Here is a 72,089-nt window from a genome sequence, read left to right on the forward strand (position 1 = left end):
AAGGTGAACTACCCAAAATCTTCACTAAAGAACCTTTTGGACACAGTGTATAAGACATTAAAGCCTGATGAGAAGAAACTATTGTCAAGATCTATTGTATTCTACAAGGATCCAGCTGATTCAGCATTGAAAATGAGAATTGCCAAGGTTTTTAGAAATGGTAAGGAACTTTTTGTGGTGGCTGGACACCCTCAATTTGTTAAAGCAAAAAGGGAAGAAAAGGCAAGATTAAAGCAAGAAAAGAAGCAAGCTGCTCTAGATGCTAAAAAGCTCAAATAAAAGAAGGAGCAAGCTGCTATCTTGGCCAAGTTACAAGCTGTGAAACCCACACAACAAATTCCTGAACAATCATCTGAAACCACTGGATCTAAGGATCTGAAAAATGCAAGAAGAATCACAGCAGAAAAAAAGGTTTAGATACAAACTTCACTCCAAGAGAAAAGTGAACTTTGATGAAGAAGGATTGGAAGATCAATTTCCCAAAAAGTCTACTTCTACAATAACTCAAACATCCATGCCCTCTGTGGCACATGAAGAATTCAAGATAGATCCATCCAATAATTTCCATGGTGAACATATCATTCCAAAGGATGAGCCAATAGACTGGGATAGTCTACCAATTCCTGAACTCAATCTACCTCATTTCATGAAGCCTAAGAAAATAAAGACCAGAGCAGTCAAGAAAAAGAAGCCCTCAACTCTCAGATCCAAGTCCCTAACCAAAGCTCAAACCAAGGTCAACAAGGGAGATATCATGTACATCTGTGACATCAAGGAATTCTCTGATCTAAACCTCTATCTAGATGAACCGGAAGAAGTTAGAGGGATTGATGCTTACAGGAATCTACCTGAAAGGTTAGTATTCAAGTACAAGGGAGGAAAAGAGATATCATGGCAACTTCACAGGATTCTTAAGGAGAGCCAATCTGTACTAATAAAAGTTTATTCATCCTTCAAAAAGAACTTTGGATTCAATGTGACAGCTAAAAGATTAGTTCTAAAGAAGATTGAAGAACTGAGGAGTATTAGAGCCAAAGATGCACTCCCAAAGACTTTAATTATTCCTTATACAGGGAGTAAAGTGCATCTAAGGCCCTACTGGCTGATGGAATTCATGGATGATAAGGGAGTTAGAAGATTCTTTAGATTAGAAGACCAGTTGAGCATCTCTAGCAATGAAATTCTTCTGGAAATGCAAAGAATGCTAGATCTCTCTAAATCTGATGAACTTGAATTCCACAGACAGCTCCAAAATCAAATAGAAGAAAACAACATGGGGATTGGGAAGAAATCCAGACAATCAAGGAAATAGATCAAATTGCTCAGATTAGAGGAGCACCTTAAAAATGATTCTGAGCAAATCCGTGTACAATTTGTCTTGTTAATTTTTCAGTAAATTATGTAGCACTTTTTAGTTTTATCAACTACCTTTTAAATCTGTATTTTTAGGGTGTTTTGTTATCATCAAGTTTCTCTTAATTTATGGCTACAATTCTAGTAGGCATAAATTGGGGGAGATTGTTGGGAATATGTTGTGAACTTGATGATTACATTAACAAAATACCTTAGTAGATTCAACTTCGTGAAAAATATAGCACTCGACGGATGATCAAATATAGTCTCGACGGATGACTCAATACTTTCCCGACGGATGATGATTTAACAACCATCGAGTGAGTAGCTTATGTAACAATAAGTATTATAACACATTTATGTGAACAACTTTGTATAGATCCTGTAGTAGCATATGAGTCATATTGACTATTATTAGATATGCAGAATAGGCTGATTAATTGTAAATATAAGATGTCTTTTAATTCTGCATAAGTGAAATGAAGTCAAGTGTCAAATAACTACCGGACGGATGATCAACGAAGCTACCCGACGGATGATCAACAAGGCAACCCGACGGATGACAAGCATGTACCCGACGGATGATCAATTCAAACATCTGTTGACAGTGACAAGACAATCACATGCGTTGGGTTTTTACAAAAGGAATGTGGGAGCCTGTTTAACAGGAAATGAAGAACAAAGAAGCATTACCATTTCCATGCAAGCTAAGAAGATTTTCAAAGATGCTGGAATAGAGTAGTGAAGCAGCATGGAGTTTGACTTGATAGTTTTTGTTTTATTATCTTGTCTTATTACCATGTAAACTTGGTGATATATAAACCAAGTGTAGCTAGTGAAAAAATAACTAAGCAAACACTTTTAGAAGAGAAATAAAAAAAGTTGTAACTGTTAAGAATTTCTCTGTAGTTTGTTTGTTCACTTGTAAAGCAGTTGTGAGACAATTCTAAAGGTTTAGAAAAAATGTCTAGTGAAAGTAAAATTGGAATACTTAATTCTTCATCCTAAGGCAAGAACTCAGCTAATATGTTGCAGCAGATTAATTTCTACTAGATCAAAATTAATTTGATTTAATTAGAAATTAACTAAAATATGAATTATAAATATTTCAGAAATCTCTGCATATTTATTTTTCAAAATTCAGCTTGGAATTTTTCAAATTCTAAGTAAACTGTCAGGATGTTAATTTACATTTCCAATATGTAAAATTAACACAAGGCAGAATCAAAGTAATCAAAAGTATATAGAGAACTGAGTTCTCGATAAGTCTGACTAACTTATCGACAAGTCATTTTAAAACTCTCGAGTGAGTTCTCAATAAGTCAATTTACTGACTTCTCGAGTGACTTCTCGATAAGCTATATTATGACTTATCGATAAGTCATTGTAGAGTTCTCTATAAATATTTACTTATAGAGTTCTCTACAAGTATCTTTTTAGACTTATAAATAACTCAGAATTGAAATAATTTAACTCAATAAATTATTTTGATGAAATAATTTTGGCAAAATTATTCTGATTTTATTTTATTTTATTCAAATAAAAATTGGAATCAATTCAGTCTATTTTGGACAAACTGGGTATTTATTTGACATCTCGATAAGTTATTTTTTAGTTCTCTAAACAAGTAAATTAAAATGACTTCTCGATATGTAATTCACCTTCAAAATGACTTCTCGATAAGTATACTCCAAACGTCTACTTTTGACTTCTCGATAAGTCATCTGCTTTTACTATAAATACCCAGACATCTCGATACATATATACTTACGCCTTCGAGAACTCTAAGTGACCTAGCTTTTTCAATCCAAAACCGATTTCTCTCTTTTTTCGAATCCTTTCTCTCTAATTTCTTTTACCCATTAATCTTCACACTCATAACAATGGCAGCAAACAATATTGTACCCTTCATCCCAAAGGAGACCAACTTCCTTGCATTCTTAGATGCAAACCAAGCTCTTGAAACTTTCAAAAGTTTTGTCAAGTTCTTGTCTGAGACCTATTTTGTTGGAGCTCTCACAACTAATCTAGTTCTTTATCTGAATGTTTTGGGTGATTTCTGGAACACAGTTGTAGCTAGGACAGTTGTTCCTGAAGATCAGCCTTCAAGCCTGGTTATTAACAATCAAATCAAAGAACAACAGGTTGAGATAAATGAAGCTGACATGAACTTGGCCTTGAACATTCCAACTGACAAAGTAGTAGGGATCCCAACTCAGGATGAGCTGTATGAATTTCTGGACTTCATCAACTACTCTAAGAAGATTAACTTGGCCAGCTTGAACAAGAAAAATCTGAGAAGGGAGTGGTCTTTTCTGTTTGATTATGTGATAAGAGCTTTCACATACAGGAAATCAGGGTTTGACAATATTTCTAGTGTTGTCCAGAAGTTGGTCTACTCAATGGCTCACAACAAACAGATCAATGTAGGACACTACATTCTGGAGGAACTGAGCACCAGGCTCATCATGCCATTCAATTCAAGAGGTAAAGAAATTTTCCTTCCTAGATTTATTATGTCTGCTTTAAATCATAAAGTGAATGACATACATATGCTTGAAGGTGTAGATAGGTCACTAATAGGCAACTGTAAGCAAGTGTCCAAAATTCTATTTGGATCACTTACTACTAAAAATAAAGTACAGGTGGGTCTTAAGTTAACAACTTTCATGATTGAAAGATTTAAGACATATCCTTACCCTAAGCCTGACATGAGAACCAATGTAAGTCAAGCTAGTGCAACAATGGTTACTGAGCCTCTGGAAGCATAAACACAGGCACACCCACAGGAACCTACCCATGTTGAGCCTACTTCTTCAGAACCATTAGCAGCTAGGAAACCAACCACTTCATCCTCTCAAAAGGGTGAAGTGAGTAAAAAAAAGAGAAATGAGATAACCTTAACTATTATGAATGAGATTAGTGAGGTACAAGTACAACATGAGTCACCTTTGGTCAGAAAAACAAAGAAGGCTAAGAAAACTGAGCTGACCATTCAAGCTACCTCTGTATCCTCCCAAAAGGATGCAGTTGTACAAATGGGGGAAAAACAGATTCTAGAGACATCCTCCCAACAGGATGTTTCTATTGAAAAGAGTATTCTCCCCAATGCACCTTGTCAAGAGTCTGCACAGCCAACACTTGAAGAAATCCAAATGTATGGTAGGAGAAATAAGGATATCACACACAAGGAGAACACTTCCCTTGAAGCTCCCTCATCCATTCGGGGGGAGCTGCCAACACTCAGTCCTAAGCTTCACAGTCTTATATCTAATATTTCTTCTTCCTATACTGAAGCACTTGAATCAAATTCTCAAGTGTTGCCCCAATCAAGTGACTTGGTTCAAGAAACCTTGCTCACCACCCAGAAACCACAATTAGTTGGTGAGAGGCTACATGCTGGGGTAGACCTTGATGATACCAACATAAATATGGGGGATTCATCAGTTTTTACTGAAGACCCCATAGAGATCTCAAATGCACCTTCATGTGCAAATCAGCCCTCATAGGCTATTAGGTTTGAGGGTAGTACTCCTGAGGGGGGCTATCTAAATCCTCTCCAATTCAATTGGAGGTTCCTGTTCCGGGAACAACTCCCTTCAAAACCCTAGCAGAAATTACATTAGCAATAGATGCTAGGAGTACAATTTCCAATGATCCTGTCATAGAGGAGGCAAGTATATCACATTTAAGTGACAGTGTGGTGCAAGACACACAAAGGTTTGAGACTGGTGCACATGACAGTAACCCGGTCAAATCCCCTCCAATTCAATTGGAGGTTCCCACCACAAGTGGAGAACAATAACTTGTCATAAATACAGTGAAATCTGTGAGTCAAACTGTGACTTCTATCAAAGGTGGTTCTGATTCTTCACACCAACCATCAACCTCACAACCTCGACAACAACACCTCCTCTCTCAATAGCTGCAAACATCTGACTCTCAACCTACCTCTATGGATGATCTTCTTGTTGAGAAGAATTATGGATTAGAAAACATCTCACAACATCTACTTACTTCAGATATGAGCAATCAGGACTATCAAGCCATTATGCTAACATACAATGAAGAAGTTGAAAAATATAAGTAGAAAATTGTAAATGATGCAGAACAAGATGGGAATGTAGATGTATGGCTATCCAAGGATTTTGTCTTGGAGATGGATCAAGTTTTGTCTAGGTTTAGGGATGAATATGTCACTATTCTTGGAAGCAATGCCAAGGCCTTGACTCCACAGGATGTTTATGATGCAGTCACAGAAGTTTACAAAGCTCAGCTCAAGGCTTTTCACCTCTTTGGTAAAGCTCTAGAAGTAAAGATGACTGGTCATGAAGAAAAGATAAGGAATCCGGTAAAATGGATGAGATCATACCATCTCAAGTCAAGATCACCTCCAAATTTAAACATTTTGTTGATCAAATGGCAAGGCTTGATCTGATTTCTGTAGAAAAAGATATCAAAAATCTAAGACAATCCTTCATTGCTCTTCATGAAGTGGTCCAACAACACATCACCAACTCAAATGACACAAAGATCAAGTTGGAACGGCTTCACTAAACCAGATATGAGCCCTCTGCACTACTCATGGAGGGTATCAAACAGGTTGTGACAGACATCTTTGGACCTTCTATTCCATCAAGCTCTCATCCACATACCTTTACATCCACCAATCTTCAAATCCAAGCACTTCAAGGTCAAGTCTCCACTCTGCAAACCTCAAATGACCAGCTCACAGATCAAGTGCATGCTCTCACTACACTGGTGCAGAGTCAACAGGCTGATATCCAAGCATTGGTGGACTCCCACAAGCATTTATAAATGCAAAATTCTATTGCTTTGGGAGCCATCATGGGTAAACTAAATATACCATTGCTAGCACTCCCTAAAGCTGTGACGCCTGAAATTCCTACTCCTCTTATCATGCCTGCCAACAAGACTAAGGGGGAGATAGAGGCTAGGCTAAGATCATCTACTCCTGTCCAAGCTGCTGACAAGAGCAAATCTCAAGAAGTTGATATTGGAATGGAGAGGCTTATCAGAGCAGCTGAGGGACCTAGTCTGAGTAAGGAATTTGATGAATTGCTTAAGGCTCTCAGGGCTTCTCTAAATAACAATTTCTTCACTTACAAGAAGGCCTTGGACAGGACAATAAATTCTAAAAGGGTGATCTTGGTGACAAGGATAACTTTCAGGAGAGAAGGATTGTGGTCAGCATAAATGACTCAGGGGTAGACAGGTGTATGCAGGTGTCCCTTAACTATCTTATCTCTAGAAGCGCATCTGAATTGGACATTTTGATAAGCAAAGTTCAAAGAGTGATTCATGAAGACACTCTCTTGCTAAATGAATTGAAGAATATTTACAGCCAAGCAAGGGAGTGACATACATCTGTCCTACCACCAAATACTTCCAGATTCCTAAACAAGGTGTCATGGCCAATAAAAAGCTTATCATGATTTTGGAGTCTGATTTGAATGTCAAGCCAAACAAGACTGTTGAAGATAAAGAAATGATTAAGCTATTGGGGAGATATCTGAGGAATCCTGAAGCCAATTTGCCTAAAACTCAAATCAATAAGAATAATTTGGATGATGATGAGCAGAAGAAAGATGATCAAAAACCTTCTGGCTCAAATTCAAGTCAACACTCTAAGGCAACTGGAAGCAAGGATGAAAAGAAGAAGGATGATGAGAAGTAGAAAGGGGATGAGAGAAGAAGGAAGAAAAAGCAAGATGGCACAGGACCACACCAACAAACCCTAAAAATCCAAACAAATCAAGCTCAACCTTTAAAGCCAACAAACTCATACACTGAATTACTTCCAACCTCTAAGCCTAAATTCCTTTACAAATAGACTGCCAACACCTTTCTAAAATTATTAATCATCTCAAACCAAACATTTCTCAAGAAAATCACAAACCTACCTTCTGTCAAGCCATCACTCAAAACTCACTACAAGTCTGTTGGGAGGAAACCTAAGAAAGCCAAGCATACTGAAAAAGTACAAGTTACTGAGAGGGCCATCTAGAATTATTTCAAACAAAATGATTTTTTACCTCTAAACTGGTGCAGCTGAGATGAAGACTACTTTCAACAACTAGCTGAGGAGATAGTCAGAGTTTGGGTTGTAATACTAAGGGAAGTAAGAATCTACTATGAAGATGGCTCTTTCATATTTCTTGGCTTCAGTTTAATGGACTCTCTCTCTCCCACAGAAATCAAGAGAGTGATAAGTTTACTGAATGATAAGGATACTGCTACAACAGCATGGAGATCTGTTTTGGATGAATGGTTGATTGTAAGGGAGGAAAGAAGAGTAAGGAATGTGGTTGAATATGAGGAGAGAAAAAGGATGTATGATGAGGAGATTGAAATGTACATCAAAAGATTAGAATAACTCAAGGCAAAAGGAATGAGCAGAATTTCCAAGGATGGAAAATTTCTAAATGTATAAGCTGGCAAATTCATAAAATTTAGGACTGATTTGCTAGATGGTTATCCAAAGCCAGACAGACTCTAACTTGTGGAAGCTCTAGAAGGGATACCAATAATAGAAGAACTTGAAATTCTTGTTTACCTAAAGGACCTCATTACAGAAGAAACAGAAGCAAAAACAGTCTTTACCTAATGTATAAATGTTGTAATTGTGTCAATTTTTATGTATTAGTCTTATTTTCCATTGTAGCTTGGGGTTAGTCTTGTTAACAAGCATGAATTTGTGATAAGCAATCTTCTCACAAATTGGGGGAGATTGTTGTGCAAGACATGCCTGCACTATAACAAGACTAAGTCAAATTGACAACCCTAAGTAAGTTGTATTGTAATCTAAGTTTGCATTTTGTATTATATCACTTAAGTCTGTAAAAATGTTTAAGGGCAGACTGGACTCTTTTTCTATAAATAGTATCAAGCCTAAGAATTCTATCTAGAAGAATATCAAGAAGATCATGCCTCAGAAAAATTAAGAAGAAGCTTGCAGTTGAATAAATCTGTTTTGGGAAAAATATTCTAAGTCAAGATCTCTACAAGTCACAGATTAAGTTTTATAGAGAAGTCATTCGAGAACTCCAGAATGACTTATCGAGAAGTCTGAAAAACTACTAAAGAACTCAGAGATATCGACAAGCCAAATTAAAGACATGAAGATTGGAGATATCAACAAGTCATTTCTTCATTTGAGAACTCTAAAGATATCGATAAGTCAAAATATCACTAGAGATCTCTGAGATATGGATAAGTCAAAATATCACTAGAGATCTCTGAGATATCGATAAGTTAAAATATCACTAGAGATCTCTGAGATATAGATAAGTCTATTTGCCACTAGAGATCTCTGAGATATCGATAAGTCTATTTTCCACTAGAGAACTCAGAGTTATCGATAAGTCAAAGTGAAGACATGAAAATAAGAGATCTCGACAAGCCAAATCCTCTTATAAAGAACTCAGAGACTTCGATAAGTCAAAACAACTATAGATTGATTAGAGATCTCGATAAGCCAATATACGTATCGAGATGTCAAGTTCTCTATATACCAAACTGGAGATCTCGAGGTAAATTCAAAGTACATAATGCAGATCAGTTCAATATCCAAGATTAACAATCAACAAACAATCCAATCAGTTGGATTGATAAGTCTACAGAAAGTAGCTTGAAGAGTACAAGATCAAAGGCCAAGATTAAATGACAGAGTAAAGTCACATGCGTGCAAGATTAGCAAAGATGCACTAAGCCAGAAATTGAGAGATTTGATTATCTAAAATAGGGTTTAGTACATGCTAATGCATGCTGTGTAATAACCAGTGTTTACTGTTCCATAAAGTAAACACTGGATGCTTTGTTAGCTGTAACAATTGAGATTAGAAAAATCTTGTATTCTCTCAAGGAAGAAGCTAAGCTCTTTATCAACAAAGAGCCTAGAAATTTTGTAGCAAAATATTCTTAATTTTAATATAAAATTAAGTGAGTTTTGAAAGATTTGTGTTCTAGTTTTATTTGTCTAAATTCAACACTAACACATTTAACTACAAGATTTTAATTTATTTTGTTCATCACCATAAACACTTCAATAAAAGCAGAAAAACACAAAAACACATTCACCCCCCCCCTCTGCGTGTGATTCATTATCTAACAGTTACAAAGATGAAAAATATTACATTAGATTAGAAATTTTTGTTCTATTAAAATGACGGGCCTCACAATTACATGTTAACATTGCGACATCAGTGATGAGCCCCACATAAATAGGTCTCACCTAGTGGGACTTAACTGTATGGGTCTGACTTTTATTTCATTAGATTGACGGGCCTCAGAATGACATATCAGCATTTCGACGTCAGCGATGAACCCCACATAAATAGGTCTCACCTGTATGTAGAGCAGGCCACTTGTGCGGTCGTGCGGTTCGGTCCGGATCGATCACGGGTTGAACACTAGAAACATGAACATTAAACTGGTACGGAGGAGTAATGAGCCGGGCTCGGGCCGAATTTGAACCGGGAGATGGTGCTTGTAACCGACAGTGAAACTTGTGAATCAATGAGCTCGTGTGAGCCGTGCGGGCTTAACCAAGCGGGCTTACAGGCTTGCATTAAATTTTTTAATGAAAATAATTGGTAAAAATGACACTTAACTTACGTGTCTTGTATGTGCACCTTAAGGTGGGTTTTTAAATAATTATATAATTACTTTTCTATTTATGTAACAGTAGCATATTTAATAATAAAAATAACAAATAACTAAAAAATGCATATATAATATATGCAATAAAATAATATCAATAAAATACTATTGATAATAGAAATAGAGAGAGTAATAAGAATAATAAGAATTACAGAAGAATATATACATATTTAATATGTGTGAGAGAAATGTTATTAATAAAATAATAATAACAAAAATAAAAGTATAGTAATAATATTATAAGTACAATAATAGTAATTACTAAAGAATGTACAATGTAATACAGGTGATATGGTTGTTAGTTTGAGCGGGTTGACAAGGGTGTGCGGTTTGAGCCGGCATGTGCGGGCTGTGCGGCGTGTGCAGCTCATGCGGTTCCGATTTTCTAAAATAAAATTTGTAATCGGTTCGTATATTTCAGCGAATTATGCGGGTTTGAACTAGCCCGATTCGATTCAGGTTAAATAAATTTGGGTTTCCGTACGAATCGATTCCGAGCGGGTAATTCAAACCCACACAAGTGGCCGGCTGTATGGGTCTCACTGCAGACCTTTGCTCACGTATTACCGTTGATATGGCAATTATGGGCCCCATATTTTTACCCATTTAAATTTGGTTATCAGGAAGCTAAAGCCCAATCATTTTTTAACAATTTTCTTTTTGGAATGTCCATTCAAATTTTTTACACTTTAAAACTTTCTGAAAATAGTAAATTTTTTATAATATAAAAGCAAACTCATTCACTACTTACTTCCACTATATCCACTTTATATACAAAATATTAATCGGTTTCACCCATTTACTCATTTTTTAACTTTTCTCTACTATTTTATCATTTTTCTTAATTTCCGTCATCAACCCAAATGTAATTAAATGGCAGAGACGGAGGTAGTATCAATTTAGCGTTATTTTAGGGCTTTGATTTAATACTTCATCTAGTGTTATATTTGAAAATAAAAGCGTTACATTAGTTAGCAAATGCAGCGCTTATAGGCGTAATGGTCAAAAGTTAGGCCTAATACAACGTTCTTAGGACCTAATTTAAAAATAGGAGAGCATTGCATCTGAATGTTATCAACATCTATTCGTCTCTAATTCTTCACATTTTCATAAACACCATTTATCAACTTATAAAAACCAAATTTAGTTATAACATGAAAACGTAATAAAATTTCAAAATCTACAATTAAAAAAATAATGTACCATTTCTGATATTATGAATGTCTGGATAATTTAAAATAAAATTGGATATATTCTAACAAATCGATTTTAAAAATAAAATGATATATAAGAAATAAGTGTATAGTATGATTGTATACATCATTATAAGATTTGATTTTGATGTAACTTGTAAAATTATAAATTATATTTTAAGATTGATTGAGTGAAAAATATGCGAACTATTAGTGGAAAATTCGACTACGTTCGAAATCGGTTCGAGTCAGCTCGATTATTTGTGAGCAAACTCGTGTAAGGTTCGACTTATTTATATCGAGCCGAACTTGAACATCACTTTATATTCGAATATTAAATTCGGCTTAAATCAATTCATTTTTAAAAAAATAAGCTTAACTTAATTATTATAGAATTTTGTTTGATTTTGTTCATTTACGATCTACATGGAACAGTCTCATTGACGATAGAGTTTTGTACAATGTAATTTATATAACTAAGAGTATCTTCAATGGGTATGCCCCTTAAGCTAAATGTAAAATATAACATAAATAAATATTGTGGAGATTGTATAAAAATTGATCCACTCCAATGATGCATTTCTGTTAGCTAAAATTTTAGCCAACCTCCCTATATTTGTCGAACATAATTACACATCATCTACTTAACATATTGAAACAATACATTCTATTTATAATAATTTGATCGGTATAGACAATTCGCCCACGTAAACTGATAATGAGATACACTCTAGTAGATCTCATTCTTGAGATAGCTAGGCTAGGCTAGGCTGGTTGGGAAGAAAATATTGAAATATGGCTAGTTTGTGCAAAGTATACTTTATTACCCTGTTTTGTTGGTTGACGAGTTGCTTTCACAGCCTCCATATTACTTAATAAAAAAGTTGACATGAAACACTTTAACTCAATGCATGCATGACTCGTTACATCCTTTTGATTTAAACAATTGAAATCGCTAATTATTTTGGTTATGTTGGTTGCCTATATAAGTCCATTCGTCTTGTTCATTATTCCATCTACCTCAACTCCTGAATCATTATAGAATATACTAATCTGCCTCAAAGTAATCGATTTGTTAGCCTGATTGGATTGCATTATTCTTTGAGGTTAAGTACTACATCCAACTTCAGGAATCTCTCTGATTATATTAGTTTAACTTAATTAACAGGGGTCTTACTCTGCCTGTAATGTACACTTAAATCATAACCACAAATTTATGATGTTTTTATATATATGCAGATACAAGTACCTTCCAAAAGTATTGATTTAGAGATGGGATTGCCACAACATTCAGTACTGACTGAGAATGGAAATGCTGTTCTGCCTAAATATAACTCATGGCAGGTAAAGTCTCTAATTCTTCATACACTATTATCTCGGACTTATAAAATTGTTACCATATTAATCTGTCGTATGTTACTCAGGTGAAGCACCCTTCTGCATTGGATAAATTTGAACATATGATGAGCATGGCCAAAGGGCGGAATATTGTAGTCCTTTTGGATTATGATGGAACCCTTTCGGACATTGTACCAAATCCTGAAGAAGCTTATATGACAAACAAGGTACGAGCTAGTCGTTTTCAGCAGAAAAACATTATCAGTTATTTGGATTTCCTCTAATAAATTTGACATTATTTCAGATGAGAGTGGCAGTCCGCCAAGTAGCTGCTTGTTTTCCTACTGCAATCATTAGTGGAAGGTCTCGACATAAGGTACCCACATTTTAGTTTTATATGCCAACCATAGTACTCTTGCTGTAAAGTAAATTAGATTTCCTTCAGGTATATGACTTTGTAAGATTAGACAATCTGTATTATGCTGGGAGTCATGGACTGGATATAGCTGCTCCATTACAGTGTTTAAAATATGGAGTCCCCAAGCATCAAAGTAAAGTTCTTGACATTAAGGTAGGATGGTTTCATTTACTGATTCATAGCTCACTATCTGGCTTTTCTTGTTTTATTATTTCTGCTGTTTACCATATTATCTCTTTCTAGTTTTATTTTCGAAAAACATGAAGTTAACAATATTGTTGAATGTAATATTCTTTCGCAATATGCACAACTGAGAATTTTCTATAATGACTTGAGTTTGTTACTCCAATTTGACAGGGAAAAGAAGTTGTTCTCTTCCAACCAGCAGAAAGTTACATTCCTGAAATTCAAAAGGTACACTGAAATGTTATGAATCTATCAATAATAGTAAAACTAATGAACGACTGAATTATAATTCCTCTCTCTAAATTTCCGACGCTTCTCTTTAGTTGGCGATCTATTTACTCATTAAATTTTGCAGATACATACTGCGTTGGATGAGAAAACGAAGAATATTAATGGTGCGTTGATTGAAGATAACAAATTCTGCATTTCTGTACACTTTAGACACGTAAAAGATGAGGTAAAAAATTATGATGGTTATATTTAATCTTTTGCAACAGGGAGGGGTATCTTGTGGAGTAATGCTATGGATGCATCTAATAATTCGATAGCTGATGATGTTAAAATGCAGGATTTTATGATGCTTGAAGAGCAAGTGATGTCTGTAGTACATGATAATCGAGATTTTCGCCTATCCATGGGCAAAATGGTATAGTAGTTTCATGTTTTTAGCTGTAAATGCATTATATAATTTATGAAGTGGGGATTTTTGGGGTAAAAGTTATTCAAGTTGGGGATTTGTTTGTAGGTGTTTGAGATACGCCCTGACATAGAATGGGACAAAGGTCATGCTGTGGAGTATTTGCTCAAAACTATTGGAGGCAACACAAGTACTGATGTGCTGCCTATATATATTGGAGATGACAGAACAGATGAAGATGCCTTCAAGGTAAACTAATGTAATTAACTTAATACATATACCTTCTTGAACATTTTGCATTTTAAAATGACTCGACAATGCCTTAATTAAACTCGAAGTAATTACTGTAATTAAGTATTGTTTGTTTTTTTTTTTTGAACTTTTGAAGGCCATAAGTAGCAGGGAACAAGGTTATTCTATAGTTGTTTCATCAACGCCTAAAGAAACCATGGCTTCGTACTCTCTTCGGGATCCAAGAGAAGTTAATAAGTTCCTCCAGCGGCTCGTGGGCTGGAAGAGAGTGGCTTGATCCCAGCTTCTTGGTTGTTAGCTTGATCTAACTTTGGGTGACAGTAGGATATGTCTGCTTCAACTGCTACTAAGCACCACCTGCCATAACAGAATGCTAGAGCAAGCTTCCATATTTAAGTAAAGCTTTGGCTCTAAATAAACTGATGCAATAGCCTCAGTTTTGATCTATTTTGCTAGTGTCCTTTACAAGAAGCAGTGTAACATTATTAGATATTAGATATTAATGCTGATCTTAATGCTTTTGTTTTTTTTTGAAAGAATGCTGATCTTAATGCTAATCTTGTTTTTCTGGGTCCATTATTAAGGGCTTTTTACCTGATACTGGTCGTGTTGTAACCTTGAAAAGTAAACAAACGTTTAAAAATTGTATGCACCATCAAACTTACATTTTGTTTGTAACAGGAAGATCCTGTAATATAAAAAGCGCCAATTTGCAATATTTTAAAAATCATGTAAAAAAAATAATATTCAAATTTAAACAAGTACTCAACTGATAAAAATAAATATTTGAAAAAACGATCAATTAACAGTGAGGTAAAACCGATTTTGGACTTTTACCAATCGCATCCAACCGCTCAACCGCTCGCAATGAAAATATAAAAACAATTCCAAGTTAATATAAAAACAATGAATAAGGGCAGTTGTTTGCTGGGGCAAGTGTAGTATAAATTCCAAGTTATAAACCCCTTTCCAGCAAAACAAAGAAATAGAGAGAGGGGGGCTTAAACCCTATCCATTCCCTCTACCTCACAAACCAACCCCAACAATTTCAAGGTTTTTCTTTCTTAATCTCTCTTCCATTTCCATCTAAATTAAACAAGTGTTCTACTTAACAATATATGCATCATACACTTCTATAGCATGTCTGTAAAGCTTATCCATAACACTCCTTTCTTCAACTCTTCACTTCCCATGAAGCCTTGTTCTACTCTTAAGCTCACTCGCCTCATACCCATTTCTCCCCGGATCTTTACCCGTAAGCTCAATAACCAATTTTTGCTAAACAATAATATAGCTTTCTTGAATTTTACTAGTCAAGTAGAGCCTGGTGTTCTTGAATATTCGAGTCGTGGGACGGCTTTAAAGATGAGGGCTTTCAAGAATTTGATTGAGGATGAGCCTTTTTTGGATTGGGATATGAGGTCTGACACCTCCTTTCATGGTGGTAGGACTAATGGGAATTCGAGTAGAGGTAGGAATGGTGATTCTATGGGTAAGAGGAGAGACGGTGATTCGGATTATAATGGCAGTTCCACACGTGGTAGAGGGGGGTATTCGAGTAGGGGGAGGGAGAATAGGGGATCATTTGATTCGTATGCTGGTAGTTCGGGTGGAAGAGGGCGGTATGGTGGTGAATTTGATAGGAGAAGAGATGATGATTCGAGAGGTTATGGGAGAGAGAGTAATTCGAGTGAGTATGAAATGTCGGGTAGAGGAAGAGGGGGTTATTCGAGTAGAGGAAGGGGAGGAATGCCGAGCAGGGGAAGAGGAGGTTTAATGAGCAGGGGGAGGGGGAACCGGGCTTCCGATGATTCTGGAAGAGGAGGATATTCTAGTAGAGGAAGGGGACGTGGAGGTCGGGACTCGTTTGAATCGAGAGGAAGAGGACGGTTTGGAAGTGAAATGGAGGGGAGAAATGAAGGGTATATGAGAAAAGAGAATAGTTCACGAGGTGGGAGAAATTCAGTGGTGGGGAGGAGTAGAGATGATAGAGGTTCGGTTTCAGGATCTAGGCGGGACCAAGGGGGTGCCCGTGATAGAGGGATGAAGACTGCTAGTATTGGTTACGAGAGAGCAGGTTTGATGTTGTCAGATACTGACAATATTTACGAAGATGAAGATGAGGAAGTGGCAAAATTAAGAGACAGTATCCAAGAATTGATTAGTGGAAAAGATAGTGACGGAACTGAAGATTTGGATGATGATGATGACTCGTTGTTCGTAACTGCAAGTACTTTTTCAAGATTGGGAATTCAAGCTAATCCAGCAAAGTCACCTATACATTCGGATGAAGGAACTGATTCTTATCTGAGTGAAACAAGGTAATCTATAAGCTTTAATTGCTTTCGTTGTGTGTTTTATATTTTAAAATAATATGTTACAAGCTTGGATATTTTTAAGAAAATTATAGTAATCAATCATTGTTGTAGTTTCAGCTGTTAAATTCAAGATATATAATCAAAAAAAAGTTGTGTTGCTATCTTAATTCAATTTTAGTTGTTATCAATGGTTCACAAAATTATAAAGGGTGAGGAGTTTAAGGTTAACCTTACACCTATTAATAATTTCTTTAGATGTCCACCTCTAAATTTCACAATTAGAAGGTGACTACTGACTAATATATAAGATAACTCAAAACTTATACCCAACAAAAAGGAAAGGAGAAGGTAATGTGGTTACTGGTACTTTTCGTAAAGATGATTTTGCTAAACCGAACTGTGATAGTTTAAAAACACCTTGTTTCTCATGTTACCCTTAGATTATAAAACATATGAAATATTGGATTCATAATCTGTCCAATTTTGGATTTTTTTTACTACAATTATATTGTAGGGCTGTATAAAACTGTAAATGATGTTTAATTATAATATTTTACTTTTTGTTTCTTGCAATTAATATTTTAGTAAACCCTCAGGTTTGACCAATGTTCGATCTCTTCCTCTTCGCTAAGAGCAACTAAAGATGCTGGGTATGACAAGATGACGATTGTGCAGGAGGCAACACTACCTCTTATTCTGAAAGGTCTTTTTCTTACAAGTGCAGACTTTAGTTCATTATCTATGGACAGTGATCAGAAGCTACATTCATTGTCATATCCCCCCACCCCACCCCCCTCAAATATCAATCTTGTATAGTTTGAAATATTGCTAATAGGATCTATTGTTTACTGATGTAAAATCATATTATTAATAAACAAATGAAGCGAGTGCACCCACATAACCTTTAAAGGAAACAAGAACATAGAAATCATTTGGAAGTTTGCATATAAAGAGAGTTTACTGACTGTAATTTTCAAAGACAATTATGTGGGGCTACCTACCAGTGTGCAGGCACATGATTTACCAGCTGTTGATCTAGTAAGATAATCAACACCCGAGGTCTGCAGGTGTGGTCCTTTATATCTCTAGTTTTCCCCCTAAAATAATCAGAATCAATGGATTTGAAAGTTAACCTTGTGCTTTTGTGCATCCTTTGTGATTGCACAATACTTAAAATTGGAAAATTTAGCTGGGTATTGTGGAGTCAAGTAGTAACACTATGCCGTTATCTACGCTGATTATAAGATGCAGTTCTAAACTGTGATGGAATTATATAATAGTTACAACATGCAGTTCTAAACTGTGATGGAACTCTATGGTGTATCCAACAGTCGGTTACTTTGTGCCAAAGTTTGAATTAGTTTTGATTACTGTGACACGTGTTCTGTTATATGTCCTGTTTCATACCGTTGCCAGTAAGAGACCTTTTCCTACCTGTGTCAATGAGTTTAATGGTGCTCAGTTGTATTAATAATAAACTAAAAACTTTTACGTTTCAGAAATTATTATTTTTTGCATGTTTCCACAGTTCACACAATTATTTTTTTCCTATATGTGGAAGCAATGACCGTTAAGTTCCTAGTTGAAATGTGATAATAAAGCTAATCGTGTTCATATCTATTTGTAGGAAAGGATGTGCTTGCTAAAGCAAGAACTGGCACCGGAAAAACCGTTGCATTTTTGGTAAGTACCTTGGTCTAAAGTTCATTGACAAGTAATTTTTTTGTATATCGATCTTTTTTGGCCTATCTGCGAGAGTTGAATTTCTTAGACATGGGATGCTCCTTTTTTTGCACTTTTAACCAAACTGGATGGTAGATGTCTGTCCTCATTCTTAGGATACTGATATTACAGTGAATCAATAAGGCAATAATGAGAATTTTAAAACCTTGTAGGTCATTATTTAGAGATTTCGATGCCTAATATCTGAATTAGCAAATCTTCCTAACCAATTATTTATTGAAAAAATATGTTTCAGCTTCCATCTATCGAAATGATTTCAAAAACACCTACTGATCGCAATCAAAAGCGGCCTCCAATTCTGGTACTAGTGATTTGCCCTACTAGAGAGCTCGCAAATCAAGCAGCTGCTGAGGCGAACAAACTTGTAAAGTATCATTCTTCTATCGGTGTTCAAGTTGTTATAGGAGGTACAAGACTTGCTACAGAACAGAAGCTGATGCAGGCAAACCCATGCCAGGTGAGGTTATTGCAATGCTTTCTCATAAATTAGTTTATCATCATATCCGGTCGTACAAGGTTAAGGTAGTGGCAAACTTTAACTGTATTTATTATAATCATAGATTAAGAGAATAAGCAATCCAGCAGCATTTCTGCCATAAATTTGATATTTGAAATTAGTATATATGTTATCTTTCAAGAACTTGTGTTGGAAAGTCCCTTAGTTTTCGCATTTGGATCACAGATTCTTGTGGCTACACCTGGAAGGCTGAAAGATCATATTGAGAACACCACGGGGTTTGCGACTCGGCTGATGGGTGTCAAGGTCCTGGTTCTAGATGAAGCTGATCATCTGTTAGACATGGGATTCCGAAGGGACATTGAGAGGATTATAGCTGCTGTGCCAAAACAGAGACAAACGCTTTTGTTCTCCGCAACAGTCCCTCAAGAGGTTTCTTTCTTATTATAGGGAGTGGTAATGTCTAATTTTGGTACATGGTAGCATGTTTTTTAAACTTGAATTGCTATCTAAAAATACATTCTGTTATGAAGGTCCTTCAAATCTGCCACATTGCTTTAAAGAGAGATCATGAATATGTTAATACTGTTGAGGAGGGTAGTGAAGAGACACACGCAAAGGTAGAGCAAGCAGTTACCTAGTTATATGATTTTTATTCACGGGTTTAATAGTTGACATACTATGTCTCTTATAATCTGTATATGCTTCAGGTCAAGCAAACTCATCTTGTTGCTCCTTTGGAAAAGCACTTTCCGCTTCTGTATGCTTTATTGAAAGAGCACATTGCAGATGATGCTGACTATAAGGTAAAATCTATATTGTAAACTAATGCTTGGGTACTGTTAACTGCTGAACTTAAATGTAAAAGATTGCATAAAGAGTAATAAATATTAGGTGCAGGTGTAGCTCTGCATATTTGACATTTTAAGTACCTCAATTGCAGTGAATGTCAAAAAAGTTGTTGCACTAGCATCTTTTTTTTTCTAATCCAAATTGAGGTCAACTTGCATTTGTCTAAGCCAAATTTATCAAGGCAAGAAGTGAGAAGAGGCGACAAGGGGTGTCTATTGATTCTCCGGGATCATAGGTATTTATGTGACTTGGGGTGGTTGAGTGTGGTCCACGGCTAGTTCTATGTTATTTTGAGGGTGAGAGGGGCTAAAAATAGGGCATGTTGTAGTGGTGAAAATTTCCAGTAGTTTTGTTTTTTATCCTTCATTTATACACCCGTTTTTCATTTGTTTATGTAGGCTGTAAAGAAAAATTAAAAGCGTGAGTCGTTGGTTTTCTCTTAAAGGTGAAAAGACTTCATTTATTACCAAAACATTCATTAGCATATTACTCAAGAACACATGTAGCAATATTTTAACCACAGTTAACATTATCATGGAAACTTTATGGTAGTAATAATTGATGAGAAATTGTGAGTACGTTTATAATGTAGTTGAAGATAAGTGCGATAAATCGACTCTTATCAGTAATAATTAAATCGATAAATTATGAGTATTATGCTGCAGCAGCCATCAAACATAAGCATAAACATAAACATGTAATATTAGCAGATTAACACCATATACATGTACAAAATAAAAGAGATTGTTAATCATTTAGAATTACAAGGAAAACACATTAAGAACTAGTGAAGACAATTAAGATTCGAATAAGTAAATTTAGAACACATAAAAGGGTAAACCTTTAGATGTTAAATGTAATCTTCATGAAACTCTTAATGAGTAATTAGTAAACAAAAGTAGTAGACAATTGTCTAGATTTTTATTTATTTTTAAGATAAGTGCGATAAATCGACTCTTATCGTGTAAGTAAGGTGATGCGACCAAAGTGACCGCTCCTAATTAAAATTTCCTCGTTGTTTGAAGCTATATTGCCTTATATTGCAATGCTTCTTGATTAATCATCATTATTTCCCTCTCTTGGTAACACTGGTCTAAACATTGCAATCTAATCTGATGCTTAATTTTCCAATGAAGGTGCTGGTATTCTGCACAACGGCGATGGTCACCAAGCTTGTTGCTAATTTTCTTGGCATTCTTAACCTGAATGTGCGAGAGATTCATTCCAGAAAGCAACAAAGTTACAGAACCAGAGTCTCTGATGAGTTTCGAAGGTCAAAAGGTCTTATTCTGGTAACATCTGATGTTTCAGCACGTGGAGTAGATTATCCAGATGTTTCTCTGGTTATACAGGTAGGGCTGTCAATTGATGCTAAAATACATATAACAAAGTAGCATCTCCACTACAAAAGGCATCCTCTCAGGGGTTGCCACAATACTGTATCCTCTCTCTTCAGTATGCTAATTTACAGTCTGGTGAGGGATTCATCTCTCTTCACTATGAAGAACTTGATGCAGTTTTACGTTTTTTCTTATTGTTTATATAATTAGTTCTCATAGTGAGGTGGGCACTAACTAATAAGGATTTGCATGTGCCCTTTTTTGACAATACCATTGCATATTAATTTTAGGTGGGATTACCTGCTGATAAAGAGCAGTACATTCATAGACTTGGTAGAACAGGACGTAAAGGTAAGGAAGGCTTAGGTGTACTGTTGTTGGCTCCATGGGAAAAGTTCTTTCTATCAACCCTCAGCGACCTGCCACTGTCCGAGGCTTCACCGCCTTCAGTTGATCCAGAAACGGTGAAAAAGGTAGTATTAGGACTTCATTACTATATGTTTCTTCTCTTAACTTATGTGTATAATCGTAACAAATTGAGGAACTTGCTAACTTCGAACTTACCAGGTGGAGAAAGCATTATCCCTTGTAGAGATGAAAAACAAAGAGGCAGCATATCAGGCATGGCTTGGTTATTACAACTCCAACAAGACTGTTGGAAAAGATAAACAGAGACTTGTTGAGCTTGCTAACAATTTCAGCAGATGCTTGGGACTTGACATTCCACCCGCAATCTCGAAACAAGTTCTTGGCAAAATGGGCCTGAGAAGTGTCCCTGGCTTGCGTTCTAAATAGGTTTGTAGTTGAAACTATTAACTTATTTATTATTAATCAGAGGTCTAGAATTATATTCTTTTGGGTGTTCCAATATTTTCTTGTCCTGTTATTAGGTCTCCAGGTTTCTTGTCTTGTATAACAATGTAGCCTACGTCTCACATAAATGAAATGAGGATTAACGCATATATATTGTGTTAGTAATTTCTTTTATTTCTTTGGAAAAAAAATCTGATATGTATAATTTCCGAGTTACTTTTATAAATGCGTAATGTGCAGATGTGCAAATTGAAAACATTCTTTTAAAAGAAAAAGGCAGAACACTATTTAAAAAATGGGTGAAAGATAAATTTAGCCTATTTTTACATAAAATTAATAAAAATGACCAATTTTGTGAAAAATCGATCAACTTTAGCCAATGAATACCCAACTGTATATTCACTATATGACATGAAGTATTTAATCGGCTAAAATTGACCACTTTTTTCAGAATAACTATTTTAATTAAAAAATTTCAAAAATTAGCTATTTTATTATTTTATCTTAAAAAAATTAGGCTTGAACTCAAGCTCTATTAAAAGTTCTGCAAGTGCGAAGCTCGATTTATCAATACTAGCATAAATCCCGTGCGATGCACGGTTCCCATTAATATTTTAAATTTTATTTATCCAGTTATATTATATTTTTAAAATATTTATATAAATATATAATGATTATAAATTTATAATAAAAATAATAGAATAACATGTGGTCGTAATTTAGTAGAATAAATAGACTAGAAATTCTAGTAGTTTAACAATTTAGTAGTTTAACAGATATATAACACTATTATTTATATATTTTAATAATATGATAATTTGTATTCGTAGTTTAGTAGGATAAGTATACTATATTTAGTATTAGTTTAATAATTTAGTAGTTTGTTAGATATATAATATTATTTATCTATTTTTGTAATAATCAAAATTAGGGAATTATTGTTGAACCAAATTATCTCTATTCCGGCTATTATAGTATATAAGTATAGATCATATATTGACAAAAGACAGAGTCCTATGAGTTAAATTCGAACTTGAACTGGTTACATTGATAAACATATTAATTCTGATTATTTATATAATAATTATTTATAATAAATAAATAAAAATAATTAAATAGAAGTTTGTTGATGCTTCCAGGCTCACTGGCTCACAGCATGAACTAACACCTAGCTCAATATGGTCAGTTCCACGTATGTTCTACTTCTGAATTCTGATAGACTACTCTCCTGGAATATATCCAGTTAGTATTACTTTTAGCCAATGTTATAGAAATCCGTATAGATATATAAATCAAATAATGGAAAAAAATTGTAGAAAACTTGGATGTATTTTAATATTTCAATAATATTCAGTGAAAAATCCTTATTTTATTAGTAATTTATAAATTAATATATGTTAATTATACGATCCAATTGATAGTTTTTTAAATTTAAGAGAATAAAGTTCGGTTACATGAGGGGGTTTTTTTGAGAAAATACATAAATATCCTATAAAAATCAGGGTTGTAAAAAGCGCAAATCGGACATAAGCGGTGATGTCACATTCTAACGCTTAAGCGCTAAAGCGGACGCTTAAGCGGTTTTAAAAGCGGACGCTTAATCGGATTATAAATAAATAAATAAATATGTATATATTAAAAGTATTGAATATTTTTTTAAATAAAGAGAAAACATTCACGTATTATAATAAATCAATAAAATAATCATTCACAAAGTCATAATCAACTTAAAAAATACAAGTAACATTTAAAAATATCAAATTATACCCTTTTTAAAAATAAGATTTATTTTTTTCTAATTATTTTTAATTCCCCTTTTAATTGGTCAAAAACCGCTTAATCGGTCAAAATCCGCTTAGTTCCGCTTAGAGCCGCTTAAACCCGCTTAAATTTTATTAAACGCTTAAATATCCGATTTTGCACTAATTGAAGCGTTTTGACCTCCGATTCCGCTTAAGCCCCCACTTAAGTTTCCGTTTAATGCGCTTTTTACAATACTGATCAAAATATGACATGTTTCATATGTAAGGTCTAATATATATATTTGTTATGAAAATAGAATAAGTAGAAATTGTTTATGTGATTGTAGTTGCATACATAATTGTCTTAAATAAGGAGGTGATTTTGTTATGTATAAATTTGGTGAGCCAGGAACATCATTCTCTAGAATTAATAGAAATATTTATGTGGAATAATTAATTAGTAATTTTAAAAATGCTAATGAAGAAGAAATATATAGGGATAATGGGAATTTAGAAAATGAGATGAGTAATGTACTAGGATTTAATGGGGAATTAATCTTCATAACCATGTTTTTAGGCTGCGAAATGGCATTACTTCATTTTCAAATTAAAGATCCGTTCACCATGAACAGATCATTGATAGGCATTCTTAATTCATCGATATATTTTGTCCTCGTCGACCAATTTTAGCCCATCTGTTCTTAAGCATTTTACTTTCATACAAATTTAAATTTTAAAACTAGCTATGCAAATAGGATACGAGGTTCCTGGCATATTTTCCTTCAAGCACTGACCATTGTTTTTATGTTATTTATTATTATGAGGCCTGTACGTTTTTCACTATATGGAGATGGTACAAGAACATACAAGTAGTAGAATTTCATCAACTCCAATTACACTTATTACTGATGCTACAGACCTTTCATTATTTACAATCAAGAAGCTGCAGCAAACTTAAAGAACCAATCTAAAAGAAATCAAAGAAAAAACCTATATGCAAGAAGCTCACAAGGACATGTACATCCCTCCTCACAGAGCTGTCTTTATGAAACCTACCTATATGCAACAAGCTTTCATCATCATCATGTACATCACACCCACCGCTGCCTTCTGCTCAAAACCTACACGCCAGCTGTCGCAACTTCCTCCTTGGACAGTAGTATTCTGTCATTTGTTGTACTCCGAAAATGGCCCCATGCATGCGGAGATTGAGAAGTCAATATTGGCCACAAGATGTTCCCCTGTCTTGTATTTGTTCGGTGGACTGCTGTATGTTTCCGTATAACCCCATTCACTGCCTTTAGATAATTGCTGGAGTCATGGTCTCTGAGAATTGTTCCATCTGATCCGTATGCAGTAGGATTTCTTAGCATTTCCAACGGATGAGGTGAGTTGAGAAAGGTCATCAGGCCATTCTTGCTTGAACCACTCTGTGGATCCTCCAAGGCATGGAGCGCAATCCCAGGAGGAAGCAATGGATGAGGAGGAGATGATGTTTCATCAGGCTGGAGGATAAATACTTTACCCATTGGGGTGTACAGTAATTTCTGCACAAATATATTTATTAAGCTACAGGATTAGTAAGACTTTTACTAATTGAATCAATTCAGCATACTTTTAAGTGTAAATGAAATGTCATTTTTTATTCATGATACTTGTATGTTGGTAAGTTACTAATTCATAGACTGCAGCAAATGAGAATTCGAGGACATCACTTACGTTTCTATTGAGACAAGGATGGGACCTAAAGGTTCCGTGCAATCGCTTGAGCAGTTGAGCGACATGATCCGGGTAGTTGCATGAGAATGCTCTTGGTACAATATCTCTATGCATGATCACACAATGGATATGATCCTCATCCAACCCCAACTTATCAAGGATCTTTTGTCCACCGCAGAAGACAAATGGAGAACCAAATGTAACAACTGGTCTAAGAGCAGTTGGTTTCACCACTTTCCTAGTTAGTAACATCAAGTTGACTAGCAGCGAGAGACTACCCCCGAGAGAATGACCAGTGAATCGGAACTGCGCTCTTTCGCCGTACTTTTCGAGATGCTCCAGTATAATTGGCTTGAATTGCTCATATATTCCCTTAGCTGCTTCGTAAATCCCTCTATGAACAAGCACATCTGTTCCCTGCAATATGCAGATTATCTTTGTTATTCTAGTGCCTTTAGGTTATATTTTATGATCACTAATTGTACAACTTGTTGGTGATCATTTGTTTCTTACCTCAAATTTGGTTGGTTCAAAGAAGAGATTCGCTTGCCATGATGCTAGTGAATCTGACCCCTGAAATTCAGAGAAAAATAACAAAAATTGATAAAATATTTGATGGAATATGTTTGTTGCAGAAGTTGCAAGTATGTCTTCCTTATTCTTTTTGCTAGATGAACTTTTGGGGAATACTAAATAGTTTGTAATAGTTACCTGAATAACAAAGCAACGAGTATATATGCTTGAATCATCGCAGACAAACCATTCACACGGTGATGACTGGAGTGTTTGAAGAGCTGTTGCTGCTTCCTCCTTTTCTTTATCACCTGCTGCAACCACTGCTGTCATAGTTGATGCTGTAACATAGGCCGCTACTTCCGAACCTGCATCTGACCTGTAGACTCGTGGCGTAGATCTCTCATCTTTATGTAGATACTTTCTTTCATTGCTTTCTAAAGTCATGTCAATGTCCTCCTGTTGTGTCTCCGAGCCGTGAAATAGCAAATCCTTTGCACGGGAATGGACAAAAGAAGCTGCTGAAGCAGCAATCTCGTAAGCAGCAGCTGGACGGTTGTTGAGACGTTTTTTGTTTGAGTTTTCGGATTTCCCTGATTCGGACTCAGTGGTTGATGAACTATCTACAGGACAGGTGGAGTCATCATCGAGTTCGCCTGTGGTGGTGGTAAAAGCAGCAGCTTCTGCCTTTTTCACCAAGGATGATGTTACGAACTCTAAGTCATAATATCTTCTTAAATCCACAGCCTATACGTTATTAGACTTTAGTATGTGAGATAAACATAAACATCAGAGCATATATAATTCTCATTCAGAACTTTAATAAAATGCAGAGTAGTAAGTTGTAAACTATCTTGATGCCTTGAAGATAGTATTGGTGATCTTCAAGTGTGAAATGGCTCCTAGATACGTTATTCTGTGTTTAACTTATGCTGCCATTCACAAACTATATTTGTTCCCGAATTTTTAGGTCTTTTACTCCATTTTTTGGCCTTTCAAACTATTCACAAACTATTTAATATACTCTTATGTATTTTAGGTGTTAGTTTCCTACCAACACCTAGTATTTGTTTTGACATCGTCAATGACAACAATCTTGTAAGTTGCTCTGCAGAAGAAGTAAATGTGTTTTAACTTTGCATGGTAGATCATCAGTCTTGTTATCTTATTGCAGAAACCTAAATATCATGTTAAATGTCTGTAAGTAAATTTGTATAACAGCTAATTCTACGTTCTGAAGTAAAATAACATATGGTAGACAAGCATACCTTCATCTCTGAAATTGCATATGCCATGTTGCACAAGAAAGCTAGCTGAGAGAAAAGTTTTGTATCAGACCAAGACACCTCCTTTAATAACTCTGAGAAAGTCTCGCGATTAATTTCCTTCTTTCCTTCACCTTCATCTTCATCGTAGTCCACTTCACAACCCCCAAAGTCTTCATCACAACCTTGGCCATCGAAGCTACCATTGTCGCCCTCATCTTTATGTTGTTTTTGTATCCAACCCGTTCGGATTTCCATGATCCTTTCTACCCAATTTACTCTCTTATCCATCCTCGTCTTCTTCTCTTGCACAACCATTTCATCACTATCTTCATCCATTTCATTGCACTCCACTGTATCATCTCCCGCGGTTGTTTCTTTACTTATCTCTGGTTCATACAAGAAAGTCCGAAGAGACTTGGGGACAAATGTTTCTGGAAGATGAAACTTAAATGCCCCAAATGACCGGCTGTTCTTCAGTTTTGGCTCTGTTTTTGAGGCATGGATTTGATTGACAGAGTAACACAGATGATTGTCCGAACATGATCTTCGCACTCTAGCCTGATTACATAAATCATTTCCTGAGAATGAACGACGAATTTTTCCATTCACCTTTGACATCCCTCTTGGGCTGGTAACCATTTGTGTGCCTGAACTAGTCATGGTAGTAAAAGCCATTTTCTCTCAGTTTGGTACTCAGTGGAGGAGCCAAGGAATTCTTGTCCAAGAAGTTCTTGGAACCTGATAAACACAAAAACAATGAAACTTATAGGCATAGCAAAGGTGGCTAAGAAACAAAATTTACATTGTTAACTCCGAGACATACTGATGATCCCATATTAATACACACCTAGCCAAAAGTATACCAATTAAAATTAATCAGACTCTTGTCATAAAATGGAATTTAGAGGGTATATTGGACAGTACACCCAACAAATTGTAACTTTGTTGTTGTGGTCTTGGTAGACTTATAAATGTGTATTAGCGCGGAAACAACTATGCATAAGAAAGACACTCATATTTGGACATGAATATGTAGAAATACCACGTTGAGAGCACACAAGGTATTAGTTATGTTTGTTAAGTTTACTCTGCTTATAATGCATTATTTAATCAATGATCAATTGACTAATCAAAACCACTGCATACTGCATAGGAATTACAGAACTACTGCTTACAAACAAGCTCTCCTCGGCATCGCCCGTTACTTGGGGAAATATCAAGCAGTACCGAAAGTATATGCTCTTTATATTAGGTAGACGATGAATTATAAATTAAGAAGCAACATATAACAAGACAATGGCCATTTTTTTTATCTTTGACTATGAATCTGTAATAGAGTGTACCCTGAAAACAAAATACTTACTTTGGTTGTTGGTTTGAAAGGAGAAATAGTTTTCTATGCTAAGATCTTATTGCTTGAAGCTTCCACCTTTACAAAAAACTACAAAGAGTGGTAAAACAATTCATTGAACACTTTAAATTATAAAACTTTTAACTTAATCTGATAGGACAAATCTCAGGACCCATTTTAGAGAAAGTTAAACTGAATCTTCCAGCAATTTAATGGTGAAATGTGAAACATATGACACAGGTGAACATGTGATTTGTGAAGTATCTATCCAATGCCATGCAAATAAGTACATAAGTAGTCAATATATATGCAGATTATTTTAAGATTAACCGGTGCTAGCATAGAAATTTGACATTGAGTTTTAATTTTTAAATATAAAATCTGGCTAATTTTGTAAGTTAGGTCAAGCTGCTAGGATTGGGAGGGCCAGGGATACTCCCTCCTTCAAACACTATAGAATGTCAAGGCATATAAATGTGGGAAAATAAAAAAGAATACTTCAGTGAAATGGGTAAAAACAATTATTTCTTTTTGGGTAACTATGAAAGAGTGTGAAAAGAGCGTGAAATGAAGTTTCACAAGAATATAAAGAGTGTGAGGAGGGTGGTAAACATCAAGAAAAGAGAGGGAAAGTAAAATATTTGTTCGTTAATAACTGCATGCATAAGCCTAGGGATGCCCCCTGTTTTGGTGCCAAATGCCGTATATATGTGAATATACTATTCTACTTTCAAAAGTAAATGTTGTCTTACTACTAACAATCATCCTAATCAATAGATAATTACAAAGGAATATTATTTTGAGAACTATCAAGGTTAAGGTCAAATTATAAGTGTGCTAAAAAAATTAATTTAAACTTAATTCCAAATAATATAAAAATCACACTTTCATATATTTTTATGTGATATATACACATATATTATAAGAATTTATTTATGTATCATTTGTTTCATGGGGTAGTAAAATAGGATACTTAATCAACTCCTAGTGTTCAATTTTACCTGTCTTTCTCATTATTTTAATTATATTAAGAAACTTTAAATGGCATAATCTTTATTTTTACTATTCACATTATATATTTGTTGTATTAATTTAATATGTTTTTAGAAACACAAGTGAGAAGGATAATCTTAAATAATTATATATAAATATATTAAACAAAATGAAGAACAAGCAGTATAAATGAACAAATAATTAAAGAAACAAAATTCAAAAGAAATTACTGCACCATGTCTCTCATTAGTAATAGGTTAATTTAGCGAAAGGAAAAAAACAAAAACAAGAATTATTTTTTAACTCATGCCAAGTTTTCAATAGTGAGTCAGAGAGCAACCAGATTTTAACTCCTACTTCAAAATTAGGCTGGCCCACTTATGGACTTCCAAGTTCAAAGTAGAAAGTGAACATCATGTAATTAAGTCTAGCATTTCCCGTAGATACACAAAATTTGTAGTTCTAATTGGTCTATTTTCCTTTCCGTAGAAACAAAGTTGGTAGCATTTTAATCCTATTAAATTACTTTTATTAGTAGTAAACAGGAAATAGATTATTGTCTTTCATGTTTGGATTCATATTAAGCCTAAGAATACCATTCACATTCTTGTTATTTTCAGTTGAGCTAATGCATCATGTGCATCACTTTATAATCATTCCAGTAATTTATTATTAAAATAACTTGTTATATTAACTAAAATACTTTACCTAAATTGTGGAATATTTTGAAGATACATGCAAAGTTATAAATGCACCAAGTCATCACAAAATTCAGTATCTAACTGAGGTGTCAAAAGTATTTATGGTCAAAGTAATGAGAAAAGAAGTGATTTGGTCAAAGAATACATCCACCACATAATCTGTGCTTTTCTAGCTACTATGCAATACCGCAGGCAAAACACCTAAATTTTTTACAATGGGAAAAAATCATACATATAATAACTACATATGGTATGAATGCAAGCATCAACCATTAATGCTAGCTTTAGCCAAACAACAATTACTTCACGGTATCTAAAATATTAGAAATCACCAAATTTGTACCAAAGATATATTTAAATATATACATATCATTAAATATGTAAATGTTAATAAGTTATGTTTCTCAATAAAATTATTAGAGAAAGAGTGTCAAACTCATTTTTGAAAAAGAAATTGAAAAAAATAAGCATAAAAATAAATTTAAGTTTACCCCCACAATCATGTGAAACTACACATGGTACCAACACAAACATATTCACATTTTTGCTGTTACCTATAGTTCTCACCAAACCAATAAACTACAACTTGCACCTCATTGCACTTAGTCACATAACAAGTATGTATGTGTGTGGCTTCATGATATTTATATGATCTCCAGGGTGAGCTCCCATGTCTTCTAATTGATTAACTTGATTTTTTTTAAAGTTAAGATTTCGACTTCGATAAAATTGGTAATTTACCTCAAACCAAAAAAGAATATTAAGTTCAGTAAAATCAGTTAATTTTAAGTTCGGTAATCACAGTTCAATACATAGAAAGGTTTCAAACTTAATTTTATTTAGTATCCCAGAAAATTAACTATAAAAAACTCATTTCTAATATAACCAATTGTAATTAACATTCATGTCATAATACAGAACATATAAATTCACATATTTAGTGTTTTCAGCAGAAAATAAGTTGATATATGAACAACAACAAACACATATATGCATACAAGAATATACATGTACCTGAAAAATAAGTATTATTAATGCTGAGCTTAATATGATTCTTCCACTGCAACCTTTTTCGAACCGGACGCTGGAAAGAGCAGAACCAGTTCCAAGATCAAATATAATATATAATTAATCAATGTACATCAAGCACCATCAATTTATTTCTTCATTTGAGGCCGAGACACTCCGGATCGTTCCTGTTACATAAAAATTCAGAGGAAATAAATTAATTATAGAATAAATTGTGAAAGTATATATCATCTTCATTGCTATGAATGGAGGAGTGATTTCAATTGCAATAAGAAGAGTTTGATTTAATATAATGTGTATATTATTATAGATTGGAACGCTACTACATATTACTCACCGATCTAAACAATATTTGTTGTGTTTATACTTGAAAACTGTGTGTTTATGATACTAGTATATGTAGGTAACTCACCCGCTATTTAAACACCTGGACCTGGGGGACCTATGTTGTTGCCACTTTTTGGTAGGACGATATTGCCCTTAATGTTGTTAGGAAACTAGTGATGTTGACACAAGATATGTGGACCTGGAGTGTATACTAACAGGGGATGTGAGGGGTAGTACAGTAAATATGAAAATAGTAGCAGCATCAGGTGGTGCACCAAAAGACAAGAGCAGCAGCTACACTTGTGGTTGCATGCAAGCCCTTCAGAATGTTACGCCACATTGTTTCCAGAGAATTCCTATTTCTGTACAGCTCAGCTGCTCCTTCATACTTACGGTTAACACGTGTCCATTCTCTCTTTTTTTCTATTACTAATTTTTTTCTTTATATTTTCACTTGTTAATATATATATTTTCTAATTAAATATTCATTTATTAAAATGCGGTCGTAAAAATTTATATGAAAAACTGGCTAGCCGACGTCTTTTTATACATTTGTGTTATGGATAAAAAATTAAGGTTATTATTTGCTGTATTTATTACTAAGATTCGGGAGCTCAAGGCCTTTAATGGCTGCTCTCGTGTTTCGTGGCTCGATCTGCCTTTACGAGATGCCTATGTATCTCTGTGAATTAGAGAATCAAGCCAAAAAACGTAGTTCTGATTTGTGGGGTGAGACCCCTTATATAAATGTTGGAAGTCCTTGAATTGGACTTGGTATAGGAGACTTGGTGGGCAAGTCTCATAATTAGAATGGACTTTGGAGTCCTAGATAGTAGAAAACTGATTCCTTATCCTTTTAGGTCCCCTTGAGGCTAATCTCTAAGGATTTATACCCTTATCGGGACTGTTCTCAACATCTGATTTTTCCCTTATTAATTAATTACGAAATTAATTAATAATCAGGGCCTTTGGGCCTTTTTTATTCCATCAGGCCTGATCTGGTCCATCAGGCTTAACCTTTCTGGTCTAAGTATCATATATCTTTTTATTAGGCCTAGCAGTCCACAGCTTGTACAATTAATGCAGTATTTAATTATACAATCATAATTTATTTATCCCTATCATTTGCCCCCCAACTTTTGGGAAACATTGATTAGGTTTCGCAGAAGTTAAGTCTATTCGTTCCCTTACAGGGTTTCGTTTTTCCGTAAAGTGTGGAGCGACTTACACATTTACAATGAATTTTCCTTTTATTCAGGAATTATCTTAATTTCCAGGAATTTTTCCCTTATTTCCAGGATTTTTCCCTAATATTTTGGATTTTTCCCTAATTTTCTGGGATTTTCCCTAATTTTCTGGGATTTTCCCCTAATTTTCTGGGATTTTCCCTAATTTTCTGGGATTTTTCCTAATTTTCTGGGATTTTTTCCTAATTTTTTGGGATTTTCCCTAATTTTCTGGGATTTTTCCCTAATTTTCTGGGATTTTCCCTAATTTTCTGGGATTTTCCCTAATTTTCTGGATTTTTCAGATTTCCAGCCCTTTTTCGACCAGGATCCTAGTCGAAATTTCGACCTGGATCCTAGTCGAAAATAGGGGTCAGCCTTGTCATCCTGGTCGAAGGATTTCGACTAGGATTCACGACCTGGATTTCGACCAGGATCCTAGTCGAAATTTCGACCTGGATCTAGGTCGTCAATTCCCCACTTTTAGCTTCTGATCTTGAGCCCATCGACAAGGATTTCGACCAGGATCCTAGTCGAAATTTCGACCTGAATCCTAGTCGAAAATTCTTTGGTTTTCTTGATTCGTGGTCGAAGGATTTCGACTAGGATCCACGACCTGGATTTCGACTAGGATCCTAGTCGAAATTCGACCTGGGTTTTTAATCTTTATTCCTGAAAGATGCTTGGCTAATTCGACCTCATTCCTGGTCGAAATTTCGACTTCAATTTAATCCTATTTTTTTCGTTGTTTTCGTGAGCCTAGTCGAAAAATTTCGGGCAGGGATCACGACCTGGATTTCGACCTGAATCCTGGTCTTTTTTGCCCTTTATTTTCGGGTGCCTGCTCGAAAGTTTTCGAGTAGGATTCATGACCTGGATTTCGACCTGAATTCTGGTCTTTATTACCCGTTATTTTCGGGTGTCTGCTCGAAAGATTTCGGGCAGGATTCACGACCTGGATCTCGACCTGGATTCTGGTCTTTTTCTAGCCTTCTCCATTGGTCCTTACATTTTTTAGGGCTAAAATTGAATTTTCCAAATCCTAATTGGATTTGGGCCTGGCTTGTTCTATTGGGCTTTTCAAATATTACTGGGCCTCTTTATTGGGCTTTTCAAATATTACTGGGCCTCTTTATTGGGCTTTACCAAATAATACTGGGCTTAATACACCCTGTTTAGAATGCTCTAGAATTCCTAGGAATATTCTGGAATATTCCTTTTTCTGGGCCTTTTCTTATGGGCCTTTGTTCTCAATGGGCTTTTCGTCCCTTCAACTTCCTTTTCCTCTTATATAAAGGAATGAGGAAAGGCTATTACTCCTCACTTTCTCATTTCTTAGTTTTCTTCTTTATCTTCCTGCTAAGATTCTCAGAGCAATAACAGCAAGTCGGAGCTCAAAGCCTTTTTCAGGAGCGCTTCTTCAGGTAAGATTCCTCCCTTTGCTTTTCGTGTCTATTTTTCCATTGTGTGCCATTTTAAGATAGCCTATTTACGTGCCCCTTACTTTTTTCAGATGGCTGACAAAAGAATGACTCGCTTAGCCAAGATGAACGTGGCTAGAAAGTCCAACGATTTTCCTATTCGATCGAGGTATACTTCCTTAATCGACATGATCAACACTCGAGAGGACGAGTACCCGTCTGATGCGCATCTGGACGCGCACGATCATATTAGTGCTTTACGGGATCCCAAGGAGCTGGAAAAGTTGAGCAGCTGCTTCAAAATCAAGGAGCCTTTTAAGCTGGTTCTTGCAGGTCCGGCCGACAGGGCCTGTCAGTGGAAGAAGGATGCGCTATGCGTCTATAGGGATACTCTAAGGGCAGGTATTAGACTCCCTTTTCATCCATTCATTCCTTTGCTACTGGCTGATGTGGGCATCAGCCCTTGCCAACTTCCCCCTAATTCCTGGAGGTTGATTCCGTGCTATCTGTCGCAATGCGCCAAGCACAACGTCCCCACATCTGTTGCTGTCTTCAGGAAGATTTTTCAGTTCAAAAACAGCCCTGATAAAAGTCCGGGTTGGGTTTCTATCAACCAGCGCCCCACTATCCTCCATATCGTGAATGGGAAGTCCATCCCTGACAACAACTTGGGGTGGAAGAAAGATTTTTTGTTTGTTATTTGGGAAGGTGGAGATTGGGGCTCCCTGTTTCGATCATCCTTTGGGCTGGCCGTGGACGGGAGCCCAAATGACATAACTTTGTCTGAGGAGGAGGCTAGAGGTTTCAACCTACTTACGCAAGACAACGGTACTTCCCATTCTTGGGACCTTATCCGGGAGACCGTCCTGGTAGAACGCGGCCTTTCGCTCGTTCATAAGAAAAGTAAGTTACCTTTCTTACCTCCTTTATTTCCTGCACTTTTATTTCATTGGTTTTCAACTGACTTTGTTTGTTGCAGTGGCTGAGAAGATTGAGGAGGCTACCAAGCCGAAGGACCTGGAGACAACCAGGATGAAGAGGGCCGGGAAGATCTTTAAAGACCCTCGACTGGGTGACCGCTTCCCCGAGTTCCTTCTTCAGGCAACGGAGCCAGATGAGGAAGGCCCCAACCAAGTTCTGCGCACCAAGCAGAGGCCAGGGGCCTATTTTCAACCTGCTTGGGGGATCCGGGGCAAGGACTCAATTGTGGGCAGCACGGCGCTGTCCAAAGAATGGTCTAAGCATTCCATCTCCCGATGGATTATCAAGATTTTGTCCTTCAACAGGACTTAGAGGGGAATGAGCTATTTGGAGCCCAGGCTCTGACGACGGTACGTCCTTAACTTATGCCCTTCGTACTTATCTTTCCATGTTTCTTTTCTAAACTTTCGCTGTTTCTCTTGCAGGCTAACGCCCATTTCCAAGGGGCAATTCACCAAGCTAAGGCTTGGAAGGTTGGCCTGGAAGATGCCAACAAGAAGTTGGAGGAGGCCAACCAAAAAATAGAGGCCCTTGAAGCTCAACTGGCCTCTTCCACTTCTGACCTGGAGATGGCCCGGGCCGAAAATGTCATTCTGAAGGCGCAGAAGGACAAAGCCTTTGATGGCTGGATGGACACCCAAGAATTCAAGGACTTGATGGTGGAGCATGATGCCCTTTTTCACCCAGTTAGCTATAAAGAGGGCTGGGATGCTGCTGTGGAGGCCATCCAGGATGAGTTTCCAGAGGTCCTTGAGCAGTCCCCCTTTCCTTGCCCTGTGCGGGTTCCAGAGCTTGGAGGTGTTACTGAGAAGCTTGCTGTTATGATCAAGGACGGAGAGGAGGAAGATTCTTCCGAAGAGGAGTTTGAGCCTGTCGCTAAGAAGGCCAGGGTGGAAGAGCCTCCAAAAGCAGCGCCTCAACAGCCAGCATCTCCTGCAGAGGGAACTTCTACAGGGACTTCAGAGGGGACAACCGAGACGTCCGAAGGAACGACTGATACTTCCGAGGAGACTTCAGATAGTGGTTCTGAGGAATCTCAGCCTTCCAAGGCCTAACTTTTTGTATATCTTCTTTTTGAACTTTATTCATATCTAAACTTGTTACCCTTCGGGGTTATATTTCATATGTTGCTTTTCTTGCCTCTTTCTGTTTTAACTTTACAATCTTAATACGCATTTGAACTTTAAACATCCTTAGATAGAAATAATTTCAAACTCTTTAATATGAAGTCTGGTTTTCCAAGACCTTACACAGCATGGGTTCGACTCTAATCAACAGTAACTAGACAATGTAAATTCTACTGGAATATAAAATCCTATGCAAGCAAAGCTTCAAGGTGCTTTTAAACCTACTTGTCACAATGACAAGTGAGAATCGTACTTCGCCTATCTTACACGTAGTAAACCTTCAGGTTTTGTGCGTGCCAGGTCCTCGGGACTTCAAAACCTTCCATAGTTTCCAGCTTGTAGGTTCCTCTACCCTGAACGCTCTTGACTCTGTACGGCCCTTCCCAATTCGGGGCAAGCTTTCCTTTCTGTCCGACACCAGAAGCCTCTATTTTTCTCAAGACTAGATCACCTTGTTTGAAAAATCTCTCTTTAACCCTTAGGTTGTAATAGAATGAAGCCTTTTTCTGATATTCTACTATCTTTGCATGTGCCTCATCTCGCACTTCATCAATTAGATCTGGGGTTAACCTCTGCCCTTCCTCATTTTCTACAGCATTGAAAGCCTGAATCCTCGGAGAGGAATGTGATATCTCCACGGGAACTACTGCTTCTGCCCCATATGCCAACATGAAAGGAGTTGCTCCTGTCGTGACTCTACAGGTAGTCCTATAGGCCCATAATATGGGAAGTATCTCATCCACCCAATTATTTCTTGACTTCTCGATCCTCTTCTTTAGTCCATCCAGGATTATCCGATTTGCTACCTCTGCTTGCCCATTGGCTTGCGGGTGAGCCACAGAGGTGAATCGTAACTCAATTTCATTTTCTTCACAATACTTCTTGAATTCCTCATTGTTGAATTGTGTTCCATTGTCAGTGACGAGGATACGGGGAATTCCATATCGGCACATAATGTTTTCCCACAGGAATTGTGCAACCTGCTTAGTTGTGATTTTGGCTAAGGGTTTGGCTTCGATCCACTTGGTGAAATAATCAATGGCTACAATCAGAAATTTCCTTTGTGCCGTGGCCATAGGAAAAGGTCCTAGAATATCCATCCCCCACATAGCAAAGGGAATAGGCGAGTTGATAGAGGTCAGCATCTCGGGGGGTTGTCTAACAACTGGTGCATTCTTCTGACAGCGATCACATTTCTTTACATATTCTTTGGCATCAGTCATCATTTCTGGCCAATAAAAGCCTAAACGGGTTATCTTATGAGCTAAGGCCCTGCCCCCCAAGTGTTGCCCACAAATACCTTCATGCACTTCCTCAAGAGCTAAGCGTGCCTCATCGGGCCTGAGACACCTCAAGTAAGGAACCACGAAAGATCTTTTATACAGAATCCCATCTATCAAAGAGTACCTTAGTGCTCGAACAGTTAACTTTCGTGCTTCAGTTGCATCGCTTGGCAACCAACCGGTTTGAATGTGAGCCTTAATGGGATCGATCCATGACGTCCCCAGACCTATGGGAGCCAAAAGCTTAACATCTATGCTTCGTGTCTTCAAAACACGGAAGTATACACTTCCTGAACTTTCTTCTATCTCAGATGAAGCAAACTTTGATAGCGCATCTGCCTTAACATTTTCTTCCCTTGGAATGTGTTCAACATGGCATTCATTAAATTGGGTCATCACAGCCCTTACTAGGCGGACATACTTAGCCATTGTATCATCTCTTGCCTCAAATTCTCCCTTTACCTGGGATATGATCAGCTTCGAGTCTCCACGGACCTTTAAGTTTTTGACTCTAAGTGTCCCAGCTGGACCAAGGCCAGCTATCAGGGCTTCATATTCTGCCTCATTATTTGTGGTTGGGAAGTCTAGCTTCATAGCATACTCAATTAAGAACCCATCAGGGCTTTGTAAAACCAATCCTGCTCCACTGGAGTTTGTTTTTGATGCTCCATCAAAATAGAGAACCCAAAACTCTTTATCATCCTTCTCCTTGCTTTCATTATCGTCCTTCTTTTTGCTTTCATTATCGACTCCCTTGTCTTGAGGTATGGCATCTTCCTGCCCCCCGACTTCTTGGTTGGGTATGGTACATTCCACCACGAAGTCAGCTAGTGCCTGGGCTTTTATGGCCGTACGTGGCTTATACTTGAGATCAAACTCTCCCAACTCTATTGCCCACTTAATCAATCTCCCACTTGCCTTGGGACTGTGAATGATATTTCTCAGTGGTTGATTTGTTAGCACCTCAATCCGATGAGCCTGAAAGTAAGGACGCAGTTTTCTTGAAGCCATTACCAAGGCTAGAACGAATTTCTCAATAGTTGAATAATTCAACTCAGCACCATGTAAAATTTTGCTGACATAGTATACGGGTTTCTGGACTTTCAGTTCCTCCTTAACCAACACCGCGCTCAAGGCGCTCTCTGAAACAGCCAAGTACAAGAATAAAACTTCATTCAGAACTGGCTTGGCCAACAACGGGGCCTGGGCCATATACTTCTTTAACTCTTCAAATGCCTTCTGGTTTTCCTCACTCCATACAAAGTCTTTGATGTTCTTTAGTGACTTGAAAAATGACAAGCACTTGTCTCCTGACTTGGAGATGAATCGTTCTAGCGCAGCAACCCTTCCTGTGAGCTTCTGAACATCCTTGACAGTTTTTGGGGGTTCCATGTCCAGGATTGCCTTTATTTTATCGGGGTTAGCCTCAATTCCCCTCTTTGAGACCATCAATCCCAAGAATTTTCCAGATCCTACTCCGAAAGCACACTTCGTAGGATTCAACATCATCTTGTGGTACCTCAGGACCTCAAAAGCTTCCCTCAAATGGGTTATGTGATCAGTCTTTACTAGACTCTTGACTAACATGTCATCAACATAGACTTCCATAGTCTTACCAATAAGATCCTTAAAAATTTTGTTTACCAACCTTTGATAGGTGGCTCCTGCATTCTTGAGACTAAACGCCATAACAAGATAACAATAAATACCAAAGTCAGTGATAAATGATACCTTTGAAATGTCATCCTTATGCATTTTGATTTGGTTGTATCCGCTAAATCCATCCATGAAACTCAGCATCTCATGTCCAGCAGTGGCATCAATCAAAGTATCAATTCTTGGCAGTGGAAAACAGTCTTTGGGGCATGCATCATTCAGATCAGTGAAGTCTATACACATCCTCCACTTTCTATTAGCCTTCTTCACCATTACAGGGTTGGCTAACCACTCCGGAAATTGGATCTCCTCAATGAAACCAGCCTCTAAGAGCTTTTCTACTTCCTGTTTTATAGCCTCTTGTCTTTCCGGGGCAAAATTTCTTTTCTTTTGTTTCACTGTCTTCCGGCTTGGATCCACGTTTAGCTTGTGAGTAATCAGCTCCGGGTCTATGCCTGGCATATCAGCTGCTGACCATGCAAAGACATCACTATTTTCTTGCAAAAATTCCACCAACTTCCCTCTAAGGGGCTCTTTTAAAGTGGCTCCAATGAAAGTCATTCTTTCAGACTTCTCGGGGTCTAAAGGAATAGAAACCAAGTCTTCTGCAGGCTTTCCTCTCTTCTCATCATTTTCTCGTACATCCATATCTTCAATAGGAAGAACCTGCCCCCCGGCTCCATCTGCCCTCAAAGAGGCCACATAACAACTTCTAGCCATTTTTTGATCTCCTTTCTCTTCTCCAATCCCGTTTCGGGTGGGAAACTTCATGACTGAATGGTAGGAAGAGGGGACTGCCTTGAAGGCATGTATCCCTCTTCTCTCCATGATAGCATTATAAGTTGAACTAGCCTTTACCACCACGAAATCCAGCATCTGCGTTGCTTGCCTTGGTTCCGTACCTATGGTGGTCGGCAATTTGATTATCCCTTCCACAGGACATTCTACTCCAGCAAATCCATATATCGGCATGTCGGTTGGTGTCAACTGGGAGTCGTTATACCCCATTCTTAGAAAGGTGTCGTGGAGCAAGATATCCACAGAAGCACCATTATCCACAAGGACCCTCTTAACCGGGCTATTTTCTATTATCGGTGTTATGACCAGCGGGTCATCATGGGGAAACTTCACACCCTCTAAGTCGGAATCATCAAAAGCCAATGTTACTTCTGTCCTGGCCCTCTTCGGGGCTTCTCCAACAATATGCATAACCTCCCTAGTATATGCCTTTCTGGAATTTTTGGACAATCCAGCAGCAGTTGGACCTCCAAAGATCGTGTTTATCACAGGCCCTCGAGGGCGTCGCGGTCCTCCAAAAATTGCATTTATAACCGACCCTCTAGGTTGGGAATTCCGCCCCTGATCGTCTTGGTCCCTCCTACGATCTTTAAAGTTCTTCCTTCCATTATTATTTCTGTCCCCTCCATCTCCAGTATACTTGTTCAATCTTCCTTTTCGAATCAAAAACTCAATTTCATCTTTCAATTGCCTACACTCATCGGTGTCATGGCCAACATCTTTGTGAAACCTGCAATACTTGCCCTTATCTAGCTTGGAGGGATCAGCCTTCAAGGGCTTAGGCCAGCGAATATCTCTGTCTTTCTCAATCTCCATCAAAATCTGACTTCTAGGAGCATTCAGCTTAGCGTATTCAGTGAACTTTTGCCCAGGTCCTCCCCTCTTGGGGGTTGAATCAGGGTTTTGTTCGGTTCTAGGATATTTGTCTTTTGCAATATATTCTAAATCAGTTTTCCGCTTCTTGCCTCCAGTGGGCTCATTACTTACTACGGTCTTCCTCATGCTTTCTTCAACTTTGATATACTTCCCTGCCCTCTCCTGGAGCGGCAACATGCTTTCAGGGGGCGTTTGGCCAAGGATATCTTAAAAAACTCATCCCTAGTGCCTTGTTGCAGTGCTATCATGGCTACCTTATCATCAAGGTCCGGGACTTTTAAAGCCTCCTTTGTGAAACGATTCAGGTAATCTCTCAAGGATTCCTTAGCTCCCTGCACAAGACTCATAAGAGATGCTGAACTTTTCTCATGGACTCTTCCACTGATGAATTGCTTAATAAAAGCCTGACTTAATTCTCTGAACGATCCAATAGAATTTGGGGGCAGACGACTGTACCATCTTTGAGCCATACCCGACAGGGTTTGAGAGAAGACCCGACACTTTATAGCATCATTCACGGGTTGCAGCAGCAGTGCATTAGAGAATGTCCTAACATGATTAGCGGGGTCTCTCGTGCCATCATAGGCTTTGATAGTGGGCATCTTGAATTTCCTTGAGATATGGTCATTCATTATCTCTTCTGTGAAAGGTGGAGTTGGATCATCAGGATCTCCAAGGGGAAGGAGATTGCTTGGATCAGTTCTTGGGACAGCAGCCCTTCTTCGTACCGGACCATCCAGGTCTATGACAGGAGGAGGATTTCTCCTCCTAGGAGGTATCTGGGGTCTGGTGGCCTGGTGAGCCTCCAAATCACGCCTCAGCCTTTGGATTTCAGCCTCATGAGCCCTGATCCTTTCCTGCACTTCTTGGGGATTCGCCCCTGGGGTGCTTTGGGGGCGTTGCCTTCCATCGGCCATTGGCTCTTTTCCAGGACGCCTCCTTCTCGGGGCCACTTCATCATCCGAAGATTCGGAGTCTCTCTCAGTGTAAGGACCAGAAAATTCCCGATCCTCAGGGATAGGACCCAAACCTCGTATATAGGGGGGCGACTGCCCTCGTGCTTCACTTCGCCCAGCATATCCGCTTCCTCCAACCTCAGGGTGAAGGGGCATCCCATAAGGGGGTTAGTAGTAACAATAGTTGAATATTCATACCCGACGGGTCGAGAATTCACAGGTATATGTACTTGTTGAACTTGAGGATTCGTACCTTGAATAGTCGGGGGAGTTGTCCCTTGTGGCTGAGGTTGAGTTGCCCCTGTCTGGGCTTCCCCTTGAGCAGATGCATAAGTTGAGTGGGGAGGAATCTCCACGGTTGACAAAATCACCTGAGTTGTCCCTGATGGTGTTCCTTCCTCCAGAGCTCTAATTGTTCTCCGTGTTCTCGCCATGGTTGTTGTTGTGCTTTCCCACAGACGGCGCCAAATGTTATGGATAAAAAACTAAGGTTATTATTTGCTGTATTTATTACTAATATTCGGGAGCTCAAGGCCTTTAATGGCTGCTCTCGTGTTTCGTGGCTCGATCTGCCTTTACGAGATGCCTACGTATCTCTGTGAATTAGAGAATCAAGCCAAAAAACGTAGTTCTGATTTGTGGGGTGAGGCCCCTTATATAGATGTTGGGAGTCCTTGAATTGGACTTGGTATAGGAGACTTGGTGGGCAAGTCTCATAATTAGAATGGACTTTGGAGTCCTAGATAGTAGAAAACTGATTCCTTATCCTTTTAGGTCCCCTTGAGGCTAATCTCTAAGGATTTATATCCTTATCGGGACTTTTCTCAACATCTGATTTTTCCCTTATTAATTAATTACGAAATTAATTAATAATCAGGGCCTTTGGGCCTTTTTTATTCCATCAGGCCTGATCTGGTCCATCAGGCTTAACCTTTCTGGTCTAAGTATCATATATCTTTTTATTGGGCCTAGCAGTCCACAGCTTGTACAATTAATGCAGTATTTAATTATACAATCATAATTTATTTATCCCTATCAATTTGCATTCAGTAAATACGTATCTTACGAATATATTTTTACCGGATACGAATCTTTTTTATTTCTAGAAAATTAAGACACCATCTAGGTTCGATATCGCGACATCATACTCCATTTTAGCTATTTCGGATTTTGTTGTAAGAATATGCAATTTATGAATATTTTTAACCAATGATATCAATACTCATTGATCTCAATTGTTTCTCTAAACTTACTAGGTCAAATTTTCGTCTTTGATATCATTTGGTCTTTCAATAAATCTCTAGTCAGCTTTAAAAACATTTTCCTTCGAATTTATTTTTTAAATAATAGGTAAAATTATATCTCCCTTTTAACGTTAATCAAAACAATAGAAACACTTTGGATGGACTTTACTTTTTTAGCGAAATGACTATATATCAAATTATTTCTGCAACCAAAATTTGCATCAAGGGTTTATTATTTTGTTTCTAAAAAGGTTCTGTACTATTTGATGAACTTTGGTTTGCAGGACTCGAATCCTGTACAAGGCAGCAGTCAAAGTTGTAATGCACTCAGCAAACACAGATCATATACTGTTTTGTTTTGGTTTACTGTTTGACAGAGAAACCATTCTTATTTCTCATCTTGTAAGAGTTTCTGTAGTGAGAAATTTTGTTTGTAAAGGTGTTAATTATTGGTTATCCGGCAAACTGTTGAGGGAAAATATGGTTACCCGGCAAATATATAAAGGATGGAATAAATGGTATCTAAGTAGAGTTCATAGTTAGATAAATAAATATATTTGGAACGAAAATTGTAATATCCATCATTTACTTGCTGGTTAGGAAGAATTATCAGAGCTCTAAATTGAACGAGCCAAATTTTGTCAGAGCCGAGTTGCGTTTAATATTTAATTAAATTAAGCCGATCCGAATTCATAACTGAACGAAAACTGATGTTCAAGCTCAACTCGTTTATTAATTAACCAGCCGAATACATGTTTATTCACGAGCAATCGAGTTAAGTCGAACTCGACCCGAGTTCGAAAAAAGTCGAGTTTTTCAGTATTAGTTTGCATATTTTTTAATAGATCAACTTTAAAATATTTTATAATTTCACAACTCATATCGAAGTCAAATACTAGTCTTTATCTTATAATGATATACACACTAGCACTCTACCCTTCTTAATCTATATCATTATGTTTTTCAATTCGAGTTTTAAAATATTATTTAATTTTATTTTAAATTATTGAGACATTAGAAACTTTAAAAATAATATATTACTTTTTAAATTATCGATATCGATATTTTATTATTGTTATGCCTATTTTTCACATGGGTCTCAAACAGGCCCAATGGACTTTGTACTATAAGCTAATTAGTGATGAGTCATATCATGATGATAATTATGAGTCCCCTTAAGGATCATATAAAGCATAATGAGAAGGACTCATCTAGTCAAGGAGGCGCATCTGCGACCCCAAAATTAAAATAACGGCCACAAGGGTCGTTTTTTTTATAAAAAGCAAGTATATTTGGGAACGCTCTGCTCCTTTATCAACAACTTGAAGACTCGCAGGCAAAACTCTTATGAGGGCACCTTGCATGTATTAAAGACCAGCAAACAAAGTTCCTAAAGAGACGTGTCGCTATTTTATTTTATAAAGATGAAGGCTTGTTGGGTCCCAATGTGTTTGTAGAAGGGGGGGTTGAATACAAACAGTACCGAATAATCGAATTAAATGCGGAATAAAAAATGTGAAACAAAATTCAAGTTAAATAAAAATATTATTAAACTTGAAAGGTGTTACAACAACTGTATCGATTACAAGGTATTAATCTCAAATCAATTATCACAAATCTAGAATAAATTCGACATAAACTTTTTCTATTTTTGCAATAATTAGAATCAAATGCTAAACGCGATTTGAGATTAAGTTCTAGGGATTTTGATCCGCTAGATTGTTACACAAGAACAAGATAAAGATTTCTAGTTGATTGGATTTAACTTTACAATCTAGAAATTTAATCTTGGATTAAACAGATGAAAAATGTAATATTTCAAGGCGGCTGCTCTTTTGTTCTTGACTTGTGTTTGAATGATTAAAATGATATGCTGCTTCTCTGCTTCTATTTAAATCAACAAAACCAATAGAATTGACTTGGCATGACAATCCTATAGCTGGCAAGACTTTCGGTAGGACAATTGAATGAACTAGCAAGACAATCTGAATGAACTAGCATGACAATCAGAATGAACTAGCAAGACAATCATCCTCCTAGAGTGACTTTCGGTGTGACAATTGAATATGGCCTAGCATGACAATCGGTATGACAATCCGGATTGTCATGCTAGTTCATTTTCAATTGTCTTGCTGATTTAATGCTTGAATTTAATCCAATTAAGCTTCTGAAAATTCCTAAAATTAATTCAGAATTAATTAATCAATTAATTCAATTAATAAATAAATTATTCTTCGCAGATATAATTTATTTTCTTAATTAAATTAGATGAATTAATTAATTAATAGAGAATTAATTCTAGTCTTGAGCAGCAACCATTCTTCTGCAAATCTTCTGAAAATCACTGAAAATTATGAATCAATTCCACCACTTCAACGTTGACACTCGATGTACTGTCTGGTTCATGAGTGACTAACTTCCGTGACGTTTCTTCATGTCTTGACTCTGACACTTTGATTTTCTTCAGATTAAATCCTTGTAATTAATTGATACTCTGACGAGATCTCTGTCACTTGAATAAATCCACAATCTTGACTTATATCACTGAGGCATGATCGATTTCTTGAACTTCTTCCAGTGAATTAACTCCTCAAGTCTGTAGATGAACATTGTCTCTGAATCCTTTGACAGATATTACTTTGCGAGATCTCTCTGACGGTCGATCCACTATTTACTTATTACATTCTTATTTGAGTTGAGTTGAATCCTCGAATATACAAATAGGTCTATGACATATGACTTACAATCTCCCCCTATTTGTTTGTTAGACAATAACACACAAATACCTAGAGGATAACTCAACTAACAAATAAGAAAAAGATATAAACATACATGCAAAGTAAATAGCAGAAAAGTTCTGGATGAGATTTAACATTTTCCAGATTCCAAGTAGATGTTCCTCTAGACTGAACATATCTTCAAGTAGTTCCATCTTCATTTGTACAACCACATTTCCTGTTGAGAAGCCCATATCTCTTGCTTCTCCCCCTATGAGAATCAACTGATTAAAGAAGATCACCTTCGTTTTACCACCTCTCCCGTACAATAGGATCCGCAGATAAAAACCAATGGTACTCCCCTAACTGCTTCTTCCCTTACTAGGAAATCACCTTGTGTTTACCACCTCTCCCGTACAATAGGATCCGTAGTTACAAACAACAATGGTGTGGTGTAGTGTACATTTTTAGGATCTTTTTCTTCCTCCCTGCTATTTCTCCCCCTTAGTTGAGGAATCCTCCAAACTATTTCTTAAGCTTTTATCTCCCCCTTAAAGAAGGAATGTATGCCGTCGTCTGAAGGAGTTCTCATATTTCACTTGGTTGGAAAAGAAATAACAAGTAGTTTCTCTTTCTACCTCACTGTGAGTGTGTGATTCTGTTTAGTGTACCTCACATGTGTTTCACTCTTCTCTCCACTCGTGTTTACACTCATTCTCACAAGTGTATCACTCCTCTCATAGCTCCAAAAATCAGCTATACCTGCAAGGAAAATCACCTTAGCCATCCTTAAGGAGGTCACAGGTGGTGCAATGGGAGTTCACAAATCCCCATCCTTGTTAAACTCGTCAGATAAATCTGAGTCATAATCTACAAGTTGCTAGTTTCCCTTTTAGGGTTCCAGATTTGAATTCTGGGAAGGTAAACAATGATCCAACGATTTTAGCATAAAGATCAAAGTTCCCTTCTAATGTCTGTGAAGACACTTCCTTGTGACTCATCAGGTAATATCTGAATCATTGTCAACAAGTTGCCGATCTGCACCTATGTCAGATCCACTATCCGCAGATACATCCAGGGGATTTAAGCCTGGGGAGGTAGACACTGACCACTGACATATGGCTTTTGGATCAGTATCCTCTCCTAACACCTGTAAAGGCAATTGGTCCACTAACGAACCTTGAATAATCGAATCTGACCTTAAAATGGTCGAAACTCTTGTTTCCGTCAACTCATCCTTTGAGTGTGTAACCTCTCCTTGTGCATCAAGAATTGTTTATGTTTGAAGTGGTGACACTACATCGGATACCTTGGCCGACAGGCAAAATTCAATAGACTCACCCTGTTGAGAGAATGAATCTAGTAACTGTTTTTGTGCCTTTTCAGCCATTACATCTTTTTGAGAAGATGTATGGGGGCTAGCAGTTGTCTCGGTTTAAATACTACTCATCTATGTAGGAGACAGAGCTACTGGGTTGACTACAGAACCTTCCTTATATGGTGCACTAAGGCACTATCTCCCTCACGCTCATTCATACTACATTTAGTGGTAAGAGAGTGTTGGTTGGTTCTGTTTTGGTGTTTGTCTTTACAGTCTGGGATAGACGTTGTGGGTTTTCAACCTCATGACTGTCAATGAAAGAAAGTCATTGGAGACTGAACCTGTAACATAGAACATATGGTAATAGAGAGAAAATGATTTACAATAGTGATTTCAAAAGATTTTACATGACATAAGAAATCACTAATGTAGAAAGAAGTTTGATTTTGTTTTTCAATATGAATGAGTTTTTGATAAAACATTGATCACTTAGGGTAAAGTCTAAGTAATTCTCATTCATGTCAAAAGCTTACAAATATCTGCAACATAATGTTAACAACATATCATTGACCGATACTTGTCAAGTACTTTAGATACTAATTGTTATGTTGCATAAACAATATACCACTGCACATATAAAACAATATGTTTGTGCCTAGTGATAAGATAGTTATTAATATGACGACTCTACTAGTTCATATAAAATTACAACTTCTGTTAGAGTGCCATACCATGTTCTTGACGATTGCTTGAGCAGTATACTAGTTCATACCAACCTGAAGTGAGATTGTGAAGAAGAAATTTCATAGTCCAATAGATCTACAGCTGCAAAGTCCGTGAACTGTGGTGCACTGACTTCCTCTTTTAACTCACCAACCAGGAGTACACTTGTACACATCTTACTAGAGTACAATTCCAAGTGTAATGTGCAGCAGGTGTCTGATATGTCGTAATATTCTCAAGTCTCGTCACTGGTGCTATATGTTAGATGATGCTTCCTGATAATAACCTAGCACAATATACAAAATTATAATGATAACATTCCCAGCTTGCAAACAGCCATATCCCTCAGATAAACCTTTGCTGTTATCTCCAAAGGTAACCAGGGGGCCAGCTTTCTCAACCACATTTGATAGCAGGGCTCTATCTCCGGTCATATGTCTTGATGATCCACTTGTCAAGAATCCACACTACCGGTTACACCTGTATACTGCCCTGCACTTCAAATGGATTAGACCTTCTTCGGAACCCAAACTTGGTTGGGCCCGGCATACTTGTAGAACTATCCTTTGTCAGACAAAACAACATTTTTAATTTTAATGGTCTCAACATTCTCAATGACTGAACATTTGACCTTGTAAACAGCCTTAACAAATTTCTGTTTAAGCTTAGGCACAAATGTCTCCTTTCTAGCCTTAGAAGGACTAGCAGTCTTAGACCTATCATGCTTCTTGTTATTCACATGCTGACGAGGAGTAGTCTTATCATTAGACACATGCTTACCATTAAAATAAGCATACATCATATTAAAAGCACAAGACATACAATTAGCAACACCACATGCTTTATGAGAGTGATTAACAGCAGGCAATTTATGCATGGTAGACATGGCATTATTGTTATCCAACTCATGTGTGTCTGAGTTAGTCTCAGTTGCTTTCACAACTTTGACTGGAACTTTCGACTCACTTGACTTGGAAACAATCTTCTCATAAGCATGATCCTCAGCACGTATTTCTTCTTGAATAACAGAAGAGGTCGCATCAAATGGTTCAGCAATTGATGCTTTATAGAGGGGTTCATCAACACCCTTAAGCACATGTGGTACTTCCCTCCCTTTAGCACATACATGAGGAGGGGAGTTTATGCCTAATTCTCCAATAGCAGCATTGTAATCATAACCTATTCCAGATGTTTGATTAACAGCTTGCTTACTGTAGAACTCTTTAGCCTTCGAACAAGAATTGAAGTAGGCTCTAACCTTAGTCTCAAGACCGGTGATCTTATCTTTGAGAATAGTTTCGAGTTTTCTATAACAGTCAACTCTATTCTCTAGAAAAGATACCTGTTCTTTTAATCTGTCTTGATTAATGTGCACAAGTCTTAATTCATTGACCTCTTTCTCAAGGTCTGTGATCTGTAAACTTAACAGTTCATTATCACGACGTGCACAATCTAAGTTACCTCTTAGATGATAAACCATTTCAGCATCAGAAAGTTTTACCTCTATTCTTGACGATGAAGCTTTTCCATCAATAGCCATAAGAGCAAGATTTCCTTCATCTTCATCTTCACTGTCAGTATCATCCCAGCTTCTTCCCTTTGCCAGATAAGCCCTTTCAGAGTTCTTTCTTACTTGCTTTGGCTTCCTACATTCTGTGGCAAAGTGTCCCAACTCATTGCAGTTATAGCATCTAATGGTGCTTCGATCAACCATCCCTGTTTTGTACCCACCACTGCTGGTGTTAGAGGATGAAGATCCACCTTTCTGGAATTTGTTGTAGTTGGACTTGTACTTAAGCTTGGGATTCCTCCTGAATCTGACATGGGAGAATCTCTTGACAATTTGGGCCATTGATTCATCTTCCAATTGCTCCAGCTCTTCCAAGGAATAAAAATCATCACTTGATTGATTTGTAGTAGGAGGATCATATTCTGCTACTAACTCATTTTCCTCACCCTTGGAAAACTGTACCATTCTTTCTAACTGTTGAGATTGTTGTTGTTGTTGACCTTCAGCTACAAGTGCAGTAGATGTGCTGACCATTCTATCCTTCCCGTAGACTTCCTTCTGTTGAATCTGCTCCAACTCATAGGTTTTTAACACTCCATAGAGCCTGTCCAAAGAAATCTCACTCAGATCTCTAGCTTCTCTAATGGCAGTGATTCTATGTTCAAGATGAGCTGGCAGTGTTAAAAGGAACTTTTTGTTGACCTCCCTGATTGAATAATACTTTCCATTGATGTTCAGGTTGTTGATCAACGCATTGTACCTCTCAAACACTTCAGTAATTCCTTCTCCTGGATTTGATTTGAAATGTTCATATTCAGAGGTTAGGATTTCCAACTTGTTCTCCCTAACTTCCTCTGTGCCTTCATTAATCACCTCAATAGTTTCCCACATGTGTTTGGAATTTTTACAGTTCATCACATGTCTGTTCATCAAGGGATCAAGGGAATCAATTAATATTAATTGAAGGCTGGCATCCAAGGAGGCTTCTTCCTTCTCAGCAGGAGTAAAATCTTTCTTCAGGCTCTTTTGGATAGGTTCTAGCTTCAGTAGTCACCACACCATCTATTATTACCTCCGGTTCAATAACCATCGGAGTTTTTATACCCTTCTTTAACAAGTTTGAATATTTGGGATTTGCAACTTGTAAAAATAATAGCATCTTCTTCTTCCACATGATATAATTCTCTTTATCAAATTGTGGAATTTTAACGGTTCCAACTTTATGTGAAGTCATTATGAATTTTTGAATAAATAAAAATTCAAGGAGTTGAAAAATCACAAAAGTCTAGGATCTTGATTTGTTCGTTAATCAGAAGGCTCTGATACCAATTGTTGGGTCCCAATGTGTTTGTAGAAGGGGGGGTTGAATACAAACAGTACCGAATAATCGAATTAAATGCGGAATAAAAAATGTGAAACAAAATTCAAGTTAAATAAAAATATTATTAAACTTGAAAGGTGTTACAACAACTGTATCGATTACAAGGTATTAATCTCAAATCAATTATCACAAATCTAGAATAAATTCGACATGAACTTTTTCTATTTTTGCAATAATTAGAATCAAATGCTAAACGCGATTTGAGATTAAGTTCTAGGGATTTTGATCCGCTAGATTGTTACACAAGAACAAGATAAAGATTTCTAGTTGATTGGATTTAACTTTACAATCTAGAAATTTAATCTTGGATTAAACAGATGAAAAATGTAATATTTCAAGGCGGCTGCTCTTTTGTTCTTGACTTGTGTTTGAATGATTAAAATGATATGCTGCTTCTCTGCTTCTATTTAAATCAACAAAACCAATAGAATTGACTTGGCATGACAATCCTATAGCTGGCAAGACTTTCGGTAGGACAATTGAATGAACTAGCAAGACAATCTGAATGAACTAGCATGACAATCAGAATGAACTAGCAAGACAATCATCCTCCTAGAGTGACTTTCGGTGTGACAATTGAATATGGCCTAGCATGACAATCGGTATGACAATCCGGATTGTCATGCTAGTTCATTTTCAATTGTCTTGCTGATTTAATGCTTGAATTTAATCCAATTAAGCTTCTGAAAATTCCTAAAATTAATTCAGAATTAATTAATCAATTAATTCAATTAATAAATAAATTATTCTTCGCAGATATAATTTATTTTCTTAATTAAATTAGATGAATTAATTAATTAATAGAGAATTAATTCTAGTCTTGAGCAGCAACCATTCTTCTGCAAATCTTCTGAAAATCACTGAAAATTATGAATCAATTCCACCACTTCAACGTTGACACTCGATGTACTGTCTGGTTCATGAGTGACTAACTTCCGTGACGTTTCTTCATGTCTTGACTCTGACACTTTGATTTTCTTCAGATTAAATCCTTGTAATTAATTGATACTCTGACGAGATCTCTGTCACTTGAATAAATCCACAATCTTGACTTATATCACTGAGGCATGATCAATTTCTTGAACTTCTTCCAGTGAATTAACTCCTCAAGTCTGTAGATGAACATTGTCTCTGAATCCTTTGACAGATATTACTTTGCGAGATCTCTCTGACGGTCGATCCACTATTTACTTATTACATTCTTATTTGAGTTGAGTTGAATCCTCAAATATACAAATAGGTCTATGACATATGACTTACAAGGCTTGTAGCGTAAGCTCCTCTTATAGAGGTCGCACGAGTGTATTCATGGAGACACAACGCATGTAAAGGTCCATAGGGATCACATGCGAGGCCAAAGACACCTTCTCGCTTATTCATAAAAAGGTATCGCATCGCGCCATGACAATTGTGAATCCAACTAGTCTCAAACCATGGTTGCTAGGCCTGGACTTTGATGGACCGAACGAAATCTTAGTCCATCTAGACGTAACTTGTTCTCTAAGAAATATGTGTGGCTTGAACCCCCTATAAATAGGGTACGTAGGCCTCTTTTTTTTGGGCTGAGAAACAGTTTGTATTGAAGAAAATATACGTATTTTCTCTGGAATTCAAGCAATCAATCAACAAGATCAGCCATAACATCCATCTAAATTCATCGCGTTTATCTTGTGTGTTTAGCAAAATATCTGCATTTTGCTCCATGATTCCAGCAAACCTCCAAAAATATTGTTATACCAAATTCTCCCTATAACAACTAGCGCTAGAAGGAGGGGAGTGGTCATTAATTGGGAGAAATATGACCAACAAAAAGCACCTAAAGAAGAATACCGTCGTGGAAGAAGCGATCATTCCTGAAGGTCAACCAACAAGGGGACTCCAAGCGCCCCTGACAAGGAAAATCCGCGATGCGAAAACTCCTACTGCCAAGATACTTCTGATCACAGGGGCCTCCACTGGCTAGTTCCTTGAAAGTCCTTGTTAGATATATTTGATAATGTCATGGCTAATGTGATTTATGTTTAGTTTTCAGATCTTACTTAAACAGGATAAATCAGTACTTACTGGAAGTCAGGACTTAAGGATATCAGTACTTATATTATCAGGAGATAATCATCAGAAGATGGATATCAGAACTTACGTACTGAAGGACGTTCAGATAAGGAAGGCAGCTGGTTAAAGGAAAGAAGATCGAGACAAACATAAGAAGAGATATGCATGAAGATGGATTCTATGAAGAATAGAATACTTGGAAGAAAAGATATCTGATTGATATATTTTGGGAAGCAGAATTATATTCCATATCAATTAGCGATTATCTTGTAACTGTGTAGTATATAAATACAGACATAGGGTTTACACTAGAAGTGTTATCACAATCGAGAAGATTATTCATTTGTAACCCTAGCAGCTCTCGTGATATTTGTTCATCACTGAGAGAGAACAGTTTCATACTGTAACAGAGTTTATTGTTTCAATAAAGTTTGTTTTCTGTTAATTAAGTTATTAAATTTTAATTTGATTGTGCTATACACTGTATTCACCCCCCTCTACAGTGTGTGTGTGTGACCTAACAAGTGGTATCAGAGCCTATATGTTAACACACAAACAGTTTAAGATCCAAACACAATCATGTCTGAAGCAGAAACTCAACTAAGCCCACCAAAGCTGAAGAACCTCCAAAGACACAAATTCAAAGTCGATATGAGATTATTAGAGTTCCCATATTGAGACCATCTGAATATGCCATATGAAAGGTGAGGATGACCATGTTTCTGGAAGCTACAGATCCAGAATATCTTGATAGAATCAAGGAAGGACCTCACAAACCAAACAAGCTCGCTGTTGCAGTTGCAGGTGAAGCAGCAAAGTCTGTACCAAAAGAGAAGAGTGATTACACTGCTGAAGATATCGCATCAATTGCTAAGGATGCTAAAGTACGACACTTACTGCATAGTGCTATTGATAATGTAATGTCAAACAGGGTAATAAACTGCAAGACTGCAAAGGAGATATGGGATGCCTTGGAAACAAGATGTCAGGGAATAGATACGATTAAGAAGAACAGAAAGACAATACTCACTCAAGAGTATGAACACTTTGACTCAAAGGCTAATGAGTCATTGACCGACTTATATGATAGATTTGTCAAACTCTTGAATGATTTGTCACTGGTTAATAAGGAGTATGATCTTGAAGATTCAAACCTCAAATTCCTGTTAGCTCTTCCTGAATGCTGGGATTTGAAGGCAACAACAATAAGAGACAACTATAATCTTGATGAAACAACTCTTGATGAAATTTATGGAATGCTCAAGACTCATAAACTTGAGATGGAACAAAGAAACAAGAGGAAAGGAGGAAAGTCAAGGACAGTTGCTCTTAAGGCTGAAGAAGAAACCCCCAAGGCAGCTACCTCAAGGAAAGATAAGGGTAAAGCTCTCTTCACAAAGTCTGATACTGAGTCATAAAGTTCTGAAAGTGATGATGACTCAGAATTTGAAAGCTTGCCTGAGACGGATGTTGATGAAGAGATGATGAAGCTGTGTGCTCTTATGGTGAAAGGAATCACAAAGATTGCGTACAGGAAGTTCAGGAAGGGAAAGAAGTTTTCCAGGAAAGGAACAAGTTCTGATAAGAAGAATTTCAGTAAATCTGAGGGAAGAGGAGGAAAGTCTGACAGAGGAGATTATACAAATGTCAAGCTGTGTGCTCTTATGGTGAAAGGAATCACAAAGATTGCGTACAGGAAGTTCAGGAAGGGAAAGAAGTTTTCCAGGAAAGGAACAAGTTCTGATAAGAAGAATTTCAGAAAATCTGAGGGAAGAGGAGGAAAGTCTGACAGAGGAGATTATACAAATGTTAAATGCTACAACTGTGGTGAGAAAGGCCACATATCTCCTGATTGCAAGAAAGTGAAGAGTGACAAAGGCAAGGCTCTTGTCACAAAGAAGAAAAGCTGGACAGACACTTCAGATTCTGAAAGTGAGGAGAATTATGCCTTGATGGCAAATGCTGATAAGGCAAGTGCTGAAAGCAGTTCTGAAGCTGCTGAATTAAAGGTACCTCAAACTACTTATGCCTTTCATACTGATGATATTAATGAGTTGAGAAGATATCTTAAAACCATGTTCATTAGTTATAGAGATCAAACTTTAACATGTGAAAGATTAACTTCTGAAAATCTTGCTTGCAAAAAGAGGAATGATTATTTAGAAAAAGAGTTAGTCATGTTCCATCAAACTCAGAAAGATAGAGATGATGCTTTCTATGTTAGGGATGAAGTACTTAAAATGAATGAATCTCTAAAAGCTAAGTTAGAAAAGGAAAGAGAGATTATCAGGACTTGGACTAACTCTGGCAGAACAACTCAGAATTTGTTAAGTAGTGAAAACTGGAAAGAGTGCTTAGGTTATGGAGAGGATAAGAATGATAAAGGAACTGTAGATATTAATCCTGCAGTTGTTAAACAAAAGCCAAAGTTAAAACCTGTTAAGTTTGTAGCTGTAAAGTATGATAATGAGAAATCAGAAGTTAAAAAGGAATTAACTTCTGACAAACTAAAACAGGAAAAGACAACTGAAGTAAACGTAGGCTTAATGACTAAGAAACAGCTTAAGCATAAGCTGAAAGATGTTAAGAATGCAAAAAAGGTAAAATCACCTAGGAAAAATGGGAATGGAAAGGAAGGTGTGAATAAAAGCAATGATTATAAGGCTGTTCCTGAAGCTCCTAGGAAAACGTGTCATAACTGTGGAAGTTCTAACCATCTGGCTTCTTTTTGCAGGAAGAATAAGAACATAAACTCCTTACCTTCAAAATCAGGAGTTAAGAGTCAGTCTGTTAGATATAAGCCACACAATCCTTGTTTTCATTATGGTAGTTTATGGCATTCCATTTATACTTGTAAGGAATATCATAGTTTGTACTATGATTATTATCAAATAAAACCTTCTTTAAAGAAAGTTACCATTGTTCCTTCTAGTGTAAGTTCTGATTCAAAGTCTGATAGTGTAAATTCTGATAAGAAAATTGTTAACATAAACTCTGATGCTAAATCCGCTGCAAATGTTAACAGACTTAATAAGGCCAAAGGATCCAAGCATGTCTGGGTCCTTAAAACTAATCATTAGTGGTCTTTGTGATTGTAGGGCAACAGGAAAAACATCCTAGTTCTGGACAATGGATGTTCAGGACATATGACTGGAAATAAAGCCATGCTATCAGACTTTATGGAGAAGGCTGGCCCAAGTATTTCTTATGGAGATGACAATATTGGAAAAACATTGGGATATGGAAATATCAATCTTGGGAATGTTATCATTAAGGAAGTAGCTCTGGTCTCAGGACTTAAACACAATCTGCTGAGTGTCAGTCAAATCTGTGACAGAGGTTATAATGTGGATTTCTTTGAAGAACACTGTGAAGTTGTAAGTAAATCTACAGACAAAGTTGTTCTGAAAGGATACAGGCGTGGTAACATCTATGAATCCAAGCTTTCAACAAATACTGATGGTTCTGCAATCTGTCTGATGAGTAGAGCATCAATTGAAGAAAGCTGGAATTGGCACAAGAAACTCTCTCATTTAAATTTCAACAATATAAATGAATAGGTCAAGAAAGATCTTGTGAGAGGACTGCCAAAGTCAGTATTTGCTCCTGATGGCCTTTGTGATTCTTGTCAGAAGGCCAAACAAAGAAAATCTTCATTCAAGAGCAAGACTGAATCATCAATTCTTGAGCCTTATCACCTACTACATGTTAATCTATTTGGTCCAGTAAATGTCATGTCTATTACAAAGAAGAAATATACTATGGTCATAGTGGATGAGTTCACCAGATACACATGGGTGTATTTCTTGCACACAAAAAGTGAAACTGCATCTATCTTGATTGATCATGTCAGGCAACTGGATAAATTGGTCAAAGATTCTGTGAAAATAATAAGGAGTGATAATGGTACTGAGTTCAAGAATTAGATAATGGAAGAGTTCTGCAAATACCATGGAATCAAGCAGGAATTCTCTGCTCCTGGAACTCCACAGTAAAATGGATTTGTTGAAAGGAAGAATAGAACTCTCATTGAAGCTGCACGTACAATGCTTGATGAAGCAAAGCTTCCAACCTATTTCTGGGCTGAAGCTGTGCAGACTGCTTATTTTACTCAGAATGCAACACTCATTAACAAGCAAGGAAAGACACCAGATGAGATGGTGAAGAAAAAGAAGCCAAATCTGAAGTATTTTCATGTATTTGGATGCAAGTGTTTTGTTCTTAAGACTCATCCTGAACAGCTATCCAAATTTGATCTAAAAGCTGATGAAGGAATCTTTATTGGATATCCACTTTCCACAAAAGTCTTCAGAGTCTATAACTTGAGAACAAGAGTGGTCATGGAATCTATCAATGTCTCTTTTGATGATAAGAAGATTACTGGACTTGAAGATTTTATTGATCATGATCAGCTGAGATTTGAAAATGAAGACTCAAATTCTGATACTGGAAATCCTGACAATCTAAATCCTGATACTGCAAACTCTGATGGATTAAACTCTGATGTTATTGAAACTGTGGTGACTACACCAAAGGAAGATGCACCTATGCAGGAAGAGCATACTCAAGATATAACCACATCTCAAGAAGCATAAGAACATACATCTGGCTCTTCAAGTTCTGATAAGCCAAGTTCTGATAGTTCTGAAAATCTAAATTCTGAAGAATCCAACTCAGAGAGCATAGTTTCAGGGGGAGCATCAGTAAATGTTAATGAAGACAGCATGGATCATGGGGGAGCATCCAGTTCTAGAGAAAACCTTCCATCTGCAAGAAAGTGGACTAAATCACATACACCTGATTTGATAATTGGAAATCCTGATGCAGGTGTCAGAACTAGAACAGCTACTTCAAGTGAATGTCTTTATAATTCTTTTCTTTCTCAGACTGAACCAAAGAAAGTGGAAGAAGCTCTTCAAGATGCTGATTGGGTGCAAGCAATGCAGGAAGAGTTAAATGAATTTGAAAGAAACAAAGTTTGGACCCTAGTGCCAAGACCAAAGAACAGATCTGTAGTTGGTAAAAAGTGGGTATTCAAAAACAAAACTGATAGTGATGGCATAATTACAAGGAATAAGGCAAGGCTGGTTGCAAAAAGATATTCGCAACAGGAGGGAATTGATTATGATGAAACATTTGCACCAGTTGCTAGATTGGAAGCCATAAGGATATTTTTGGCTTATGCTGCTCACAAAAAGTTTACTGTCTTTCAAATGGATGTGAAAAGTGCTTTTCTCAATGGAGAATTGGAGGAAGAAGTATATGTTGAACAACCTCCAGGCTTTGTAGATTCCAAATATCCAGATTATGTCTACAGGCTTGATAAAGCACTTTATGGACTTAAGCAAGCTCCAAGAGCATGGTATGAGACTTTAGCTCAGTTTCTTCTGGAAAGTGGATTTAACAGAGGAACAATAGACAAAACACTGTTCTACCTCAACCATGGAAATGACTTACTTCTGGTCCAGATTTATGTTGATGTTATCATTTTTGGTTCTACAAATGACAGACTTTGCAAGAAGTTTGCCAAACTGATGCAGTCAAGATATCAAATGAGTATGATGGGGGAACTTAGCTATTTTCTGGGCCTTCAAGTCAAGCAGAATGAAGAAGGCACTTTTATTTGTCAAACTAAGTACACCAGAAATTTGCTGAAGAAATTTGGAATGCAAGATTGTTCAAGTGCATCCACTCCCATGGCCACTGCAATAAAACTGGATAAGGATACTGGTAAATCAGTAGATATTACTGATTACAGAGGTATGATTGGCTCTCTACTCTATCTAACTGCTAGTAGACCTGATATCATGTATGCTACCTGTCTTTGTGCAAGATTTCAAGCAGATCCAAGAGAACCTCACTTAACAGTTGTGAAAAGAATTTTCAAGTATCTTAAGGGAACAGCTGATCTGGGATTGTGGTATCCCGGAGAATCAGATTTTAAACTAATAGGTTACTCAGATGCAGATTTTGCAGGTTGTAAAATTGACATGAAAAGCACAAGTGGAAACTGCCAATTTCTTGGAGGCAGATTAGTTTCTTGGTTTAGCAAGAAACAAAAGTCAATTTCCACATCAACTGCAGAAGCAGAGTACATTGCTGCAGGAAGCTGTTGTGCACAGATTCTTTGGATGAAGAATCAGTTACTGGATTATGGGTTAACATATTTTAAAATCCCTATTTACTGTGATAATCAAAGTGCTATTGTTATGACAGGTAATCCAGTTCAACACTTAATGACAAAGCACATCAGCATCAGGTACCACTTCATAAGGGAACATGTGGATGAAGGTACAGTAGAATTGCACTTTGTTCCAACAGATCAACAACTAGCAGATATCTTCACAAAACCACTGTGTGAAACTACTTTTACAAGATTGGTAAATGAACTTGGAATGATTTCAGGTTCTTTCTCTAAATCTGCTTAGTTTTGTTCTGATGCATCAGACTTTATGCTCAGTATTTACAGAAAATACTCTCTTTGTGTATTATGTGCTTAATTGAAAATTACTTAAGTACTGACTGTTGTTTGATGTGACTTTCTAAACTCTGATAGTGATATGACTGTTTATGTAACTATTCAATCCTATGAGGATACCTATGCTAGATGCTGATCTAGTAGTCTTCAATACACTAGAAGATCCCACGTCAGAAGTAATTATTTCTGTGGAAATCTATTGACACAAGAAAATTCTGATATTGAGCTTAGTTGAGTTTACATTGTCTATCTTATTACTAAGTCAAAAACTAGAATGATGCCTCTCTTCTATTAAGTTCTGATGCTAGTAAATCTGTTGAATGTACTAAGTGCTGATAAACCTCACTTATCAAAAGAAAAATGGAAAAGAAAAAGAAATGAAAATCAGGTACTCCTTTGAGGTCTAGAGTAAAAATGTGGAAGGGACGACCCAAGTGCATTGCTGGTATTAAGTAATATGCATCAGAAAAGCAAAATATTTTCTTGGTGACTTTTCACACTCTATGATTACTGGAGAAATACTCTGATAATAGCATAAATTCTGATAAGCAGTCGTGACTCACTTACACTGAGAAGCCACTATAAACTGGAATTTAAAAAGATACACAAAAATTAGCACAAAACAGTTGAGGTGGACTCAAGCATGAACTCATTCAATAGTAGGCTTCAGAATAATGACAGATTTTTATTAAAGTTTTAGTTATGCCTTATTTCTAAGATGTACTGAAGTGAATCAGACTTTACTCTTTGTCTGATATTTAGCTTAATGCACATACTAAACACTCCATATGAATGATGAAAATTACTGTGGTGATCTATGTTATTTTAGATGAAAAATTTATGTGTCAGATTGCATAAATTCTGAGGACAAGTTCTGTTGAACGTTCTGATGATTAAGTTCTGAAGAATCTATATCAGAATTTGTGTGAAGAATTACAAAGATAGGCATTCCTTTTTCGAGTTAAGAAATTATGTTTTGATGACTGTTAAGTTCTGATATAAGTCTAAGTTCTGATATTAAAATTATGATCCTTTACTTGACTTATTTGTGGATAAAATCTAAAAACTTTCTCATTTTAAATCAGAATATATTTGGGCGGAATATTAATAGTCAATATAATTAGGGATAGTGGTACACGTACATGCACAGTAATTTTTACTTATTTCTTGTGCGCATTAAACCCTGTTTTACCTTTCCAATGACTGTTTTTCTTCTTCCAAGTCTAGGGAGACGAGGTAGAATTATTTCTACCTGTAAGCATTAAATTTCCTTGCGTCTCCTGGCATTCTCTTGCCTATAAAAACCAACACTTCACATCAGCCTATACATCAATTCTTTTCTCACATACTCACTCTCCTTTCCTTCATACCAACAAAAACCATGGTCAACTACAACATGTTCTTGAACTATGAGACCTTCAACATGGAGCTGAGCTGTGAGGCATGGCAGCAGGAATGGCACGTGACTGTCATTCCTGATGAGATTTGGGACTCGGTTCCCCAGGAGCTTCTCACCCACCTCCTGTTCTTTAACATGGACTACCATCGCTATCTGGAGCAATTGGAGGAAGAAAGGCTGGAAGCTCTCCGCCAGCAAGAGCGAATCATCAGACTCGCTATTCTTTTTGTAGAGAGTAGGAAGAAGAAATAACTTATTTTCTTCTTCCTGTTTTTCTTCATCGTCAGCCTTGCCCTGCTTCTTGAGCTAGGACTAAGGCTGTTGATGTTAGGTTTAGAAGCTTAGGACAATCTTGTAATGCTCTGATGTAATTTAAATCTCATGAATGTATTCTCTTAATATATTAATGGAATTTCTACTTTTTGCAAGTTTTTGTCTCTGAGATGTTTGTAATTTAAATGCACTGATAAATCCTGATATATCTATATTTTGATGACCATTTCATTTTTGATTTAAATTAAGTTCTGATCTTAAAATATCAGTACTTGTTTATTTGATTTATTTTGGTCATTCTCACACTCAGATTTTTTTCTCTCAGAATATTGGTGTTGTAGTGCAAATAATTGAATAAGTGGGAACAATTTAAATTTTGAATTAAAACTGATTTACCTCCATTAATGGAATTACTGGGTAAGTGGAACGGTTTTTTCTTAAAAAACTGTAAGTGGGTAAGTAATGATTAATGTTTTCCCGTGCCCATTAACTATTCATTATTGCTGCATGTCTAATAGGTGTCCAACGGTTATATTTTTTTTACCAAGTATAAGTAAGAGAGAGAGAGAGAGAAGATTATACAATCTTTTATTTACTTTTCCACTTTATCTCTCTTTCTTTGCTTTTACTCTCTCTTATCTCCTGACGTTGGTTTTTCATACAGACATTTTATCAAACACCTAACAGGCAAATCTTAAATTTCAATTATTCTCATGGCACCTAAGGATTTGATCATTGATGGAGCTAAGTTCGTTCCAAATAACTATGCTGCAATTCTCGATCATGTTGAAGCTCCGTCTGAGTTGTATTTTGTGCAAGATCTTCTTGCATACAGTAAAATTGGGTATGCATTGACCCAGCCTTCAGTCTTCTCAAGCCAACAAGTTCTGACGTTTTGGCGGACTGGGCATTTTGACAATGGTGGTGCTAATGGTACTCCCAGCATTGTTTTTGAAGTGGATGATACTGAACATGTGGTAACTCCTGGTACAATTCGCAAGGCCTTACATTTACCAGAAGGCTATATTTTCTCAACACCGGAGGAATCAGCTCTACAAGAGTTAATGGCCAGTTTGGGGTATGAGCAGAGTTTGGCTAAGCTTGGACAGTTGAAACGGTCTTATATCAGAAAGGAATAGAGCTTCTTCTTTGACTGCATCACTAAAGCCTTCGGGAATAAGTGTTCCAACTTTGATGCCATTCCTATAATGAGTCAGCACATCGGGTATGCTATCATTAACCAAACTCATTTTGATTTTGCAAATGCTGTGATAGGTTTTATTGGGGATAGGATGACAGAAGATAGGAATGTTGTCTACTTTGCTAGATTTTGTCAGCTTATATATAATTTCTGTTAGTCCCTTAGCAATATAGCAAGAATTACAGAAGGGGGGTTGAATGGAATTCTTGAAATAAAAATGTTCAACTCGATTATGGATATATTTGTTTTGATTAGCACAATACGGAATGTAGACTTGAATGAATCAAAATATAAGTAATTAGAAATAAGAGTCTTTAAAAACTTTCTGGTGGATTTAAACAATTCCACCAGAGATATATAATATATCGAGAGGACTCTGTGTGCAGAAATGCTCACAGCTGCTTACAAATGGAACTGCTGAGAATACAGGAAATGCTAAAGATTCTGCTTACAAAGATTTCTCTGTTTTTGTGTTTCTCAGCTATCTCAGTTATTTTTCTATTTGCTACTCTCTTGGTTTATATATTACCAAGATTACAAAGTCAAAAGAACTGAACAAATATAAAATCTAACAGTCTTGATCTTTGCTGCTTTTCGTCCTCTATTACCCAGTTAATGGGCTTCCACAGTGTGTTTGTATCCAACTCGACGGCTGTGTGTCAGATTTTACTGTTCAACTGATGTTTGAATCTTGATATGATCATCCGTCGACTTTCAGATCATCCGTCGATGACTTAATTGATCATCCGTCGACTGCTATGTGAAACATTCGTTGATAGTTATTTGATCATCCGTCGAAGCTTTGTTAATCATCCGTTGATAGTCATTTGATCATCCGTCGAAGCTTTGTTAATCATCCGTCGGTAGCTATTTTTGCACTTGACTTCATTTCACTTACACAGAATTACAAGACATTGCTTATGTACAGTTAATCAACCTATTCTGCATATCTAGTTAAAGTCAACATGACTTATACGCTACTACAGATTCTATACAAAGGTGCATACATCACTGTGCTACAATCTTATTATTACATAAGCTACTCACTCGATGGATAATAAGTTAATCATCCGTCGGGACTATAATGAGTTATCCGTCGGGACTAAAACTCTTATCCGCCGAGTGCTACATAATTTTACTAAGTAGAATCTACTTAGACATTTTTTTAAGTGATCATCAAGTACACAACATATTCACAACAATTTCTGTTGTGCTAATGAACCCCAACCTACCACTGACTGAACTCCACCTTTCAAAATTGCAAAAGGAGCCTTTAATGACTTGGTAAATGCTGACCTTAAGAAAAAGGTGGTTAGACCTTTACAGATTCCTCAGTCTGTAAAACATATTTTGGTAAATGCTGATCCTCAAACCTATAGATCTGTTTATCCTGATGTCCAATCCACCACCACAACCCAAACACCACAGCAACCATCAGAACATACCACTCCTACATCTATACCTCAACCTTCCCTTAGAACATATCTCAAATCATATCTCTCAACTTCACAGACAGCTCAACCTTCATCCTCAGCACCTACTGTGAAGCCTTCATCTTCCAAGCCCAAGAGGACAAAGACTGTTTCTCAAACTCCACAGAAGAGAAGGAGGATTGTTCTGAGAGATGAGTCTGATAGTGAGGAACAGGTTTCTTCATCAGAACCTGTTGTTAAAGAAGCTGAGAAAGTTCCTTCTCAGAAGGATTCTGGAATTGGGGGATCTAAGCTTTTTAAAAGGCTTAGAAGAATGACTTCTGCTGAAACTTCCAAGGAATCCCCACCTTCAAAGAGATACAAGAAACAGAGAGCTAAAAGGCCGGTTTCAGATGATGAGGAAGCAGCAGCTAAGGAAGGAGATCAGGAATATCTGATCTCACAAGAACCAGAATCTGCTGAAGCTATTGCTTCTCCATTAACTCTACTCATGAAGCTGCTACAGAAAAGGCCAACACACCATCTGTGTCTCCTGTATATAAGACTGTATCTCCTGTTGATCCAGGCACAAGTGCTGAAATTGATATTCAGAACCTGATTGTGCCTGAGGTACTTTACTTAGAAGCTCCAACAGCAATTAATCCATCAACAACACCTATTACTGATGCTACTCAAACTCCAGAATTGTCTACTACACCTTCTCTGCATCTAGATGTTGATGATCAGAATATAGGTGAGCATCAGGATATGGATGTTGATCAGAACTTGGAACCAGATCAGCACTTAGAGGATGATGCTGAAGCCTCAGTTACTTCTCATACTGTTGTTTTATCAAAAGATGTTGATTCTGTAAGTTCTGATACTGCAAATGCTGATGATACTGGTGATGCTGCTCTAACTGCAGATGCTGATGAAGTAGGTCCTTCAGGACATGCACCTCAGCAAACTGTTCACAAAAGTGAACTAGTTAAGAAGTTTGTTACAAAAGAAGCACCAGTGCCTTGGAGTGAAACTCCTGCAGGACAGGAGTGGACTACGGAATGAAACTCAGTTACCTGTGTTCCATCTGCAAAGAATCTGGCTGAGCACTTGACAAAAGCTGATGAGATGTTAATTACTGATGATTTCAAAACACAGCTTCGAGTCACTGCATTGAGTACTAAACATCTGCAAGGTCTCCATTCAACTACTCATGCAGAGTTACATAAAATTCAGGAAGAATTAATCAAGCATGAACAAGTTCAGAAAATTGACAAGAAAAAATTCTTCCAACCTACCTTTGACAGGGTTGCTTATATTGAGAAGACCCAAGAGAAACAACAATCTCAGATTGATGATATTTTGAAAAATCAAGCTTCTCAGCAATCCCAACTTGATGAAATCCAAGCCTCACTGGAATTGCTTGTCTCTCTTCTTTTACCTGCTGATGCCAAAAAGGGGGAGAAAGTAATTAAGTCCAAATGCAAAACTGAAAAGACACTAAATGGGAAGGATGATGAAAAAGATGACCACGGAAACTCTGGAATGGGTGGAGGTCATAGTCAAGGTAGAGGTTTCTCATCAAGAAAAGCTGGAATCACAAGTCACAGGACAAGTTCTGATGCTGGAAAAAGAATTACTTCTGCTGCTGGTAAAAGGATAAGTTCTGATGAACTTTTAGATCTTGATGAAGAAATGTCAAGACAGTTATTTCTTAAGGAAAATCCAGGAATGGACTTGGAGAGTCTGATGGAAGAAGAAGCTAGACTTAAATCAGAAAAAGTTAAATCTAAATCTGAAGCTTCTGGTAAAAAGAAACTTCCAAAACTCAAAGGCATTGTGATAAAAGAAAGGACAAATTCTGAAGCAACCAAAGCTAAATCACAACTGCAGATAGATCCAAGGTCCAAGGGCAAAGAGAAAGTTGGTGAACCTATCAAGGTTTATGTGCCTCCTGTGAATGAAGAAATTACTGATGAAGATGCTGATCTTGCTCTGACTTCAAGAAAAGTTTCTATGACAACCTCTGACATGGCTCAAGTTGTTCAGAGTCAAGAGATAGTTAGTTCTGATATCTCAAAGAAGCAAGTAACCTCTGACATAGCTCAAGTTAACTTGATAGCAGAAGATATATCAAAGGAAACCTCTGACATTGCTCATGTTAAACCTTCAAAGATACTCCTACCAGGATTCACTAAAGCCAAACAGACTCAACCTTTGAAGACTGCTGCAAGTGGTTTTGAAGCAAGAGTGGTTATTGGAAAGGAAGCAAGAGATAAAACTTGATTGGGAAGTGCTGATGAAAGAAGAATACATAACACAACCAATGATCCAACTTCCTTAAGTGAACCAGGTATTGGAGCAACTCCTGAGAGATTTAATCAACTAGAATCTGTACAAATGGTTTACCATACCTACTTGAAAGAACACATCTTGTTGTACTTCATGACAGATGGTAGGGTTTATTATATAAGGGAAAATGCCATTCCACTGAAGTATTTTGAAGAGCTGGAACATGTATTATTCTTACTTCAAGTGAATGACAAAATAACAAAAAGTTCTGCAAACTTTTTGAAGAGTCAAATTCAGAAACAGAAAAAGCTTTATCCTGTTAAGTCTGACAGCTCATATCTTCCAAAGTACAAAGATCGCAAGGGTGATATTGTTGAGATGAAGCCCAATTCTGCAAAGATTATAACTACCTTTCGGGGTTACAGGGCTGTGGAATTCAATCTTGAGTCTGACAAGGCATATTTGATCAGACTGGATCAAGACATAAGGAAAGCTGGAATTAATGATCTCAGGGCTGCAATCTTTCAAACTGGTGAAGATTCTGCAGAACTTAAAGATGCTAAAAGGAGGATGATTGATGAACTCAGATATGCTGAGAGATGTTTGTTGAAGAACTATCTCAGAACAACTCCTGACATCAGAGAGATCAGAAGATGAAGCCAAGTCAAGATCTACAACTACTTAAATTCTGATATGGATACAGACTGAAGTTGTTATCAGAAGTTAAAGAATGGTAAAGCTTTAAGGACTGTAAGTTGTAGTTATCTAGTCAAATTCTCATGCATTTGTACTTAATGTTTTTGACATCATCAAATATCTGTTAAACTTGTATATTATGCTAATTTACAAGTTAGGGGAGATTGTTAGATATATTTGATAATGTCATGGCTAATGTGATTTATGTTTAGTTTTCAGATCTTACTTAAACAGGATAAATCAGTACAAACTGGAAGTCAGGACTTAAGGATATCAGTACTTATATTATCAGGAGATAATCATCAGAAGATGGATATCAGAACTTAAGTACTGAAGGACGTTCAGATAAGGAAGGCAGCTGGTTAAAGGAAAGAAGATCGAGACAAATATAAGAAGAGATATGCATGAAGATAGAATTCTATGAAGAATAGAATACTTGGAAGAAAAGATATATGATTGATATATTTTAGGAAGCAGAATTATATTCCATATCCATTAGCGATTATCTTGTAACTGTGTAGTATATAAACACAGACATAGGGTTTACACTAGAAGTGTTATCACAATTGAGAAGATTATTCATTTGTAACCCTAGCAGCTCTCGTGATATTTGTTCATCACTGAGAGAGAACAGTTCCATACTGTAACAGAGTTTATTGTTTCAATAAAGTTTGTTTTCTGTTACTTAAGTTATTAAAGTTCGATTTGATTGTGCTATACACTGTATTCACCCCCCTCTACAGTGTATGTGTGACCTAACAGTCCTACAGGACCCAGAGGATCAAACAGGCGAAAAAATGCCCATTACTCCCCCAACATGGGAGAAAAAGTTTTTTCGTTACTTGGAGAGCATAGAGGCGTGTCTAGAAGAAATGGAGAGGCCTATGTGTTAGTATTTGTGCCCTATAGAGAATAATAGAATATTTTAGTTTAAGATATTTGGATATTAATTTTTATGTTCTATCGATTAATTCATTTATAATTTATTATGTCTTAATTTACTGCGATATCAATGTGAGATTAATATATGTCCTTGGAATATGATATGAATTATATATCTCTAAGTACGTGACTTAGAAATGAGATTATGGGAATAGTATCACTATTCCTAAAGGTCCTTATCCGAATATTATTATTAAAAGATAATAATAATGTATTAAGACTAGTGTGTTTGTTGACTAATGATACATCTCTTTGATCATAGGTATAATGATACTAAAGTAAAAAATATAGGCATATGTAAATGTACATGGTGCTAATCAGACCCGATGTGAGATTTCACATATCTGTTCTGTCATAAGGAATTTTCACTGTGATAATGATATAATGGTCCTTAGACGTGAAATAATTATATTTTTATACGAGAATTGATGTACTTTGATTAAATTAAAAGTTACCTTTGACCGGGTAATGATAAAAGTGTATTTCGGGTTTATTATGAATTGTATGAGAAATCTGAATGATCTAGAAATGATTTAACCTTCCTAATTTTAGGAGTGATGTTATTGGGCTTTTGTGCGAGCTAGACTATGAAATATGTGGTCTCGATCAAATATTGATTTGATACGATAGTCTACTCATTGATCAAGGAAACCTGATTATACTATGATGAGGATGACTTATTACATGTCTCTTGTCTAATCTATAATATGTGATAAAAGGGATTATATTACATTATACATTATTCACGAAAGGTTTAATCGATCACCGATTTAATTATTAATATTTGGTTAACAATGATGTATTACTAGATGCGGCTCATTTTTTAGGATTTTGAATTAGATTTAAAATTTGCTGCCAACGTAATAATAACCTATAGGGTCTCACACAAAGAATGCTTAAAGGTTATTTAATTTAATTTAAATTTAAATTTAATTAAAGTAAATTTGAATTATTTATAATATTAATTAAGTTTGACTTAACTGATTAAATAAATATTGATATTTGAATTTACTAATATTAATTATGAAAATTCAGTTGTTTAATAATTAACTGAGATTTAATTATTATACAAATAAGAATTTCGAATTAATAATAACTCCTAATTAGTTCAGGGTTATAATTCATTTTTCTACCCTCCATATAATATCTCTTGTGTGACTAATTTTGTATAAAAGACTTTTGTTATGCAAGACATGCCTGTATATGACAAGACTAAGTCCAATTGATAGCCTTAAGATTAAGTTGTATGATGATCTATATTTGTATTATGTAATTGTATACCCTAAGTCTGTGAAAATGTTTAGCAGGTTAGACTGTGGAATTATTCTATGAACAGCTTTCAAGCTAGGGAATAAACTCTGGAAGAAGATCAAATCCTGATCATGCCTCAGAGAGAAGTGTAGCAGCTTGGATTTGAATAAAACTGTTCTAGGAAAAATGTTCGAAGTCAGATATCGACAAGTCACAGATCAAGGGATATTGAGAAGTCTATCGAGAAATCCCAAGAGATATCGATAAGTCAATCTACATGTAGAGATCACAGACATCGACAAGTCAAATTTCCTATGTAGAGAACTGGAGATATTGACAAGTCATTTCTTCACGTAGAGATCTAGAGATATCAACAATCCAAATCCTCATGTAGAGAACTCAAGATGTCAACAAGTCAATAGCTCATATCGAGAACTAGAGATGTCGACAAGTTATTCTACATGTCGAGAACTAGAGACCTCGATAAGTCATTTATATATATCGTGTTAGGAACAATTGATAATATCAAAGAGAAACTATCAGAAGCATCTAAAGATGGTAATTACTAGCATCGACGGGTGATGGTGATAAGCAACGACGGATGATTACAAGCATCGACGGATGATGATGATATTGACTGAATGTTGATATTCGACATATAACAATATCGACGGATGATGATGTCAATGGATGATGAAATCAGTTTTTGTCACATCAGTTGATCTTTGAAGGGGAAAATGGAACAGGAACTCAAGTCGGTGAAGGGCTTTATCTCAGAAGCAATAGTATAGGTTTCCTTGTTGTTAATAGAATATGATTCCTTATACATTAGTAATTGTGCTCTATATAAAGCACAAATTAGGTTCATGCTACAAACATTGCGATATTGTTATATATTTCACATAACCTAGCAGCTCTCAAGGATACTTTTTCATCCTTTCGAGAGAGTACTTGTGTAATAAGTTTTTATAAGTTTAATATAAAAATTATTGATTTTGTTGAAGTTTTGTCGAGTTGATTATATTAACTGTATTCACCCCCCTCTACAGTTGATTAAGGGCCTAACAATTGGTATCGGAGCTTGTTGTTAATGTACAAATAGTTTAAGATCTGAAGATCAATCAACTATGTCGGACAAAGGAGAAGAAGAAACACAAAATCTGGATCCGAAGCCACAACCCCAGCCACATCATATGTGGTGCCCCAAAACCCGGGGTCAGGAGTCTCAGAAGCCATGCCATCTAAACTCACACAACTCACACTACAATATGTAAATACTCACGCTACACGACCCCACACTTATCACACACACACTTACAGGTTATTGTCTTGGAAACGAGCCATCATTACTAGAGTAATTTTTATTACAACCCAAATATAATTAGTCTTACCGGGGAGTGACCTTCAGGTAAGGTTAGTCCACCGGCCAAATATATGTTTCTTGTTTCTTATCTTACATAAACCATACTTATAAATAAGCCGAACTATAAACAACTGAAAACTAATCCAGCTTATTCTGACTACCTGAGGTACAACACCAAACAATCTACGGAATAGCTGGCCATTTCCTACCCGTTTCATGGCTGTGGTTCTCATGGCAGGCATCTTGATTCACTGTTGTGTTGTGTCAATTTAAGAAAACAAGTGTGAACTATAATGCTCAGCATAATAATGTACAGTATGGAAATGACTGTATGATAGCATCATATATTGTATATATATTTTATTCGAAAATAGTTTTCCTTGGTGTCACACACCTTCTTACGAAAACAATTCTTTAAGGGGGTTTTTATAACCTGCGAAAACCTTAATAGTAATCCCAGCACCTAGGCTTGGGTTACGGTATTGCATCTTAATTCCAATTGGAAGAGTTTGGACATTCACTGGAGCCCCCGCTTACGATGATCAGTCTACTACGGAAATAGTAACCTTTTCTACTAGTAGAAGGACGAAACTGTCATCTCTCGGGTATCACCCTTGCCGCATTCGGGCTACGTGTCCCATTTTCGGGTATACACATACTTCACAAGTTCCTGAGTACACTGAGTACCTTCGCCTGCGGTACCTTTGGTAGTCCATCTAGCACACATAGTACCAGAGTCTACTCCTCCCTTGTCCTTTAAAAGAATTCTATCAATTTCGAGAACTCGAACCACACCGAAGTTCCCCAAGCGTTTTGCTTGTTGATAGAAATAGCTTATCTCTCTAAGATATAAGTGTATATATATGTACATACGTACTTCCGAGAATTTCGGATGAAGTACTAAGGATGTGAGTTGACCGTTGTCAACTGATAATTAATAAGGGGGAAAAAGTTTCTTCTTGGAAACTATATTCAACATATTAAATATGTCGGGATAATATTCACCGACGATCTGAAATTATTCGAATGATATTCTGAAATCAGAAAGTATATTTTAAATTAGGATGTATGATTTTTAAATCAATAATAAACCCTTTTAAGAATAATAATTAATTAAATAATAATCGATAATAATCAAACCTCGAATGAGTTTACTCTCTAAAAGATTTATTTAAAATAATATTCCTCAACTAGTTTGTGTCTACATAATTAATAATCTATAATAATTAATCGGGTTTGAATAAATAAACGTTGGAGTATACTACTCCTATAGTAAAGGAATACGTATATAATATTTGTTATCCGAACAATAAACTATAGTTGAGGGAATATGATCGTTGGCAAATCATTTTAATTAAAGTTCGAGGTGTTTTTAATGTTTCATAAATGGACGATGAGTCCCTTTAGAACGTACTATTATGGACTAATACCCGTCCTATAATATCTCCGGAATGATTCCCGGGTTTTATCTTAAATCCCAACTGACCCTCGGTCTTATATAATATGTCACGCTTAAAGCGAAATAACATTTCACGATATATACTTATCGTACAACATCGCTACATAATGCGAAAATTCAATAACTACGTATCATGGCAAACATGGTAATTTAGCGATGATAGTAAAACAATCATTTTCACAACACAACAGTAAAAATGGAGTTGGGTTTGTAAACTTTCGTGGGTATCTCAAGGTGGAGGATGCTCTCGATTCCGCTCGAAAATCTATAACCATAAACACATTTCATTTCGTTAGGTTCCGTTCTAATTTACGGTAACTCGCACTCATGCGCTACTCATTATACACCCTCTCAACTCATAATACCCTTAACATTTCTTTTAAGTCATATTCACATTATGGTCACTTCATTTTCCTAAGTATCTTGAGTTCATTCTCAATATCGTCGTCGGCACCACTTAAGGATTCTCTCGGTTTCTATTCGCGCGGTCTCGGCTCCGACATTTTTATAAAATTGAAAAATCATTATTTTCACTTGAAATTTTTATGACAGTTAGGAAACTTAATATTTTACTCTCTGTAAACATTTCATGATTTATGAACATATTTAAGTCTATCCTTTATATTTTCAAAGTTCGTAATTCGTAGCAGTTTTTGTCGCGTAAATCACTTTTACTAAAACGATCAAAACTTTTGATTCGTAAATCGGAATCAAGAGATTCAAGCGCCTAAACGATCCTTATGACATTTTATATCCTAAACAAAGGTTATTTTTCAAGAATATATAGTTTAAAACTTCGGGACCTTCTGCAGAAACTTAAAGTTAC

General features: G+C 36.6%; 3 protein-coding genes across 4 annotated transcripts; 2 read left to right on the forward strand and 1 right to left on the reverse strand.

Moving 5' to 3' along the window:
• The first annotated feature begins 12,448 nt into the window (after nucleotides 1-12,448).
• Nucleotides 12,449-14,531, forward strand: LOC141705938 (putative trehalose-phosphate phosphatase H). Its single transcript, XM_074508797.1, has 9 exons — nucleotides 12,449-12,572; nucleotides 12,653-12,793; nucleotides 12,871-12,942; nucleotides 13,012-13,137; nucleotides 13,342-13,398; nucleotides 13,526-13,627; nucleotides 13,739-13,816; nucleotides 13,916-14,056; nucleotides 14,196-14,531. Exons 1-9 carry the CDS (start codon nucleotides 12,462-12,464, stop codon nucleotides 14,334-14,336), a joined length of 969 nt encoding a protein of 322 aa, XP_074364898.1. The 5' UTR covers nucleotides 12,449-12,461; the 3' UTR covers nucleotides 14,337-14,531.
• A 491-nt stretch (nucleotides 14,532-15,022) lies between these two features.
• Nucleotides 15,023-21,731, forward strand: LOC141707428 (DEAD-box ATP-dependent RNA helicase 31-like). Its single transcript, XM_074510591.1, has 10 exons — nucleotides 15,023-16,380; nucleotides 16,974-17,080; nucleotides 18,005-18,060; nucleotides 18,356-18,577; nucleotides 18,803-19,009; nucleotides 19,111-19,197; nucleotides 19,288-19,383; nucleotides 20,566-20,781; nucleotides 21,060-21,242; nucleotides 21,337-21,731. Exons 1-10 carry the CDS (start codon nucleotides 15,200-15,202, stop codon nucleotides 21,562-21,564), a joined length of 2,583 nt encoding a protein of 860 aa, XP_074366692.1. The 5' UTR covers nucleotides 15,023-15,199; the 3' UTR covers nucleotides 21,565-21,731.
• A 2,397-nt stretch (nucleotides 21,732-24,128) lies between these two features.
• On the reverse strand, nucleotides 24,129-31,303 carry LOC141707429 (phospholipase A1 PLIP1, chloroplastic). Of its 2 annotated transcripts, XM_074510592.1 has the most exons (7): nucleotides 31,236-31,303; nucleotides 30,884-31,065; nucleotides 26,825-27,562; nucleotides 25,755-26,303; nucleotides 25,557-25,616; nucleotides 25,044-25,460; nucleotides 24,130-24,871 (listed from the first exon to the last, which is right to left on the reverse strand). In XM_074510592.1, the coding sequence occupies exons 3-7, from the start codon at nucleotides 27,497-27,499 to the stop codon at nucleotides 24,446-24,448; spliced, it is 2,127 nt and encodes a 708-aa protein (XP_074366693.1). In that variant the 5' UTR covers nucleotides 27,500-27,562; nucleotides 30,884-31,065; nucleotides 31,236-31,303; the 3' UTR covers nucleotides 24,130-24,445. The 2 variants fall into 2 exon arrangements, with proteins under 2 accessions (XP_074366694.1, XP_074366693.1); XM_074510593.1 differs by lacking the exons at nucleotides 30,884-31,065; nucleotides 31,236-31,303 and adding an exon at nucleotides 28,188-28,623 and having other exon boundaries at nucleotides 24,129-24,871.
• Between the last annotated feature and the right edge of the window lie 40,786 nt (nucleotides 31,304-72,089).

This window comes from Apium graveolens, chromosome 2 (assembly GCF_009905375.1).
Source record: "Apium graveolens cultivar Ventura chromosome 2, ASM990537v1, whole genome shotgun sequence".
Lineage (NCBI taxonomy): Eukaryota > Viridiplantae > Streptophyta > Magnoliopsida > Apiales > Apiaceae > Apium > Apium graveolens.

Bases quoted from the DNA above. Each gene is read 5' to 3' on its own strand.
- LOC141705938 (XM_074508797.1), top strand. From the start codon at position 12,462: ATGCAGATACAAGTACCTTCCAAAAGTATTGATTTAGAGATGGGATTG. The intron at 12,573-12,652 runs GTAAAGTCTCTA...TATGTTACTCAG, and splicing joins CTAAATATAACTCATGGCAG to GTGAAGCACCCTTCTGCATT. The intron at 12,794-12,870 runs GTACGAGCTAGT...ACATTATTTCAG, and splicing joins AAGCTTATATGACAAACAAG to ATGAGAGTGGCAGTCCGCCA.
- LOC141707429 (XM_074510593.1), bottom strand. From the start codon at position 27,499: ATGGCTTTTACTACCATGACTAGTTCAGGCACACAAATGGTTACCAGC. The intron at 25,617-25,754 runs GTAACTATTACA...TCTGAATTTCAG, and splicing joins CTCGTTGCTTTGTTATTCAG to GGGTCAGATTCACTAGCATC. The intron at 24,872-25,043 runs GTAAGTGATGTC...ATATTTGTGCAG, and splicing joins ATCCTTGTCTCAATAGAAAC to AAATTACTGTACACCCCAAT.
- LOC141707428 (XM_074510591.1), top strand. From the start codon at position 15,200: ATGTCTGTAAAGCTTATCCATAACACTCCTTTCTTCAACTCTTCACTT. The intron at 16,381-16,973 runs GTAATCTATAAG...GTAAACCCTCAG, and splicing joins TCTTATCTGAGTGAAACAAG to GTTTGACCAATGTTCGATCT. The intron at 20,782-21,059 runs GTAGGGCTGTCA...TATTAATTTTAG, and splicing joins ATGTTTCTCTGGTTATACAG to GTGGGATTACCTGCTGATAA.